General features: G+C 40.5%; 1 long non-coding RNA gene across 1 annotated transcript; it reads right to left on the reverse strand.

The window, feature by feature from the left end:
• Nucleotides 1-26,304: 26,304 nt before the first annotated feature.
• On the reverse strand, nucleotides 26,305-41,501 carry LOC122811405. Its single transcript, XR_006366248.1, has 3 exons — nucleotides 41,385-41,501; nucleotides 31,363-31,365; nucleotides 26,305-26,319 (listed from the first exon to the last, which is right to left on the reverse strand). It is a non-coding gene; the product is annotated as an uncharacterized LOC122811405 (long non-coding RNA).
• Nucleotides 41,502-72,089: the final 30,588 nt, after the last annotated feature.

Here is a 72,089-nt window from a genome sequence, read left to right on the forward strand (position 1 = left end):
TTAGAGGATGTAAGATTCCTGCCAAATGAAAAAAAGACTCAAACAGAAAAATTATGGTATGGAAACATAAAGTAGAACTTAGGAAGTGAAAGTTTTTCTGGAGTGGTTGTGTTTTGTGGAAATTCAATAAAAGGTTCAGCAGTAGTAAACAACCATTAGAGGATGCAATACAAATAAAAAAATTCCAACTTCAAATGTCAAACAGTTTAATAAAAAACAAAAAGCAAAGCTTTAGGGATAACCCCTTCTTCAGTGCTAATACATCCAGTTATAGTAAGAACTCTTTTTATACAAAAATAACACATCATTTGACCACAGCCAACCAATAAAAACATTTAAATATTTAACTACAAAGCTGTTTACCTTTGGGCTGTTTTCAAATCATAGGCCCCCTTGCACACATTTTTAGGACCATGCAAAAGTTCTGTTATTCATCTTCCTGATTGTATTAATTATAATATATAATAGTTGAATTATATCCATTGTATAAAGCACCACTTGTTAGAGTGTGTTTTAAATTTATACTTTTGAACATTTTTCCAGTAAGCAATGAAACAAAAGTATGAACCAGTAATGACAAACTGCCCATTTCAAACATTTCATCCATAAAAGGCCACTCAAACTTCTGTCATTACAGTCCACCAATATCTGTCAATATGCACAATCTCTGTAGAAGTAAGTCATCTGGCTACATTAAAAAGATCTGAAACTAATGAAGAGGTTGTTGATAGAAAACAACTTATATTTCAGTGTTTCATCTACAAATTTAGTGCCTGTTGGCCTTGAAGAATAAAGTGCCTGTGTTACATTAAAATAAATGGTAAGCTGGTATATTGCAATAGGGAATGGGTGGCAAGCTGAAAAACAGGTTCATAGTTACTAGATGTCTCATTCAAAGGAGGACATACTCAGGACTGCAGCACCCCACCCCTTAAAATACAAATCTACATGCTGTGGGAGTAGAACCTATAGCCCTCTGCATCAAGATGCAAGTATGTTATCTGCTGTGCTGCTAACACTGCTTTAAAATTCTATACCACAATAGTGATACTATTTGGTAAACAAAACAGTTGCACATTTTAAGCAGACTTAGCATGAGCAGCAGTAAACTTCTCTTCCCTTGAAGCTCACAATTCCTTGAAAATGCACTTGAAAATAAATTTCACCTGCTAACTCTAAGTAGGGCATTTCACTCTCTCTCTCTCTCTCTGTCTCACACACACACACACACACACACTGCAGTTTGGAGGATCACTAATTCTCTTATTAGCATGTCCAACACAGTTCGTTTGCATACATACACAAGTGTACACACCTACGATTTATTAATGTGCTTTTGGGAGGTGAGAGGAAACTGAAGGCCCCATTAAAAGGCAGTAACCACTCACAGATTGGACCTGCAGATTTCACATATAGGGCACCCCAAGTAAAAACCAAGACCTGTGAGAAAGTGATTCAAATCTCCAAACCGCTGTGCCACCTTATTGTGACATACAAAATCAGGCATCTGAACTGTAACAAATATGATCTATGATGAGGGGAGGTACTGACAGTTATCAAACAGAAACAAATACAGCAGTGATATAAACTAATAATCTAAAGATGGCTAAGGCATGTAGCAAACTGTAAGAACTAGTGGAATAATAGTCTATATGACAAAATACTGCCTGTAGAGAAATTAAGGTGCAATGCAGGAGTATAGTTCATTGGGAAAGGTACATTTGAAAAGTTATATTTGGTTCTGGAGACCAGAGTATTTTTGAAGACAGATATTAAGACATGCTAAAGATTCAGCAACATTGCTCGTACTATAGCACAATAAGGAACAGGAGATACATCAGAAGCTATCTAATATTTCAGTGCTGCACACATATGAGTGAGGTACACAAAGGTAACCAGGGGTGTAGCCAGAAGTTTTTACTTTGTCCTTAAACCTAATGTTTAAAATGCATTCAACCCACACATTTTTGTCCCATACACAGTCATAAAATACCACGATTTGTAGGCAGAAATGACGGCAATGTGGAAGAAAATAACCAGAGTTTCCAATAGTAGTAGGAGCAATGGGTTTCATAAAAAGATATGTTACTGATACATGTAACTACTTATGATTTGCAGGAGTCACTTCTGGTCACATTGCGGGTGCTGCAAAGAGCACTTTTTGGCTAACATCAAAGATTGAAACAATACTAATTTGATGAACTTTGTATCATACTTTGACTTTGAAATGGGGTCATTCCCATCATGGTATTAGAAACCCAAAAGACTTGGAGGAATTAAACCTGAAAGAACGACATTATTTTTCAACTGTTGCCACTTAGTCTTAAAATGTCCCATTTAGAGAGACATTCATATCACATAAGCATGTTTTATATAGCTCCATACAGTATACATTAGTTTAGACAACTGTAATTATATGCTGTTTGAGTTAATAACATTTCCAAGAGGTGATGAAAAAATTTACTAATTTGAGTATACTGTGTTTGCCTAGCTATACCCTTGAAGGTAACTTGTCAGAAAGTAGAAGTTCAGAAGTGTGTGTGTGTGTGTGTGTGTGTGTGTGGGGGGGGGGTTCTTACTCCATGAATGGAAGTGGGAAGGCAAAGAAGTGTTAAGAGAAAGTGTTTTCTGCAGAGAAGTAGTGAAAAAAACACAACACAAACTTTTGATGGATATAGAGGTAGAGAAAAAGAATGTGTGTGTGATAGAACAAACAGACTCGGGTGTATCTTAGCAATGCAGAAGAAAAAGTGAAACCTAAAGATCCCAGTGTATCTTAATTTATGTAGGAAGTATACAGGTAAGGAAAAGAAAGACTGAAGTTCATATTCCATAGTTATAACCAGTTGCTTTTGCTAAAGAAATATCACTAATTTTATGGACTGTTCATTCCTAAAAATAACCCTGGCAAACTGATGGTAAAGCTGGTGAAAGGCTTGTGCAATTGGGAATGAAAGAATGTTAAAGGCTTCCCCCTTCATAATCTCTTGCCTTTCTAACATGTGAAGTAAAAGTTTACCAAGACCAGGAAAGACAGAAGTAAATTTCTAAGAGTAAGTGTTGTTTTAAAGAATGCAAACTAGAAAACTGAGAAGACATGTTAAGGCTAAAAAGTTGAATTAGATAGACTTGATAATCTAGCAAAGCACGAGCTAAAGTAAGTCCTCTCTCTATTTCAATTTACAAAGTATCTGGCATGTAGATATGTAACACAGTAGTCTTCTATTTAGGATATTCCACAGTCTCCTTAGAGTCAACAGGCATAATATCTGATAGTTAACACATGCCTCTTTATCAAACTTAGAAATAACATCAAATGCAGATCACAAATATGCAAGATAATACTCCATTCAAAACCATGAATCATAACAAGTAACAAGGCTAAAGACTAATATAGTACATAAAGTTCTAGTGCTCACCAATACTGTCTGTGTTTGATAAGGCTAATTTCTTAAATTTTTCTTAGAATAATAACTATTCTCTAGGAGATACTGAATTGTGCTATAGAATATGTGACTCAAACTAAGTGAGGTCCAAATGTTAAACTTACAGTTTGCTTTCTTACACAACTCTCTTCAGACCACAGAATCAGGGGGAAGCAATCCTGATGACAGTGTCTCTGGCCAAACAGGTCATTTATGAATTTGGTGAAAAGTATGGCTCTCTCCTCCACTCCAGTCTCCACCGACCACTGGAACCAACTCCTGGAACTTGGAAGGCCAAAAGGCAATATGCAAGTAAATTAAACTTAAGTACACCCAGGCAGGTGGGCAATGCATCGTGGCTGTTAGCCTCAGGAACTGTCTGCAGTACAGGCATTGGGATGGGATGGAATGGAACTGGGAATGGAAATGGCAATGGGGAGGGCACTAGGGGAAACTACTGACACTGAAGTCTCAGGTGTCCTGCTTTCACATTTTGGTGCCAAGCTGGAAGCTGCCATTCAATGTAGGAAAAAAAATTACCAGGAGCTTCTTTCTTGTCTCCGACTCCCCATCTGTGATCTACATACCTTAATTTTGCAACTAAGTGCTGCACACCACCACATGAATCCACTAATCTGAACTACTGAGCTGAGCTCTTTCTGGTCACAAAAATCAGTGTTCTACTCTGCCACCCACTGTCATCCTCATCCAAACTCTATGCAGTAATGCAGCTATTAACGGTCGAAGACAGAGATGCAGTTTGAGCAGGAATTGAGGCTCGTCATATGCATCATATGACTGCAGCCTCCAATAACATCTTCTACAAATGATGCAGGCTTCACAGAAGAAAAAAAAGTAAGTTGAAATTGAAAAATGTACGGTTTTGCCAGTACATTTTTTGATTTCAACAAATCATCACAGATAACTTAAGAAAATCCAGGGGGGGTGCAAGTGCACCCCCTTGCACCTGCCTGTGGGCATCCTTGCTTAATATCCTACTGACTGCTCTGAGATGACCTGTGTCTTGATTTTTAAGCCAAGAAAGACCCAATCCTGTTTGACCTCTTATTTCTTCAAAAAAACACTGGCTTTGCAAGTTTACAAGTACTTATACTAGGGACCTAAATTTATAACAACAAATAAACAAGTTTGACTGAAGGATATGTTCTTAATTCAATGTATTTTCAGCCTATAGGATATGTTGCCACTACAGGTCAATGACTGGAAGGGTAGACATAAATTTTTACCAGGGTTATCATGTATGACTCTGTTTTGTTTGTGAGGTGGGCACTATTATACAGTTGTAAAGGGTAGCAAGAACTTATAAGTTTGTCTTCTTAGATGTATATATGGCTAGGCCTGTTATGGCACCATGATCACTTGCCTTGTAATCTCCTATGCCCCTATGTTAAGGAGATTTCCCAACTCCTTCAAAAAACAGCCATTCAAGAGGTCCCATCAGAACAGACAGGGTCAGACTTCTATTCCATGTTCTTCTTAGCACCAAAGAAGTTCATGGAGCTTAGGCTCATTCTAGATTTACATGACCTAAATCTATATGTAAAAAAAGACAAAATACTGACCAGTCAAAGTACAGTCTATTCTACCATTTCTTCTGGAAGGGGACTGGATATGCTCAGTAGATCTTTAGGATGTTTGCCTTTACATAAAAACTGTGACACCTTCCAGAAGATACCTCCACTTCTAGCTTAGAGCTAATCATTATCAGTTCTGATCCCTGCCATTCAGTTTTACAACAGCTCCCATGCCAGATGACACATAGACACTGCCATGAAGACTGCAAAATTTCCCACTGGCAGACTACTTTCCCTGAGATAGCCATTTCCAAGCTTCTTCTGACGGATAATCCTCCATCCTGCAGGTTTTAGGCATGATGTCTATTTCCATTAATCTGTAATTTCATACAAGATATGTTTCAGGGTTCAAAGGTCTCAGTCCCTCAATGTATTTCCTTTTGCAGATGTAATCTGCTCTGCTGGATTCATTCACTCTTAGTCCCTCTTGGCTATCCATTTACTTTATCCCTCCTGTCAGCCACTCTTACCATGGATACCTCTTCTGTAGGTAGGGGGCATTTTAATTAGTGGACAGTTTAAAGGGCATGGTTGCAACAGGAGTCCCATCTTCACATCAGAGTTCTGGAGTTGAAGGCAGTCCTCCTAGCATTACAGGCTCTTCAGGACTACATGGCATCTGTGGTATGGTATATAGACAAGCAAGAGGGAACCCAGTATTACCCATTCTGCAGAGAGGCCATGAGGGTATGGCAAAGGGCAGTGTCTTCACAGTGCTTCCTAACAGCAATGTACATGCCAAGTCAGACCAACCTTCTAGTGGACAGATGCATTCATTGTATTTCTATGCTTCACAAGTGGCCTCTGAAGCCTGCAGTTGCTCAGATCATCTTTCACTGTTGTGGCCAGCCTTGCTGCAATCCTTCTCCCTCTCTAACCAATACCAAATGCAGCAGCTACTTCAAATTCATACCTCTACAGGAACAGAACCCAAGGATACTCCTTGGCTGACTAGTCTGCTTTATCCCTTCCCTCCTTTTTCCCTAATGACAAAGTTTCTACAGAAAACTCCACTGTCTAAGGGCATTGTCAACCTCATAAACCCTTTTTGGCTAAAACAGATATGGATGTTCATCATTCTCATTGCTTCAGTAGCCTATGAGTTGTGTCTTGCCCAAGACACAGCAACTGGCCAGCTTCAAAATCCTATGGATCCCTCCCTCATACCCACTCTGACTGCTGACTGGCCAGCCCTGAAGAAGGAAACTCAGCAGTCAGAGTGGCAGATCTTCAGTACTTTCCTACTGCCTCATGAAGAACCAGCTTAGAGGCTCCATAACAGCAGCAGCTGGCACTTAACCTCTTTTCTCTAGCAGAAAAGCCCCTTTGGGGAACCCTTCCTCACAAAAATGCATTATTTATTTTTGATTTAGATTTATTTTATTTAAAAAAGAAGAGTTCTGTTTGGGATACCCTTCCACACACGAAATGTATTATTTATATATTTTGTGTGTGCGTGTGTAATACACATGCGTTTGTTTGTTTTTTTTTAAGTGTTTTTTACTTCTATTAATTGCAGTGGTTCTGTCCATTTATGAAACCCAATATTTCTGAGCTCACTGTATGTAGCCTCAGCCAAGTTAGGCCCTTATTTGATAACAAAAATCTTTTTGCATGCCTAAAAACAATTTGAGCTATCAGGATAGCAGTAAAAAGTCTGGAACCTTTCCAGTATAGAAATAGTTACAGCTTCAGGATAGCTAGGCTGACATTCCTCCTTTTTCAGCCTTACCTCCTACCTTTATTTCTTAAACCCTGTTCCATCAACTGTCTCTGTTTATTCCCATTTGGCAATTGAATGACACATACTTCGGGGACTTAAGGTGATTCAGAGGGAGAGCAGTTGGCATTGGATATAAAAACCTCCTTTTGGGATGACTTCTAAACCAGACAGAATTTTTTCCTTAGGTTCTTCTGCTTTGCTTACCTTAGGAATCATAAAGCCCTGGCTATTTTTTCTAAGGTTTGTATTTCATAATGCTTCTGACACCAAAGAAGACCCTTCTTAGACTTCAGATTTAAATCTTCCTCTCTATTTCTGTTTGGGGAAGTTCCAGTATATTCTAGATATTGACCTTTTAAAGCATGTTGCCTTTTTATTTCCCATGTTGCTTTTTATTTCCCAGAGAATCTGGGCCTTAAAGCACTTCTATTTACAAAATCTATCTTGGGCTTTATACAGCAGAGTTTCACTGGTGTGGACTACTAATATAAGATACTATAAGTCTCCCCGTGTTTTCTTCACCCTCCAGGTCAATATGTATTTCTAGACATCTCAGAGTTTCTTTGGAAGGTAGTTTCTATGAGGGTAAGATACAAGGCTTGTACATTTGTCATGCAGACAAGAGCACATCATTTTTTAAATAGATGTACAACACCAAAGTGATGTGGTATATCAACAAGATCGTCGACATAAAGCAGTTCCCGCCTATTCAGGCTGCCTATGAGCACTTGGGAGTTAGCTCTTCAGCATTCCTTATCCCTCCAGGCATATTACTTTCCATCACAGCAAAACATACTGCCAGACAAACTGAACAGATCCAGGAAAGACCCTCATGAATATAACCAATATGAAAAGGTCTTCAAGGTATTTATCCAGTTCTGTGGAACACTTCAAACAGATCTGTTAGCCTTCTTTCAAAATAGACAATGCATACATTTTTATTCTCTTACAATGGAATTTTCTTTATGTACTACACCCTTTCCACTAATATCAGACTATATTTTTGAATATTCAGAAGGACTCTCCCAAACATTTTTTGTGGTTACTCTCTTTTGGCCCAGGCAATATTGTTTTCTCCTTCAGTGGAATTGTCCATGGGCAATTACCACAAGTTTCCTCACTAACTGTATCTACTCCCACAAGAAAGGGACCCACCTAGCTATTATATGTTAAATTGTCTGCCTAGATTTTGTTACCTTTTAATCACCTCTTTTTTGAGGGTGTGTAGCAGGTACTAAAGGAGGCAATAAATCCCGCTGCTAGAAAATCTTTTTTTTTATTACTAGAAAATCTTTTTTGTCATTTGGAAGAATTTTTCACTTGATGTTTACCAGATTACTAGGGTCCTATCTGGGATTGTACCACTAGTGTGCAAATGCTGGAGTTACTAGCCTTTGGCCTTCACATTGCTTTGCGAAGATACATCTTGTATCCAGTTCAGTATGTCTGCTCATGGATCTTTCTCTTTCCTTAATATTTTCTAAGTAAAACAATTTCTGATAGCAGTGTTTCATCTAAGATCACCTTGTAAATAGGTTGCTCCTTCCTAGGATCTTAACATTCTACTGGAAAAGTTAACCACATTTCCATCTCAACCTGTACATCAGGCAGACTTGGTTAATTTCATTGATACCAGGATAAGTCCACCACTATTCCAACGAATGCGTCTTTCAGACAAATAGCAATCAAAAATGTAAAACATGGACACATCCAAGGTTGAAATAAAAACAAGAAATTTGCTGTGCACAAACACAAGTGCTTTCACTTATCGCTTCTTCAGGTGTAAAAACAGCACAATGAAAACACAATCTTTAAATACACTAATAAAAATCACATGACCAAGACTTGTTGAAACTAATGACAGAATTAAAGAAATACATACAATAAAAAACACAGCATAAAAACAGCTGAAAATATATGAAAAATATATAAGAAACAATTTATATAAATTCATCAATTAACACTTTACAAATCTGGACTTGAGTTTTGGTCTGAGGGGGAACACATTCATTAAGCCCACAGCCTGCATCTCCCCTCATCCTGACAATCCATTTTGGATCCAATTCCTCAGTTTTTAAACGTATATATCCTAACCTTACATCCTCCACAATTCTCCCAATAGCTATAAACTTAAAACTGTGTGTGGAATTAGTATTAAGCACATGCTTAGCTAGAGCATTAGTTTTATTCTGCTTAGAAATATTATAAATATGCTCTCTGATTCATTCTTTGAACAATCTCTCAGTTTTGCCTATGTAAAAATTTTTGCACACAATACAATATGCAAGATACACTATGTGCTCACTATTACAAGTGGCAGATACATTAAATGTATATTCTTTCATTTGGTCAAGATGAAAAAAACTTTCCACTAGTATCTAAGTACTGACAGTACTTGCATCTACCACATGGCCACGTACCAATTCTTTCTCTATTAGTAGCTGCAGATTTTGTATAACATAACCTCCGTCTCAATGACTTGCTATTCCTGAACATAAATCTTGGTATACTGTCTAAATATGGCAATAATTCAGAATCAGTAGTAAGGATACTCCAGTGTTTGTTGACTATATTCATAGAGTCTCGAACATCTGCTGTATAGCACATAGGAACCCTCAATTTAACATCAGTTGTCTTGGAACACTTAAAACTTTCTGGATTCCTTCTTTTAGCTGAATAATATGGCTGAGCAAACGTATTCCTCTTTTGTGAAATATCCCTAACATTAGACAAAACCATATCATTCTCATATCCCCTCTCATGTAAATTTCTCACAACTGTTTCCAAGTGAGAAGTAAAATCAATATCTCTAGCATTCAGACGTGAGGCCCTATAAGCTTGGTTGCGGACCACATTTTTGAAGACATGTGGGGGATGTGCACTGTCTCTATGTAATAAATGATTAACATAACACTCTTTCCTATATAGTCTGATATAAATCCCTGTAGCTTCATCTCTAATAATAGTGATGTCAAGAAAATTAATTGCATTTCTAGAGCATTCACAAGTAAACCTCAGGAAGAGTGTGGAGCCATTCAGATAATCAATAAACTCAGCAAATAATTCAGGAATCCCCCCCCCCCCACATGATGAAAAGATCATCCACAAATCTCCTGTAAAATAGAACATAATTTTTTATATGGTCCTTGTAACACATGATGCATTTCCCAATCTACCAATACAGCATTGGTGTAGCTATTGGCACAAGATGTGCCCATAGCCACGCCATTGCATTGTCTAAAATATTGCTGTTCAAACACAAATATATTATGATTCAGAACAATTTCTAACAACCTTACTATCAAGGTAATTTTACTTGAATCATAAGCTGAATACTCACTGAGAAATTCCTGTACTCTTATAATCCCTTCAGAATTGGCCAATAGCTACGCCAATGCTGTATTGGTAGATTGGGAAATGCATCATGTGTTACAAGGACCATATAAAAGAATTTGACCCCTTTGAAAAAACATTGGGGTTTCCTTTTTTTTTAAAGGGGATTTGCCCCCCCAAGCACTCGCCCCTTATGGGGCCCTTTCCCTTTAATCCCCAAATAAAGTTTTTTTTTAAAAAACTTTTTTTTGGGGGAAATTTAGTTTTTTCTTGGGGGGAGGGGGTTTTTGGGCCCTTCCCTTTTTTAAAAAAGGGCCCCTGGGTTTTTTTTAAAAGGGGGAAATTTTTTGATTGTTTTTTTTAAAAGGAGTTTTTTTGGGGGTTACCCCCCCCGTTTTTTTTTGTTGGGACCCCGGGGTTATTACCCCCAAATATTTTTTTGGGGGGGAAAAATTTTTTGGCCAGGGCTTACTTTTCCCTTTTTTGGGAAAAATTTTTTGGGGGAAAAAAAATTTTTTGGGTGGGGGTTTTTCCCTTTGGTTTTTAAGGCTGGTGTTTTTAATTTCTTTTAAGTATACCATTTATTTTTTTCCCTTTTATTCTCTTTATTCCTTTGCAATTAAGAACATAGGGGTTTTAGGTCTAGGGAGCATGGATTGGTAAATGGGAGTTTAACCAAAGAATTTTTTTAAAATTCTCTTTTCACCTTAGGAATCATAAGCCTATTTTAAGGTTGTTTAAAGGGTTTGCCAAAGACCCTTTAGTTCGGTTTAAACTTCCTTTTTTGGGGTTTAAATCCAGTATTAGAACTTCTTTCCTTTTTTCCAGTTTTTATTAAAATGGGTTAAACATTCTTAAAAAACTATCTTGGTTTATAACAAAAGGTTTAAAGGGGTTTTAAAATAAATACAAGTCCCCTTTTTTACCCTGGAAATTTCTAGACCCCAGTTTCTTTGGGGTTTTTGGTAAACAAGGGTTTAAGTCATAGCAAAGCACCATTTTTAATATGTAAACAAATTTTTTAATCAACAAAATCATAACAGTTCCCTATTAAAAGATTCCTTGGATTAGCCTTCATTTATTCAGGATATCTTTCCATCACAAAAAACTGAACAAATGAAATCCAGGAAAGCCTTATAAACCCAATATAAGGTCCAAGTATCCTTGTGGCAAAAAACCTTTTAAAATAGACAATGCAAAATTTATTCTCTTAAAGGAAATTTTTATTTCTTCACTTTTAAAAATTTTTTGAATTTCCCCAAAATCAAATTTTTTGTTAAACTTTTTTTCCCAAAAGTTTTTTAAATTGCCAGGATTAAAATTTTCTTTGGTTATACCAAAGAAACCAAGTATTTTTTAAAATTTTCCTTTTTTGACCTAAACCCTTTTATTTGGGGGTTTGGAAAAAAATCAAAAAAAATTTTATTAAAAAATCTTTTTTCATTTGGAAGAATTCCTTATGTTCCAGATTACTTTCCATTTGGGTTTCCTTTAAATTTTAACCTTTCCTTCTTTTTCTAAGAAATCTTGGTCAGTGATTCTGGGGAAATTTTTTTTAATTTTTTATAAACTTTTTTAAAGGTTTTCTAATCCTTTTAATAGTCTTTAGGTTTAAATTTGAAAATTTTAACCAAAATTTTCAACTTACATAAATTGTTATTTATTATCCAAAATCAATATAAAAGCTTTCACATCATAAATTAAACAGTACAATTAAAAAAAAATTTTTAAAACAATCCCTTTTACCTTTCGGGTTTAAAAGCCAAATAAACCATTAAATATTAAAAAAATTTGAAAGTTGTTGAAACTTAAGAATTAAAATACATAATAAAACAACTTTTAAATAAAATAATTAAATATTAAAAAAATTTAATAAATAATAATTAAATTAAATCTGCCTTGAGTTTTGGCTGGGAAACATTTTCCCCCAAATTCCCCCCTCACCCGCAACCTTTTACCAACTAAAATTTAAACCATAATCCCACCAAACCCCAAAATTATAATTTAAATTGTAAAATTAGCTTAGCTAGAGCATTAGTTTTATTCTGCTTAGAAATATTATAAATATGCTCTCTGATTCATTCTTTGAACAATCTCTCAGTTTTGCCCATGTAAAAATTTTTGCACATAATACAATATGCAAGATACACTATGTGCTCACTATTACAAGTGGCAGATACATTAAATGTATATTCTTTCATTTGGTCAAGATGAAAAAACTTTCCACTAGTATCTAAGTACTGACAGTACTTGCATCTACCACATGGCATTACATCAATTCTTTCTCTATTAGTAGCTGCAGATCTTGTATAACATAACCTCCGTCTCAATGACTTGCTATTCCTGAACATAAATCTTGGTATACTGTCTAAATATGGCAATAATTCAGAATCAGTAGTAAGGATACTCCAGTGTTTGTTGACTATATTCATAGAGTCTCGAACATCTGCTGTATAGCACATAGGAACCCTCAATTTAACATCAGTTGTCTTGGAACACTTAAAACTTTCTGGATTCCTTCTTTTAGCTGAATAATATGGCTGAGCAAACGTATTCCTCTTTTGTGAAATATCCCTAACATTAGACAAAACCATATCATTCTCATATCCCCTCTCATGTAAATTTCTCACAACTGTTTCCAAGTGAGAAGTAAAATCAATATCTCTAGCATTCAGACGTGAAGCCCTATAAGCTTGGTTGCGGACCACATTTTTGAAGACATGTGGGGGATGTGCACTGTCTCTATGTAATAAATGATTAACATAACACTCTTTCCTATATAGTCTGATATAAATCCCTGTAGCTTCATCTCTAATAATAGTGATGTCAAGAAAATTAATTGCATTTCTAGAGCATTCACAAGTAAACCTCAGGAAGAGTGTGGAGCCATTCAGATAATCAATAAACTCAGCAAATAATTCAGGAATCCCCCCCCCCCCCACATGATGAAAAGATCATCCACAAATCTCCTGTAAAATAGAACATAATTTTTTATATGGTCCTTGTAACACATGATGCATTTCCCAATCTACCAATACAGCATTGGTGTAGCTATTGGCACAAGATGTGCCCATAGCCACGCCATTGCATTGTCTAAAATATTGCTGTTCAAACACAAATATATTATGATTCAGAACAATTTCTAACAACCTTACTATCAAGGTAATTTTACTTGAATCATAAGCTGAATACTCACTGAGAAATTCCTGTACTCTTATAATCCCTTCAGAATTGGCCAATAGCTACGCCAATGCTGTATTGGTAGATTGGGAAATGCATCATGTGTTACAAGGACCATATAAAAATTATTTTACAGGAGATTTGTGGATGATCTTTTCATCCTGTGGGGGGGGGGGGGTACTCCTGAATTATTTGCTGAGTTTATTGAATATCTGAATGGCTGCACACTCTTCCTGAGGTTTACTTATGAATGCTCTAGAAATGCAATTAATTTTCTTGACATCACTATTATTAGAGATGAAGCTACAGGGATTTACACCAGTCTATATAGGAAAAGGTGTTATGTTAATCATTTATTACATAGAGACAGTACACATCCCCCACATGTCTTCAAAAATGTGGTCCGCAACCAAGCTTATAGGGCCTCACGTCTGAATGTTAGAGATATTGATTTTACTTCTCATTTGGAAACAGTTGTGAGAAATTTACATGAGAGGGGATATGAGAATGATATGGTTTTGTCTAATGTTAGGGATATTTCACAAAAGAGGAATACGTTTGCTCAGCCATATTATTCAGCTAAAAGAAAGAATCCAGAAAGTTTTAAGTGTTCCAAGACAACTGATGTTAAATTGAGGGTCCCTATGTGCTATACAGCAGATGTTCGAGACTATATGAATATAGTCAACAAACACTGGAGTATCCTTACTACTGATTCTGAATTATTGCCATATTTAGACAGTACACCAAGATTTATGTTCAGGAATAACAAGTCATTGAGACGGAGGTTACGTTATACAAAATCTGCAGCTACTAATAGAGAAAGAATTGGTACGTGGCCATGTGGTAGATGCAAGTGCTGTCAGTACTTAGATACTAGTGGAACGTTTTTTCATCCTGACCAAATGAAAGAATATACATTTAATGTGTCCGCCACTTATAACAGTGAGTATTGTGTGCAAAAATTTTTAGATAGGCAAAACTGAGAGATTGTTCAAAGAATGAATCAGAGAGCATATTTATAATATTTCTAAGCAGAATAAAACTAATGCTCTAGCTAAGCATGTGCTTAATACTAATTCCACACACAGTTTTAAGTTTATAGCTATTGGGAGAATTGTGGAGGATGTAAGGTTAGGAGATATACGTTTAAGAACTGAGGAATTGGAGGCAAAATAGATTGTCAGGATGAGGGGAGATGCAGGCTGTGGGCTTAATGAATGTGTTTCCCTCAGACCAAAACTCAATCTAGATTTGTAAAGCGTTAATTGATGAATTTATATAAATTGTTTCTTATATATTTTTCATATATTTTCAGCTGTTTTATGCTGTGTTTTTTATTGTATGTATTTCTTTAATTCTGACATTAGTTTCAACAAGTCTTGGTCATGTGATTTTATTAGTGTATTTAAAGGTTGTGTTTTCATTGTGCTGTTTTTACACCTGAAGAAGCGATAAGTGAAAGCGCTTGTGTTTGTGCACAGCAAAGTTCTTGTTTTTATTCCAGCCTTGGATGTATCCGTGTTTTACATTTTTCATTTCATTGATAATTGTTGTTCTTTTGGCTCTGACTTCTGCAAAATCACTATCTGAGTTTCTAGCCCTCCTGGTGAGCAAACCATATCCAGTCTGCATTTAGGATGAGGTATCTCTAAGAACAAATCACTCACACATGCTGAAAGTTGTTACAGAGGGCTTTAAATCAGGCCATCAGTCCCTCAGTGTTCTATCCTATACATCAGGACCATGGAGAAAGGATTTGACATATTCTGGACATGCCCAGGCAGCTCAGGTACTCATTTGAGAGAAGCAAGTCCTTTAGAAAAGCCAGTCAGCTATTTTTTTCTTATGTTGGGACTAAGAAATAGCAAACTGTGTCAAACAGACAATTTCCTGTTGGTTATCCTTGGCTCTTGCCTGTTGTTATACACACCATGATAAACCATTTCCAGGCAGCATTAAGGCACACCGTCCATGAGCCTTGTCTTTTTAGATGGCATACTGGAAAATGATGTACTCTAGAAGCTTTCTAGAGACAGCTACAGTGGGTATAAAAAATGTACACAGCCCTGTTAAAATGCCAGGGTTTTTGTGATATAAAAAAATGAGACCACAATAAATAATTTCAAAACTTTTCCCATCTTTAATGTGACCTATAACTTGTACAATTCAATTGAAAAAAAAACTGTTAGGTGAAAAATATAAAAACATAAAAAAGTACAAAAAGCTGGTTGCATAATTGTGCACACCCTTAAACTAATACTTTGTTGAAGCACCTTTTGATTTAATTACACCATTCAGTCTTCTTGGGTACACACCTGCCATCAGTTAAAGAGACTGATTAACCCCAAATAAAATTCAGCTGTCCTAGTATGATTTTTCTCACATTTACTCAGTTGCCTGCTACATCAAAAGCCATGTTTCGCAGAGAGCTTACAAAGCATCAAAGGGATCTCATTGCTGAATGGTATCAGTCAGGAGAAAGGTACAAAAAAATTTCCACAGCATTGGATATACCATGGAACACAGTAACAACAGTCATCAAAAAGTGGAGAAAATATAGGACAACAGTAACGTTGCAAAGAATTGGATGTCCCTTCAAAATTGATGAAAAGAGAAGACAAAAACTTGTCAGGGAGGCTGCCAAGAGACTACAGCAACACTGAAGAAGCTGCAGGAATTTCTGGCAAGTACTAGTTGTGTACTACATGTGGTAACAATCTCTCATATTCTCCATATGTCTGGCCTTTGGGGTAGGGTTGCAAGACAGAAGCCTTTTCTTACACAGAAAAACATCCAGGCCCAGCTAAAATTTGCAAAACAATACATCGTCTCCCAAAAGCATGTGAGAAAATGTGTTATGGTCTGATGAGGCCAATGTTGAACTTTTTGGCCACAATTCTAAAAGGTACGTTTGGTGCAAAAACAACACTTCACAGCACCATCTCCACAGTGAAGCATGGTGGTGGCAGTATCATGCTTTAGAGTTGCTTTTCTTCAGCTGGAGCTGTGGCTATAGTCAAGGTGGAGGGAATTATGAACAGTTCCAAATACCAGTCACTTTTGGCCCAAAACCTTCAGATGTCTGCTAGAAAGCTGAAGATGAAGAGGAATTTCACCTTTTAAAACGACAATGACCCCAAGCATACATGCAAATCAACAAAAGAATGGCTTCATCAGAAGAAAATTAAAGTTTTGGAATGGCCCAGCCAAAGCCCAGACCTAAATCCAATAGAAAATTTGTGGGGTGACCTGAAGAGGGCTGTGCATGAGAGATGACCTCGGAATCTGACATATTTGGAGTGCTTTTTCAAGGAAGAGTGGGCAAATATTGCCAAGTCAATATGTGCCATGCTAATAGACTCCTACCCAAGAAGACTGAATGCTGTAATTAAATCAAAACGTGCTTCAACAAAGTATTAGTTTAAGGATGTGCACACCTAAGAACCAGTTTATTGAACGGTTTTTATTTTTTATATTGTTTCCCCTAACAGATTTGTTTTTTTTTTTATTTGAATTGTACAGGTTATAGGTCACATTAAAGGTGGGAAAAGTTTTGAAATGATTTATTGTGGTCTCATTTTTTTATATCACAAAAACCTAGCATTTTAACAGGGGTGTGTACACTTATTATATACACTGTATGTGATCCTGTGTATGTACCTCTACAAGGAATTACATACTGGATTATTTGTTTAGATCCAGGACTGACTTTGCTAGGACCATTCTCCAGGTGTTTCTGGACCCATAGTCTTCCTCCTTCCCGAATGGTATTCTAACCATAGACTGCTGCAGTGGTAGGAAGGATGAACATAGTACAGTTGTGTAACTTACACCTACCCATAACAATAGATGTTCAAATTCCTCATTGCTGTAGTATCCGTTCTCTCCCACCATCCCCTAATGATGTATAAGTTCAGGATGAATATAATGCTTCCTTTCTACTAGGCAAGAAATTCTTGAAGATTTTACGCTCTGCTGATTTTACCTCTTCAGGGCTGGCCATTCAGCAGTCAGACTGGCTCTGGGGAAGGGATCCAGAGGGTTTGGAAGTTGTCTGGTTGTTGGGACTTGGGCAAGATGCAACCCATAGACTACTGCATTAGTGAAAAATTCAAACATTAGCTGTTTTGGGCAAGTGTAACTTACACAAATATATTTCCCAGTGTTTTTGCCATACCTTAAGAAGCAACCACCATTGTGAGCTCTACAGCTGGATCTCTTGTTTCCAGTCAACCCCCATCCAGATATTGTCTTCCTCATACTAACCACATGGTTTTTCCAGTTACTGTGAGTGGCCAGTTATTTTTTCCTTCTCCAACAGAGTAATTCAGATTCTATCAGCTTCCCAGAAAGACACTGCCAGGAAAATTTATAAGAGCAAATGGAAAAGGTTCTCCATGTGGGTGCTCCATCAACAATTAGAACTTTTCATGTCTCTTATACCTTCACTGCTTCACTTTTTATCAACACACTTTGATTCTGGCTCCAGTTACTCTACCATCAAAGTTCAGCTAGTGGACATATATAATATTCATCACGATTTTAATACTTTTTCCTTAACTTCACTGAAGGTTTGCAGAACCTTATTTTAAAATACCTTTCTTCTTAGACCTCCCACAGATGACCCTTCTTCACCATGGGATTTGATCTTTGTTTTACAAAGTCTTACTTGACCTCTGTTTGAGCCAGCTTTTCTATGTTTTCTCAAGCATCTATCATAGAAAATGCTTTTACAAGTTGCTATAACCTTAGCAAGAAGAATATCTGAACTGCAGGCTCTTTGCTGCAAACCATGGTACCTAGTTTTCCATAAGGATGAAGTCTCTCTAAGACCTAACCCTTCCATTATTCCTAAGCTTCCTTCTGAATCAGCTCTTTGCCAGAGTATTTAACTAGCTGTATTTTTCCAAACTACATAAAAAAACAGGAGAATTCATTCTCTACGCTGCTCTGCTTTTACCTCCTCCATACCAAGGTATTCCATAAAGATAGACAGCTATTTGTGTTCTTTTCAGCAGCCAAGATTGACTCCAAGGTTTCCAAAGTAATCCTGTCCAGATGGCTACCCTGACAGCATAATTTACATTTATTCTTTTAAGAACAAGTCCCACTCATTAAAACCCAAGGTTCATTTGAGGTCAGTTGTCCCCTCTATAACCATCTTCAAAAACTCTTCCATAGCAGCTTAATTGACAATGTATACCTTTATTAAACACTACAAATTATATATTATTTCTAGATCCAGGTCTTCCTTTGGATCTTCCATCATAAGGGGTATCCTGTCATGATGCCACCCAGAAAGCCAAGTAGCTGGGCATTCGGTTCCATAAGTCGAGGTAGACAGACAAGACAGTACAGGATATGGAAGTTGTGTACGTACCACAATACTGGATCCTTATTGTTACTTTCTGCCTGCCTTGACAATCCTTTTATACCATCCCCGACCAAATTACCACTTCCTAACATCTGTATAGACCTGATAGTTCTAAACACAAAGTGTGTCCTCCAGTCTTCCTGTACCTTTAGTTCAAGTCTTTTTACGACTAGGGCATACTTGTTAGGTGTATTGTGGGACAGGACAGGAGCTCAAGTACTAGAGAAAGCTTGTGCTGTCAAGAGTGCCAACTCAGATCTTCCATGAGGGTGAGTAATCTAGTAGTTGAGGCAGACAGAAGATCAATAAGAATCCAGTGATCTTCATTATTATGTCATTGTTGCAGTACTTTAAGTTATATGGAACCTCCTGCCAGGGATCTGACCAACCAGCCAGCTTCCAAAGCATTAGGTCACCTTCCACTGCCCAAGCTACTATACAGCTCAATGGCTAAGGTGCAAAAACTTCAAAACTTTCTTGCCAACCAAGTGTGCTCTTCCCTGTGGGCTTTGAGTGATTAGCTAGTACTTCACCAAGGATGGGCATATAAGTATTCTGTTGGGGGAATACCTTACACTTCATCATTTTTTGTGAAGAAAAGTTGTGCTTTTCTGTCAAAAATATTTTTTTGAAGACTAGAACTGCTGTTTTTAGTGGTTGCCACTGAAACATTTACCTCCAATCTGACATTTTGGTCATGATTCCCTGTGGGTAACTGCTTTTTTGTGGGTTTTACTTTTTGAACAAAACTTGTGGCAAGGGACTTGGACTTGTGGTTTTGGGGGGTTGTCATTAAACATGTTTACCTCACAACTTACTCTTCCTTTCACGTTGTTTCACCAATTATATTAAGCTCTGCTATCTACTTGCTAAGCATCTTTTTTGATAGACATACGATCCTGAGCCTCTGTGGAGCATCCAGTTTATCATATTTTGTGAGAAAAATTGATGTTATGTGATCCTATCTCGCCTACATTCTGACTGATGGGTTGGCTGAGCTTACTATATCCCAGGATGCACCACTACCAGTCCCCAAGAAGTGGTCTCGAGCTGGCTGAGCTGAGTAGTATTTTTACTAACTTTTTCTGTCAGAATTTTGCTATTCTTGTCATAAAATATTCTTCACTTTTGTGTGTGTTGAGTTTGTGAGAAACTTTGTTGTGTGATTGGCGTTGATTTTGATTTTAGGCCTCCTTCATCTTAGGGCCTTCCCGTCAGTCAACCCTTAAATCTTAGAGGGTTTCAGCAATTCTTTACTTAATTGTTACGGTTTCTTTACCTAATCGGGCTATAGCTGTAATTTAGATTTTAGTGTAGTGTCAGTATCAGAAGTCAAGTGGATAGTGTTTTTCTGTCAGGGATTACTGATATTTTGCTATAATGTCACAGAATCCTAGGCCGGGGCTTTTAAAAAAATGCACAAATGTCATTTCAAAATGTCTATCACAGACGATCACTCTCTGTGTGTATTGTTTGGGTGCAAAACATTTACAAGAGTCATGCAGTGTGTGTCACGCTTTTCAAGGGGTCTCTCTCCAGAGGAAAAATAAACTTATTCTTAAAGGTTTAATAAAACCTTCCTTTGAAAAGCTTTGGCATCCTCTCCTTCTCCAGCTCCTCTGGTTCGAGCCGACGGCTAGGGCATCGCGAGAGGCGGGGAATCGGGCCGCCTCCACTGGTCTCGAGCCGGCCAAGCTCGCTCCTTTTCTCACTCCTCCTCGGGCGTCTCCTCCGGCACCCGATGGAAACCCTCTGAGGATGTCGATGAAGATTCGGTGCTCCACAACTGTTGTTCCAGACTCAGTCAAAATTTGTTTTTTCAGCTTCCCCGACCCGACCCAGTTGGCGATAGCTGTCACCCCCATCCCATTGCTCCTCCTCCAGGTGGAGTCGCGCTCTCCTCATTTCCAACTCGGGCCTTCGTGGGTCCGAGTTTGGTTACGGGGACTTTCGCTGGACTCGGGTGATGTTTCGGGACCTCACCTTCCCTGGGCGTGGAGACTGGGTCTTTGGCAGTTCCCTGTCCAGGGCAGCGGCAGCCCTGGGCCTGAGGTTACCCCATTGGGGTTCCCAGAGGAACCCCCAAGGAAACACTGATCTTGATGATGCGGAGGGTCGGATGATGTCTCATTTGCAGACATCTTGGAGATCCTCAAACAATATCCAAACCCCCTCTGCTGATGAGTCAGTGCTCCTCAAGGCCTTTGGGGCTCAGCCAGATACCGTGGAACCAGTCCCTTTCTCGTCCTATAAATTTTTGTGTCCCCCCTCGAGAAGGAGTTCCTCACTAAAGGCGTGGCTGTAGATGCCATGGTGGTGGTCCAGCTACACACACAGGACGTGGCAGAGGCTTCAGCGTCCGTCTATCCACCTAATAAGGAGTCTAGGAGCATGGACGGTCTCTGAATTATTTGGCACATTTTACCAGGCTTCAGAGGGATCTGGTCAAGGAGCTGTCAGATTCTAACCTACCTGAGCAGCTAGCCCAGTCGGTTAGTTCTCAGTTGGCTATCCCGTCAATTTCTAACTCGTCCATGAGGCTCATTTGCAGGCACAGGCGTGGCTCACGGAGACAAGCCTGGCTCCGGAGGCCTTCAAGTCTTCCTTCGCCGGCGCTCCCTTTGATGGGTCCTCTTTGTTTGGACCTAAGGTTAAAGACACCCTTACCAACAAGAGGGAAAAACTTTATCTGCCGGCTAAAGGAGGAGGGTTTTTCCTCAACAGCAGGAAGATTCCCTTCAGCCTCCCACACCTCGTGAGGATTGCCCGGCTGTGCTGCTCCAGTCGGGTGCCATTAAGCACCTAAAAGCCTGGGAGTCAATCACTCAGGACAGATGGTTACACCAGGACCCACCACCCAGTCAAAGGAAATTGCAGCGCTGCTAGAAAAAGGAGTCATCCAACCGGTCCCCACAGACCAGATCGGATCCGAGGTTCTTTTAGTGCCAAAAGACAGGGGACCTGAGACCAATTTTGGATCTCAGCAGACTAAACCAATCCATCGAAATCCAGATTCGAATGGTCACATTACAATCCATTCTCCCATTGTTGGAGAAGGATGTTTGGATGTGCTCCATAGACCTCAAGGGCGCCTATTATCACATACAGATACATCAGCAGCCTGGGAGACAGTCATTTCCAATTTTGTTGCCACTTTGGTCTCACCACAGCCCCAGGGTGTTCACCAAGTGTTTGGCAGTAGTGACTGCTCACCTGAGGAGTCTTGGATTCCAAGTGTTTCTGGCTCCTGACTGCCACCACCAGGCATCTACTAATGGACAACCTCAAAGCCACCATCTCCTGGGTGCTACCCTGGGAATTACATTCAATTGGTCAAAGTCTGTCTTGCTGCCAAAGGATCCAAACTTTACAAGGCCACGTTCAAGCCCTGATTTCAAGATCCAAACCCCCCGCCAGCATGGTCCTACAAGTTTTAGGTTCGATGTCTGCCCTCTGGCAAGATTGCACATGAGGATTCTTCAGTGGCTATTGTCAACTCAATGGTCCTTTCAGGACCTTCCCTCAATCATTCCATTATAATTACAGAAACATGCAAGACATCCAATCAAAATCAAGGAAGTCCTTTGTTATTCCCTCTCCAGTGGTCACCCTGACGACAGATGCCTCCCAGACAGGGTCGGGGGCATTGTCTGGGCAGGTTAGTTCAGGGGTTTCTCCTCAGGGCATAAATCCACACAGACAACATGTCGGTGGTCTGGTACCTAAACAAACAAGGAGGGACCAGATCTTTGCAGAGAAATCAAATATACTGGCAGACAGATTAAGCAGGACAATTCTCTCTCCTCATGAGTGGTCCCAGTAGCAGCTCAGGTAGACTCCACATCAGGAGAAGCAGCTATGGATGCTCTAGCACAACATGCCTTTCCTCCGATTCCACTTCTCTCCAAAGTCATTCAAAAGCTTCTCAATTGGACTGATTGCCCCATACTGGCCTCGTCAGGTATGGTTTCCTTACCTGAAGAAACATGCGGTGGATGATCCGTGGACTTTAGACCTAATTCGGATCTGTTAATTCATCAGTCGGACGACAGCATCAGTCCCTTCACTCCTTGAAGTTGACAGCTTGGCTCCTCCACTTCTGACTTTAGTCAGAAGTCACACATTAGACCCGGAAGTTATTCACATTTTATCTTACAAACCCACCACTAAGATATTGTACCTCAGTAAGTGGAAGAGGTTTGCTATCTGGGTTCAACTCAGGGGCTTAGACCCTATCACTGCTCCTATCCCAGAGGTTTTGAAATTCTTAACATCCCTGTTTAATCAAGGATCTTCTGTCTCTACTATTAAAGTCCAACTAGCGGCTATCTCTAAATTCCACGAGTCCATGGATCCTCCATTGATGAGCAGCAGACTATGCAAAACTTTCATTAAAAGTGCGGGTCTGTTAAGACCCCAGTTTTCATCCGGATCTTGATTTGGTGCAGTTAAAATATCTGTCTTGGAAAATGGCCTTTGCAAGAAGAGTTTCAGAGCTTCAAGCCCTGTCTATCAGACCACCGTACTTGATTTTCACAAGGATAGAGTATCACTTAGACCTAATCCATCCTTTGTCCCAAAGGTCTGCTCTAATTTCTGTCTCCAACAATCCCTAGAGCTTCCAGTTTTCTTTCCAAAATTCTCCAATGAAGCAGAATACACTCTCCATAAATTGGATGTGCTTCTATTTAGACAGGACTCAACAAACCAATTGTTTGTGTCCTTCTCAGACAATAAATTGGGCAAAACCATCACAAAAGCTTCTATCTCCAAATGGATTAGAGATTGTATAACTCAGGCTTATTCTTCTTCGAATAAGCAACTTACAACATCTATCAAAGCTCACTCTACCAGAGCTATGGCGACTTCTATAGCTTTTCATTCCAAGCTTGCTATCCTTTCATTTCCCACTATAAATTGGATGTGGCATCTGCATCATTTGGTGTTTTCCAGTGAGCCACCCAGGATTCAGGTGCTCAGAAAGATGTTTGGGATCCATCCTTCCCTGCCTTGGAGATCAGAAGAGATTGAACGGTTTTGAGTTCTACTGTTTTATCTTGTTTCATCTGATGTTATATATATAAGCGCGTGCATGTGTGCATGTATGCGGACAAACTAGATCTGGGGGACTGGTAGTGGTGCATCCTGGGATATAGTAAGCTCAGCCAATAAGAGACTTCAGAATGAGATGGATCCCAAACATCTGAAGTTATGGTGAGTACATAACTAAAAGTTACTTTTCCATCAAAATGTGTTGTTAGGTACTGAGGCCAGTGTGTTTTGTGGTTGCCATTAATAATGTTTTACCTCATAATTACCTCTTCCGTCAAGAGTTAAGAATTGATTCTTCAAGAATTCACTAGCCACTTGTCAGACACCTTTTTAACTAGGCAAACAGTCCTCAGCCCGTGTGGGGATTCCCTTATAATTTTTCATTTATTTTTTTGTGAGGGAAAGTGTTACTTTTCTATCAAAAAGTGTTGTTAGGGACATGGGCTAGTGTGTTTGGTGGTTGTCACTAAAAACTTAACTCAGAACTTAACTTTTGTGTCAGAAGGTAATACCGACCCTTCACAGTTCCGCTAACTGCTTGTTAGATACTTTTTGCAGAAAGATATGGATCGGGGTCCTAGTAACTTGACTGTTCTATCCCTGAGCCAAAAGAAGAAGAAAGTTGTGTGTGAGGCTTAAGTCTTGACTCTGGCTTCCCCTTCACTTCAGCTGCTGATAGGTGACTCCACTGTGGCCATTTGTTCTTTAGACTGCTCATCATTTTCTCTTGGTCTCTCTGGTGCTGCTCCTTGGGAAGCCACTAAGTACTGAAAGGCAGAGATTTCTCCTGTGGCTGTTCAGCTGCCTTTGGGTAAAATAGAACTACTACTGTGGGCATTAAGAAAGGAAACACCTGATACGTCTTTGCTAGCCACTGTGAGGAGCTTCATTCCCAGGGAAGGGACCACCCTTCAAGCCACTCTTAGCTTAGACATTTATCTTCTCCAAAAGTGAATAAGGAGAATGGGCTGGGCTTTGCTAAAAATTTTTTAAAGCCTTCCAATATTTTCATGCTGAATCTTCACCTCATTTAAAGAGGACTTGTTTCAGTGGGAACAAAAGCAATACTAGAACTCCAGGAAAGATATTATAAATTGTTACAGGTGAATTTTCCCCAGCCTGCAGTTGTTTCTCCTCTTATTATTGAGTATGCTTTCTTTTCAGTAAGCAATTTGCTTAACAGTCAGCTACCTGCTCCCAGGCAGTGTAATAAATTATGTAACGTGCCTAGTCCCACAAATTCCTTGTCTAATACCAGGCCAGAGCTTGCAGTAATTTCTCTGTCAAACTCCTTATGGCAGCTGGCTTTTTTTCCTTCTGAGAAGATGGGAAAAGCCTTTATACTTTTTTCCCTTTAGTCTTCATAATAGTGAATTGTCAAGTTCGCATGTCTAAGCTTCTGCTGATTTCCTTTTACAATCTGAAAAACTTAATATCTGACCCCTGTTCTTCAGAAACTAAGGCATATCATTAGTATCCTCTGTGTCTTAGGTAAACAAACATTCTCTAAAATGTGCTCATGACACTGCTGATGCTGTTTCTAGAGTAGCTGCCACTGGGTCAGTGATAATAAGATTTGCCTGTCTCCGTTCTCAGAATTTAGCAGAGATCCTGAATACAATTCTGGATAAAAAGATGTTATTTGGTCCTTCCTGTGTTGTGGTCCTTAAAAGATTGGATGAAAGGGGAAATTAATTTCATGGGGCTACCCAAACTTTTCAACTCTCCTTGCCAAAATGTAATAGAATCTTTTCTACCAGTTTAAGTGTTTTTTTTTTCAGGAAACAGAATAAGTGTTTGCAGCAAGGCACATGCAAACAAACTATCAACATTTCAAAAAGCAATAGCATGGGGGTTTAAAGAAGAAAGAAGGGTCCTCCCAAAGCCAAGGGCAGTCTTAAAAAATAGACTATATGCCACTTCATGTGTTTCCACTCCTCACCCTGGAAATTCCTGTAGAGCTTTCTCAAGTCTAGGTCTTCAGTTTCATATGTGGCACCAGGTGACTTCAGACATTTGGGTTCTGAAAAACATTCAGAAAGTCTACAGCTGGCTGTGGGATTCCCTCTTGTTTTAAGGGGTACTGTTCATCCAGCCAATCAAAACTGCCCCCCCCCCCTCATTCTCAATCAGATGATACATCAGGGGGTTATAGAACCTTTTCCTACCAAAAGTAGGTGGGAAAGGATTTTATTCAAGTAGTTTCTGGTACCAAAGAAAGAAGGAACCTGGAGACCTGTCCTGCACCTTTATTTTTAAACCTTTACATCATATTTTCAGTTTTCTACTTTGCCTTTTGGTTTGTCAGCAGTTCTAAGAATCTACACAAAGTGACTTGTTCCTATAATAGCCCATTTCAGATTAAAAAACATTCCCATTTTTACATATTTAGACAACTACTTGTGAAGAATTTCTGCCTTGGTTAAAACAATTTTTTTCTCCGTCTGGGTTTTAAGGTGTATATAGAGCAATCTTTTCTCATCCCATCTCAAAGGATAGTATTTCTGGGATATATCCCTCATGTTCGCTTTTCTTCCTTTGGATAAAATGGAAAACTACTAGGAGCAGTTTCTGATATTTTGCAAACACACTTTGAATCTGCCTAAGAATATCTCAGAATTAGAATTTCATGGCCTCCACTATTCTCATGAGTCCTTTGGCCAGATCAAACATAAGCAATAGTTCATCAAATCAGTGGAGACACAACAGTGGCATCTCTTTCATTTCAATTTGCACCATGGCAGGTGAGGGGGGGCATTTATTCTGGTGGTTGAATCAGTTATCTCTCAACCTAGGTTTCCCTTTCTTAATATGTAACCACAGATGCATTATACTTTGATTGTGCAGCTGTGAGGCAGGCTGTCCAGGGATAATGACAGTGATCCAGTTTTGGCTCAGGCATCCGCAGTTCTCCTTTCTTTTAAAACTGGCCAGGTGCAATTGCCACATGTTTCTGCAAAGAATATTGTGTGTGTATTGGGGGGGGGGGGGTGAAAGTCTAAGTCCTCTACAACAAGCAAGACAAAGGTCAAAGAAATGATGGCTCTAACATTTTCCTCTCAAATCTTTGAACCATGTTTGGATTGCAGGCCCTCTATTAGTAATCAAAGTTAGCACCAAAGTAATGTGGTACACAAACAAACAGGGGGGAACCCGTTTCTTCCCCCTTTGCAGACTGGCCATGGTGGGAATTAGAGTCTCCAGGCTATCTATATTTTGTTGGTGCAAAACATATTGTAGACAAGCATGAGAAGGACCAGGATACAATCTCTCAAGGAGAAGTTGTACCTGATGATCTTCCAGGAATTGGTCCATCTGTGGGGAACTCCTTAAGTAGATATATTTGCCTCCAGCCACAACAAACAGTTAAAAAAAAGTCTGCTGTAGGATTTCTTGCACACAGGCCTGTGAGACTGATGCCTTTCATTCCCACGGTTTAGGATGTTCCTGTACGTTTTTCCACTCTTTCCTCTGATACGAGGGTTTTTCTAAAGGTGCAGAAGGACTTCTCCATGGGTAATACTGGTGTACCCCTTTTGGTTCAGGCATCAGCTGGTCTCTTTTATTTATTATTATTTTATTTATTTATTTTATTTAACATTTGTTTACTGGGAAAGTCTGACTTGGAATGAAGCCAGTTTTTAGCGGAGGCCCGGGGAGAAATGCTCCAAATGCATATTTTTGCACCGTGGGAGGAAACCAGAGCACCTGGAGGAAACCCATATGAACACAGGGAGGATATGCAGACTCAGTACAGAAGGCACTCCAGATGAGAATCACACTGAAGAACGTCTTGCTGTGAGGGAACAATGCTACCGCTGCACCACTGTGCCATCCAACATTGTTTTGCATCTGTCTTTTAAAAATGGTCAGGGCAATTACCACAAACTCTTCACAGAATAGACTGACACTGAAAAATGAAGGGCTTGTTTGAAACATCCCAGCCTTTAACATCTTCAACAGACTGTCTGGATGATAGAATTTTAGTACATTTTAGGTACCTTTTTATGTTCATTATTCACACTGCCTCAGTGGCATAGGGTTTCTGTGCCCTACACTAACCCACACAGGCAGCTTTCCAGAACTCAGAATCCCTTCCTCTGACACCCTGTGATAGGGGATTGGCTAAGTTCCTCCCATCAGTGGAAGCTTAACCTCTATTACAGAAAGTCAGTTATCCAGCCTTTTAGTGTCAGCTGAAGACCTCACATGGTTGCATTTCCTCAGCAGCCTGCATTGGTGGATTACAGCTTTCAGACTCAAGATTCCTTTGGGTAATTCTTTTTATTTTTATTATTATATATTTTGATTTCTTTCTGTTTTACTTAATAAAAAAATGGTACTTGAGTATTATCGCAACCACATTCTAACAGATTGACTGTCACTCTCTTTTCTGGCAGACCTTCAAGCTATCGTTTTGTCTGAGTAACAAAGTCCAACTCTTTTAGGATGTACTGTTTACAAGAGTAATTATATTAGAAGATGTACCGGAAAATGATGGAAGTAATCGGTTGATCGTTTCTTCTTCTGTGCTGTAAATGTTATTGCTATGGCTGTCAAAATACATTAAAAACAGTGTTTTCTCATTGCAGCTTGAATGTAACTCAGCAGAATACTTTTTGCGTGAAGCTGAACCTGCAAAGGAAAGCAAATGTTTTAAATGTATATTCACAGTGATTGCAGTAACACTTCCATGACAGAAGTAGACGTCAACTGTTTTCCAAGCCCTGACTACATGCCACATTTCTTAGCAGCCATGCCGCTGCATTGTTACGAGTGCATGGATAGCATAGAAACTGAAATGGTATCAAATTATTCATTGTTAAGCACTATAGAAAATCCAAGAAAAGTAATTGAAAATTGGCGGCACGCAATGGTGATGAGGCAAAAGGATGTGTTTTTCAACCAGGAAGGCCAAAATGCTGAACGTCTATGCTACTGTCAAGCGTCCAGGCACCTGTATGACCTTAGAAGGGTGAAACCAAAATGCTCTCTGCCTTACATGTTTAAATGTGGTACTTCCACTACTTTCCACAAACCATACAGCCAGCTCACTCCATAACAGTATAGCACTTTTAGTTTCTGTCATGCTATTTGTCCATCTGTAGCATGCTGAGCTGCATAGTGAGTCATTTAGAATGTGGTTGCCATAATACCAAAAATGTTGATGTGTGGACATGAGCGTGTGTGAACTTTTTATTTTAATATTCTTGCTGTTTACTACTACTTTTAATTCCTTTTTGAAAACTGACTTAGTACTGTGTTGTGTGTATGCTTAATATTGCTTTTAAGGTGTTATGGGGCTTTTCTAAAATATTCTACGACTTGTACTGGAAAAGTGAAGTTTTGAGGTGTCAGTTGAATACTAGACCTCTTGTCTCTGTTGTTTATCTGCTTCATTTGGAAGTTCTGACAGGACAATATTGCATTTTTCACTTTTTTCATATATATATATATATATATATATATATATATATATATATATATGATTATTTACTACTGATTTAATAGTGCTATAGCTGTTTCTGTTGTTAAATTGCAATTTTACTGCAAATTACTTTTTTTAAGTTTCTTTGTTTTTTTCCCCATTTCTGACAAGGAATCTCTACGTAAATGCTTATTTATACTGTTTTAAAAGGTTTCTGTTTCATTTAAGGGCATATATTTGATTTTATCTCTATTTGGACAAGTGAATTGTATTGGAACTTTGACTGTGTGATGATGTTTGCTACATTATGCAGATTGTAGAACAAGACAGCACAATTTAAACTGTTTTTTCTATACTTTATGCAATTTAACCCTATTTTCTGTTTGAGAGCATAGTTTATACTTTCCATTATTGCTGCCCCTAGTAATCCTTAATAGTGTCAGTGTATTATTCTGGTTGGTGTTTTTCCCCTGACTTGAAGGAACCTGATACGGCTGCCCCCCCCCCAAATCCTGTTGCATCTAAAATGAAAGAAACTCAGTTAAAACATGCTTCAGTTTATTGTTTGTGATTCTGTTGTTGTCTTACACCAGCTTGCAGACCACTTACTTTTTTTTCCTGTCACCCACTAGTGTGAATCTTAAGCCCTCTATGGTACAGGGATCAGACATATCCTCCAGGGCTATTCCCATACATTGTTCAGGTATGGGAGAACCAAACCCTTTAGGTGCAGGAGTGGTCCGGGATAAGAGTCCCCTTGTTAGACATAATACTCTGTTGCTGGAGGTTATCTTCTAGTGCAGTTCATAGTAAGAAGAAACAGAAACTTCACTTCATGACAATTAGGTAATTATGATGTATAGGCTGATGTGGTTTCCTTAGCTGAAAGTGTTTTGCAGTCAGCTAATCTTGGAGAATATGCTCCTATTCACAATGACTATGGGGCTACCTTCTCTAGAGAGCAGTCTAGTGCTGTAGATTTTGATGGGGACTCTGATGCAGACATTAGTGAATACTCTAAGTCCATCTAATAATTAATTAAAAGGTGAACAGGTTTGAAAAACCTAAGCAAGTGTTAACCTATCCACAGATGCTAGCTAAGTCTAGAGATGTATTTGACTGGAAACAATCTGGAGCTATGCCAAACATTGTCAGAGTTTATGATCTTATTGAGGATGAGATTCCAAATGTTTTGGCTGTTCCTCTTCTGTTACCAGTCTTAGATGATATCTGTAAAACCCCTTTGGCTAGTGAACCATTTCCTAAAAAGACAATTTATTTATTTATTTATTTATTGCATTTGTTGACCGGGAAAGTCTACTGGGCCTAGGTGACCCCGTTTTCAGTGGAGGCCCTGGGAGAAAAGCTCCACAGTATTAACTACATTTAAAATTAAAGTACACAGCTCCAAAGTATTACATTCATTTAAAATTAAAACTAGTTAATGCAGACTGGATACATATCTTTTATGAATGCCCACTTTTAAAGAAATTTTGGGAAGATGTTAATAACTTCTTACAAGAAATCTTTACAGATAATTTTATTATTACTAAATCACTTATTCTATTTAACACTCCAATCCCAAAATGTGTAAAACCCAGCAAATATTCAATCTTATGACCCCGTTCTCCCTCTCGGAGCTTCGGCACAGGTGAGCTCAGCTCCTACATCAGCCTCAGAGCCGTCTCTCTTGGTGCCGGGGAGGGTTCCGGTCTCTTCGGAGCCTGAGCCTTCTTCTCTGCTGGGAAGGGGTGCCTTCGAGGTCATGAGGAGTGTGCTGGCCCCTGAGTCAGCCCCACGATCAGCCTCTTCGGCTCCTCCCCCCATGGTGCCTGCGTCTGCCTCTGCCCCTCCTCCAGACCCCAAGCGAGGAGAACAAGCACTCCAGGTTGCCCCAGTGGGTGTGTCTTCCTCTTCCGAGGCCTCCCCTGATCATTCAGAGGAGCCCTCTCGAAAGAGGAAATGCAAGAGGAAGCATGTTGACTCCCCTGAGTCTGTCACTTTGGATACCGACTTAGAGGATTCGGAAGGGTCCCCGAGGTCCCCCTCTGAAGATGTCTCCTTCTCAGACATCCTTGAGATGCTTAGGCAGAGGGGGAACTGGACTACCCTTAACCCTTCTGAGGATGAGTCGGTATTTCTGGATGCGTTTGTTTCTTGTCCCTCCACCTCCTGGGTGTCTCCGCCTTTCGATCCACTGATGGCAGTGGTGGCTCGAAAGGCGTGGTCAGCCCCAGACACAGTGGAACCAACTCCCTGAAGGCCCACAAAATTCATCACAGCACCACCAGACAAGCAATTTTTGACAAAGGGTGTCCCTGTTGATGCTATGGTGGTAGCAGCGGCCACGAAAAAGGAGTTGGCTGAGAATCCTTCATCTGTCCATCCCCCTAATAAGGAGTCTAGGACAATGGACAGATACGGGAAACGGATGTTTTCCACAGCGACCTTTTCCATGCGGTCGCTGAACTATTTGTGCCATTTTACCCACCTTCAAAGGGATCTCCTTAAGGAGCCAGGAGATACCCTTCAAGATTCATCAGCTGTGGGGGCCCAGGATAAGATTACCTCCCAGCTGGCGACTCTTAATTCGATAGTGAACTCCTCCATGCGGCTCATTTCTTATGCGGCCAATGGGGTGAGTAGGGCCGCAGACACAGGTGTGGCCTTGAGAAGGCACACTTGGATGCGGTTATGTAACTTTGCAGAACCCTTCAAGGCGTCTTTCACTAATACCCCATTTGATGGTTCTGCTCTTTTTGGACCACAGGTGAAGGATACCCTTACCAGGTGTGAGCAGGAAGGCAAGACTCTCTCTGCTGAGGGAGTCTGTTTTTCCACTCCTTCTAGACCATACCCCAAAGGTCAGAAAAGTGGGAAGATGTGGTTCCGGAAACCCCAGGGAGCCATGCCTGACACACATGGTGAGTTTCCCTCCAGGGGCAGAGGAGGGAACAACAATAGACGCCGCCCTCAAGGCAGAGGGGGCCCACAAAATCAGGGCAGCAGAGATTCCTTCTCTGACAAGCCCTTCCAGCATCTCTTCGGAGGCAGCCGGGGGAAGATTATCGCTGTACCCAAAAGCCTGGCAAGACATAACTCAAGACAGATGGGTACAGTCTATCATATCCAGAGGTTACAGAATTCCCTTCGTTCATACCCCCTTAAGGTCAAATAAATCCCTTCCAGATGTTCCACCCAGTCTAAGGGAACAAGCAGTGCAAGAGATCTCAAAACTGCTACAAAAACGAGCCATCCAACGAGTCCCAGCAGACCAGCAAAGATCCAGAATTTACTCAAGGTTCTTTTTGGTACCAAAAAAGACAGGGGACTGGAGACCCATTTTGGATCTCAGCAGACTAAACAGGTCCGTACAAAGAACGAAGTTCCGGATGGTCACGCTTCAGTCCATTCTACCCTTTTTGGGTCAGGACAACTGGATGTGTTCATTGATCTTCAAGATGCGTACTACCATATCAAAATGGACAGGTGGTCCAGAAGATTCCTCCGCTTCCGGCTGGGAGCCAGTCATTATCAGTTCCGAGCTCTGTCCTTTGGCCTCACCACAGCCCCCAGGGTGTTCACCAAATGTATGGCAGTAGTTACCTCTCACCTGAGACGGCAAGGATTCCAGGTGTTTCCCTATCTAGACGACTGGCTCCTTACTGCTTCCACCAGACATCAGCTGCTACGAGCCAGGAACTACACCATCCAAACTTGCTCCAAGCTAGGTATCACAATAAATTTCGAAAAGTCTGCATTGTCGTCTTGTCAATCTATAACCTTTATAGGTGCAAGCTTAAGTACAAAAGACATGTCAGCGAGACTTCCGTTACACAGAGCATTAGATATTCGCTGACATGTGCGGGTGTTATTAGGATGCAAGAAAATTCAGGCCAGATTCATCCTAAAGACATTGGGCCTCATGGCAGCAGTGATCATACTAGTCCCCCTGGCTTGTTTTCATATGAGGATTCTTCAGTGGTTGCTTTTCACCCAATGGTCCTTTCTACAACTTCCAGTGTCTCACATGATCATGATTACACAGACATGCAAAGACCAGCTTGCTTGGTGGATGGTTTCCTCGTCAGCACCCCAGGGCAGACCATTTGTTCTTCCTCCTCCAGTAGCCACGGTGACCACGGATGCCTCCCTGATTGGGTGGGGGGGGGATTTTCAGGGCAGAACAGTCCAAGGCACCTGGCAACCCCACGAGTACCATCTGCATATCAATGTCTTGGAGATGAGAGCTGTGCTTTTAGCGTTGCAAACTCTTCAGAACTCTCTTCCCACCGGGACCATTGCTATTCAGACAGACAATATGTCGGTAGTGTGGTACATCAACAAGCAGGGTGGAACCAAGTCCTACCCCCTATGTCGAGAAGCACTCAGACTCTGGCAGTGGGTGATCTCTTCCTAGTGGTTTCTGATAGCAACGCATATCCCTGGGAAGTCCAACGTTATAGCGGACAGACTGAGCAGAGCAATCCTCATGCCTCATGAGTGGTCTTTCAATCAGACAGTGGCGGACCAAATCTTCCGCAAATGGGGTCAGCCTTGCTGCGACCTTTTCACCCCCCCCTTCAACAGCAAGTGCAACAGTTTCTTTTCTCTCCTCCCTCTTCCCAGATACTCCCCCAGAGATGCTCTAATTCACGATTGGCCTCAGGGACTTTTTTATGCATTCCCTCCATTTCCCCTGATTCCCAAACTAATACAGAAAGCTACCATGCTGAGATGCAAGATGATCCTCATTGCCCCTACTGGCCTTGACAAATTTGGTTTCCATTCCTGCATCATCACCTTCTGGAGCAGCCCTGGACCCTGGACCCAGTGCCGGACCTCCTGATCCATTAGTCGGGCGGGCTGCACCAATCCCTTCAGTCTCTCAACCTCACTGCTTGGTTGCTCCACTTCCAACCTTAGCCAGGCTTCCGAACATTTCCCAATCGGTGCGTGAAATCATCTTATCTTCACATAAATCTACCACCAGAAAAACTTATGCTAGTAAGTGGAAACGTTTCTCTTGCTGGGCAAAGTCTAAAAATATAGATCCCTTTTCAGCCCCTGTCCACCACGTTTTAGATTTCTTAGCGGAACTTTTTCAGGCTGGGTCCTCTTCTGCCACCATTAGAGTTCAGTTAGCTGCAATTTCAAATTTTCATACAGGCCTATCTGAAACTAGTATTTTGTCCCATAAGCTTTGCAAAGCTTTTCTTAAAGGGACTACTTTGCTCAGGCCCCCAGTAAGAGATCTTCTGCCTCCCTAATATTGCTCCCCTTTGAACCCGCAGCTTCATGTTCCTTGAAGTTTCTTTCTTGGAAAACCCTCTTTCTGGTGGCAATTACTTCAGCTAGAAGAGTTTCTGAACTCCAGGCCCTTTGTGTTCACCCTCCTTATTTAGTTTTCCATAATGACAGAGTTTCGCTCAGGACTAATCCCTCCTTCCTTCCTAAGGTACCTTCTGAGAGTAATCTGAATCAGTCCATTGATCTTCCGGTCTTCTTCCCAAATTATTCCAACAAAGCTGAACATAAATTACATCAGTTGGATGTTCATAGACAATTACGTTTCTACTTGCATAGGACTAAACAAATTGGAAAATCAGACCAGCTCTTCCTGTCCTATGCTGAAGGTAAACAAGGTCTACCAGTGTCTAAAGTAACTCTATCTAGGTGGTTGACTTCTATTATTACCTTAATTTATCAATTGAGGAACAAACAGCTCCCTGCTAAACCAAAAGGCCACTCTACTAGGGCTTTAGCTACTTCTGTAGCTTTTCAGGCAAGATTACCAATGGAAGCCATTTGTGCGGCAGCTACATGGGCCACTCCCAGTCCCCATACATTCATTTCTCATTATAAGCTGGATGTGGCCTCTAGGAGTAGAGCTGATTTTGGTTCCACTGTGCTGAAGAGTCTGTTCCGATGAGCCACCCAGGACTGAGGTGCTAAGGACGCTGTCCCAACCAGCAAGAATGAAGGCGAGATAGACAACTTAACATTAAGAAGTTATGTACCTACCATAATGTTCCATGTTAGTTGCCTTCTTCTCGCCTTCTTTCTTGCATCCCACCCTCCGTCCCCCTATCCTAATAGACCGAGAAGAGTTTTCCTTTGAGTTCCTTTTCACTGGCTGAGTCTTATCTGGTTTGTTCCCTCAACCTTTTAGCTCTGTAGCTAAACCTATGCTGTTAGGACAGGTGTCCTTATGTTTGTCTGTAGTTAGGTCTACCAAACGAGATCTGGGGATCTAGCGCCAGGCATTGTGGGATATGGGGAGGCCTCGAGCCAGTAAATAGCTCTCGAGCTTTTAGAAGATGGCCGAGTCGGAGCCAAGGATCGGCTCCGAGCCCAACCAGCAAGAAAGAAGGCGAGAAGAAGACAACTAACATGGAATGTTATGGTAGGTACATAACTTCTTATTTTACTATGGTGAAATTGTATTTATTTTAGTTTGTGGGGCTAACAAAGTGTTTTTTAAAGTTGATTTTATTATATTTGTATGTGAAAATAATAACTTTTAAAGACTTTTTTGTTTTTACTGGCATTTCTGCTTGTTTTCCCTGGTGAAAGAGGCATCATTTTTAGCTTGACCACTGAACAATCCGTCAGTCTCACAGCTGGTCCTTCTTCCAGCAACAAAAAAAACTTAAACAGCATTTGCCACCACAGCAGGCTAGCAATCTGCCTCAGCCACAGGTGGGACATTAGTTTTACCACAATCCACTCATCTTTTACTCATGATCCCACTTTTGTAGCACCTACAGCTACTATGGACCAGGGATTAGCCACATCCTCTGTGACTGTTGGGGTTCCCTCAGTAGGCAAGGGAGAACCACTCTTGTCAGTCCTGGGAGAGGGAACAGGGACTTCTTTGTTTTGTCAGATTGTTGTGCCCATTCCTGTGGAAGCTTCTGTTGCCATTAATAACAACAATGGTCCCATTTTTCCTGTCAAAAACAAACAGATATCTAAACGTGTCTATTTCTCCTCAAATTTCCTTAGACAGCAGTAGTTTAATGGGCCTGGATCAGTGTTTAACTCAGGCTGTTAATCCTTCTTATACAGTAGTTTCTGGTAAGAGAAAGAGGGATACCTCTTTTTATGAACTGATTCAAGATTCTGAGTGTGGCCAGGATGAAGGGACAGATATAAGGTTTTCTCCTCGGATTTCTGATTCAGACTCAAAGGAGAGCTCAGTGCCTGACTTTTTCTGTGGTGGGCTTTTTTTCTCTGAGACTATTTCTAAAGTGTGCTAATGTTTTCAGTGAGAGAACAATGAGGTTTCTCAATCCCTAAGAAAATACTATGAGCTGTTACAGAAGGAATTCCAGAACCTGCACCCATTCCTCCAGTTCTGTCAGCTTTGGAGGATGTGTGTCCTACTGCCTGTAGTTTTCCCGTCAGTCAGCCAGCTCCCCCTAAAAAGTCAGGATGTGTAGATTTCTCCAGTCTTTTAAGTTTTTGTACACTCTTCTCAAATCTAATCAATCATCTATAGTTTTAGTTAATCCTTCTGCTGCTAAACAGTTAATTCCAGTTCTACTATTTTTGATAAGGATGGGGAAATTATTGATAAGTGTGAGAAAAAAAATGTATGCTTCTGTAATGCTGATTTTTTTCAGAATTTTGAATTGTCAGGCTCATATGTTAAGGTTTGCCCTGAGTAACTGTGAAAGCATGAATAATGCTTTGTCTGCAGTTTCTTCTTGTGAAGAAAAATGTACTTTAAATAATCTAATTTCTTCTATTGTTCAAATCACTACTCTGTGAGTATGTGTGTATGACTCTGTTGATATTTCTTTAAGGGCCACTTTATAGCCAGTGGTACTGTTTTGAAGAGATTTGCATGGCTACAATCTCAGAACCTATCAGATTATGTTAAAAATGAGATTTTAAATTCTGGATAGAGAGATACTTTTTGACCAGTCTGCTGCAGGGGTGATCAAAAAGTGTGATGAAAGGGGTAAGCTGATTTAGGGAATCTCTTAAGATTTTTCAGCCCCCTTTTCTAAAATTTCCAAGGGATTCTCTAACTCCCCATCCAGTTCTGGCAAGAAACAAAATAAACATTCTCAAAAAATGTAGATGAACAGATGGCAAGGGGATTCCAAGAAGACTTCTGGAAACTTCCAAAACCAAGGACAGTCCATTAAGTCAGAACGACTATTTAAGAGACTTTGTTCCCCTCTCCCACCTTAGCAGAGACCCTTTTTTCTTCCACAAAGTCTGAATCTCCACTTTTCTCTTTGGCAACAGTTTCAAACAAATGGGTTCTGAAGATCAGTCATCAAGGTTACAGATAGCAGAGGGGGAAATTCCTCCTTTACAGGTGGTAATTCCTTATACTGTAGACTAGACTGTTTTGTTTCCACCTAAAATTCATTACATACTCTCCCAGGGAGTGATCAAACCAGTCCGTCCTTCCCACGAGAGAAAGGGGTTTTATTCAGGGATGTTTTTAGTGCAAAATAAAGAAAATACTTGGAGACTAGTACTGGGTCTTTCTTTCCTAAACCTGTTTGTGATAGTGTCCAAATTCAAAATGATGTCACTTCACAGCCTGTTCTCCTCTTCCTCATTCATGTTTCCTGGTAACACTAGATGTAAAAGATGCTTATAGTCACATTCCTGTTCATCCAGACTTATATTTCTTAAGATTTTGTGTGTTTGGATCACATTATCAGTTCTCTACCTTAGCCTTTTGAGTATCCTGCACCATGACTGTTCATAAAGTGTAGAGCTCCAGTTAGAGCTCATGTCAGATTACAAGGTCTTCACATTTTTCCATGTTTAGATAACTTGCTTATTTTTGCAGAGAATTTTTTCAGTGTCAGCAGTCTAGATCTTGGGTATGGGATTCCAAGAGAACATTCAAAAATCTTTCTTGACTCCTCCTTACAGGACTGTGTTTCTGGGATGTAATTAAACCCCACAGTTGAAAGAGATTTTCTGCCACAGGAAAAAAAAATACCTATAGCTAGATTTATTTGTATGGTTTTCCACTGAGACTTTGGTCACTGCAAGGGAATATGTTAGGATTTTAGGTCTCATGGCTTCTATGATTCTTATGATACCTCTGGCAAGACTTTACGTGAAAAAGATACAGTGGTCCCAGCACCAACATTCCTTGTCTTTTCACTTCCCACTGATGGGTTCTGTAAGAAGAGAAATCACTTTGTGGAGAAAACAGGTATCTCTAAATCCAGGTCTTCCCTTCTCCCTCCCTGTTCCAAAGCAGTCAGTCATCACAGCAACATAGGACTTTGCTTGGGGAGCAGTTTCAGGAGGGATAACAGTGCAAGGTGTATGGGACACCAAGGACAGGTGCAAGCAAATAAATATAAAAGAGATGCTTGCTCTGATCAAGGCACTGAACTCTCTGAATCATTTTTAATCCCTGGGACCTACCTCTTCAAGTTGTTACTGGTAATACCATAATCATGTAGTACATCAGTAAGCAAGGGAGAACCCGGTTGTACCCTCTCTGTAGACTAGATATTTTGGTTAGGAATATAGCTTCTTAGCACAGTCTCACTCTACCTATAGGCATCCTACATTCCATCAGAGCAAACTTGTTTGGCAAAAAAGAAAAATGAGCAGGACAAGGGCAGACCCTCACGAATGGAAACTAGATCAGGGGGATTTCCAAGATTTGATCAGTCTATGGGGGGATTTCCTCAAGTAGACCTCTTTGCCTTCTCTCTGATCAATCAGCTGGTAAGAGTTTGCTCCAGAACTCTATGTGAGAAGGCCTTGAAGACGGTTGCTTTTTGTTTTCCTTGGACAGGAATTTTCTTGCTTGCTTTTCCACACTTTCCACTAATATGCAGGGTACTTCTCAAGATTCAGAAAGAACTCCAAGATCATTGTAATGACTCCTTTTTGGCTTGGGTAACTGTGGTTCCCCCCTCTTTTGGTAATGGCCAAGGGCAGTTACCACATGCTTCCACACAAACTGGATTGACTCACACAAGAACAGGGGTGTTTGATAAACCCTGACACCAGTCAACTTCAACTGACTGCCAGTATGATAGTGACTTAATTCCTTTTATGCATCTGTTTACTGAGGATGTGCAGCAGGTATTAATGGAGGTAAGAAAGCCTGCTACTAGAAAATCATATATTAGCAAATGGAAAATATTTTCTAGTTTGTGCCAACAACATAAAATGCACCTATTCAGGGCCAGTTCTCTGGTTTTACAATATTTTTGTGAGTTACTATCCTATGGCTTTCTTACTTCTCTGTCAAGCTTCATTTATTGGCCATTTTTCTTTCTCATGACAAAATGTTTTTGAAAGGGTTTTGCATAAGAGGCCTCCAAGAAAAATGGTGGTCTATTCTTGTGATCTTAATTTTGTGTTAGAGAAGCAAGCACTTGCTCCATTTGAATCAGCTAACTGGCTTATTTGAGGTTCTTAACATGGAAAACAGTTTTATTGATCACTGATCTCTGCAAGACGGGTATCTGAGTTGCAAGCTCTTGTGGTGAGTCAACCCTATCTCTCATTCCACAGGCACAGGGTTTCTTTAAGAACTAATTCTTCTACTATGCCTAAGGTGGTATCTGAGTTTACTTTAAGCCAGACTATCCTTCTCTCCATTTTCCTTCCTGAACCCAAAAAATAGGGGAGAAAAGATACTCCATACCTTGGATGCCCACAGACAACTCAAGAACAGTCTTGACAGAACTAAATCTTTCAGATCTTCATATCAATTGTTCATTTCTTGTGAAGATAAGAAGGGACAACCAGTGCCAAAGTAGACTATTTTCAAATGGTTGTCTAAGGCTGTTATCTTTTGTTATACTCACCACAACAAAACTATGCCAGGCAGGGTTAAGGCCCAATTAGCCAAGACCTTTGCTTCATCTATGGCTTTTTAGAATGAGTTGGATTTTAGAAGTATTCCAGAAGATGCAACTTGGTCCTCTGTTACTTTTAAAAGCAGTATAAGTTTGATTTCTTCTGTAGGTCTAGATCAGGCTTTGCAAGGATCATTTCCCAGGGACTCCTGGACCCTTCTCATTCTACTTCTCAACTGTACTAAGCTAAGTTAATCTACCCATATAGCTGAGGCTACTGCAACAATGATCAGTATGATTAACACAGTATTCACGCACAAGTAAACCTTCTATAACAGTAGATTTTTGAATGATCACTGCAGCAGTAGTTGCCCCCTCCCTCCATCCCCTTTGTTTTTTGGTGTGTTACTTACTCCAGGGTGTGGTTATATATTTTTGTTCTTTCTAGCATTGTACATTCAGTGCTCAGCCTCCATCACTCTGTTTGCAGGAAAGCTCTGAAGGGCTTGGTACCTAAACTTGTCTTTTACTCAGCTCAGCTTGAGCTGCCTGACAGTTTGGGTAGGTGGAAGATGCCATGAAACTTTGGAATCTGGCAGTCTGTTATATCCTTGGCAGGATATAACCAGTATAACTAAGACTACTGCAGCAATGATCATTTGAACATCTACTTTTATGGTAAGCTTACTTACACAACTGTACTTTTTCCAAGGTCAGAAGAAGGAGGTACTGACTCAGCAGAAGTCCGTAGTGAGAAGTATAGAGCATAACCAGGTCTAAATCTCTAGCCCATTGGTTCCTAGAGCTTCTGTGAAGAGTGCCTAATAAGAACTGCTCAAAGGATGAGCCTTTGAGGGAAGAAGACTACCATAGAGAAAGGAATGCCTAAGTCAACTATCAGTTTAAAGTATTTGATATATGTTAAACACCTAGTCATTATATTAAGTACTAAAATAGTGCATCTCTGAACATTAGTAAATATGTAGGTGACTATAAACATATATAATGGACAATTCATGTAAATAGTATCCTGACATAGATAATTAAGCTAGTAGGAAGTATAATGTACCAAACAGTGCTCCTACCCTACTGGTCATGCCACTTCAATAGGTAACTGTGTAGAAAATGGGCTATCATCTTATACTGTGGCTCTTGGAATTGCTCACAATACATTAGTATGTATAAAAACTAGTCCTGTTTATCAGGCTACATCAGGAAAATACAGGGAAAGTAATACATATCAGGAAGCTATTAGAAAATAAGAGATCGTGTATCTTAGGGTCTGTAGAAAAGAAATATAATTTTGAAAGGTTTTGCTCTATCTTAACTCACAACACGAGGAATGAGCTACCGTTTTAACAATATGTAACCTCATCTTGAAAGGAACATGCAATTTAATTTACAAACAAGTGTTCTATTAAACTTCTTTCAGCTGAAGATAAAGTAAATGAATTTATACTTACATGCCTCTCCTTTAATTTTGGCACAGCTCTGATCTTCCCCGCAGGTAACTTCACCGGTGATGCAAGGAATCTTCCAAATAGTGAATTTGCATTCCTTACACTTTAGTCCTATAGCTAATGACAATGACATTCAAAATCAGTGCAAGAAAGAAAAAGGTAAAGCAAATAAATGCTGTTTACAGTCATTCTTTTCATGGCATTCCGAAATATGGAAAATCACTTAGGAGTCCCTTCAGATATTTCAATGTCTTGCTCACCTTACTTTACAAACATAAACATGCTAAGAGATTCTACAGTTTATGCAGTTAAAATCTGCTTTTGACAGCTTGTTTTCTGGTGATTCACTCATCATGAAGACAGCTCAAGTTTGAGACTGTTTTTTAATTCAGTCATTCATTTAATGTGGAACTGACTGCTGGATGGCAGATTTACTGCCATCAGTTGTTTCCCAGGAGGGGAGAGGTATGAGGGCTGATGCTTGATAATGGTTTACTTCTGCCTGGTTGCAATTACTCACCATAACTACACATCTGTGTTGCCCATATTCATTCTTCCTCAACTCCCCTCCCATCCATCCCCATCCATTCTCTTCTGAAATGGCCTATTGGCCTGTGTTTGGAAACTACAGTTCCAGGTTTGAGCCCTGTCTTTTCTATCTGGCTATATATCTCTTTCTCTTCTAGTATTGGGAAATAGAGCATCAAACTCGACCTGAGGAAATTAGGGATGGAGTATGGCATTAAGGGTAGAGGGAGGAGCTTGATAGTTGGGTCCAAAGTCTGGTAAATGCAGCCGAGTTGAATCCGAAGATCAGATCTGGACCCATAAATGAGGAAGAATGAAAATGGACAACACAGATGCCTAGTTATGGTGAGTACATAAGTTATAATTTTTTTCTTGGCAGATGTGCCTGGCATGGTCCAGTATTTGCTACCTCTCCCATAGGAACTTCAGTCTCTCACTAGCCCTGTTCTATCTTGGTGTTAAAGGTGATTTGTCCCATTGCCTATTTTTCGGTCTAGAATTTAGTTTTTTTTTTCCTTTGGTTGTTTCCTTGAAACTTAAGGGTCAATGCTGCCTGTATGCTTGTTTTTTTGGTTACTTTAATAATGGTGATTTGCTCCTGGTCCTCTCAACAGCCCCATTTCTGCTGCAATGGCAGATAAAACTATCTGGCATTGTTTCTGTCTCTTGACATAGGTTCATAGGTGTTTACTAGGCTGACAACGACAAGGATCTTTTTAAGCCTAGCCATACATCCCAAATTTCTGACAAGTTCTGGTACCATTGATAAGTATAATCAGGGGCTTGGTAGATGAAATATTTACAAGCAGGGGCCTGGATTACGAAACATTTACAAGCTTCCTGTGTCCATTACAAACAAAGGTGCCAACCAGGGATGCATTTCCTGTCCCTCTTGCGACTGTCCAATTTACAGTTGATTTGGGTTAGGGAAGATCTCTGCTTTACGTTCATGGGGACCCTGTTCCAGAGAAGGGGTAGTCTCTAAGAGACATACATGTCTCTCCAGCAGGTCATTTGTATATCACAGACAAGGTTTAAGTCTTTTGAATAGATAATTCTGGTGCTGCTTGTTTTGTGGATATGCAGGAGGTCCGTTAGGGTGGTGATCTGACAATGCTTTGTATGCCAGGCATAAACTCCCCCCCTCCCAACAGCCTGTAGAAGACAGAATACAGGAATAGAGTCTTGAGGCAGTCTACATAGGATGTGCTACTTATGCCCTGTATTCTTTTAGTGAGCATCCTCTGTGGATGTCACATTTGTTGGATGTGCCTGGTTTGGCACATACCAAAGGCGAAATTTTACTCCATGATAGGTCTAATGAATGCCACATGTAGTGGAACAATGAACTCTCCCCGGACCTAGATATCATACCTTTGTTTATAAGCTGCACAACATAGAATGATTTTCTCACTACTGTAGACACACGATGGTCAAAGACTAGTTTATTGTCTATGTGTGTCCTCAAGTCCCTAACTATTGATTCAACTCTTAGGGCTGTATTGTCAATATTATAGTTACCAGGGATGGATGATTTTCTGAAGGATACTATTATGCATTTCTTTGCATTTGGTTTTAGTCTATGACTCTGACACCAGTTATTTGTCTGTGTCAATCCTTCCTGGAGAACACGTGTGTCAGTGGGGGATTCTATGACTACTCCTAATTTGCATTCATCTACAAATTTCATTAGCCAGAGTCCACTGAAATTAGCCTTGACTTCAGAGAAGTAAATGTCAAAAAGAAGCGGTCCCAAGACCGATTCTTGAGACTCCACTTGTGATTACCCTCTTTGTAGAAGTGGACTCCCCATTTCTAACTTCCTGGGTTCTGTCTGTGAGGCAGCTGACTATCCATTGGGTGACATAATGGTTCATACCTAATCTCTTGAGTTTCTCAACAGTGTCTGAGTGTGGTATCGTGTCATATTCCTTTGCCAGGTCAAATGAGGCAGTGTGAGCCATTTTGCCATCATCCATTGCTTTGGTGATCTTCTCAAAGAAATCCATCAGGTTGAGTAGGCATGACCTGCCCTTGCCAAAACCAGAATTGGTTGGGTCCAGGGTCTGGAGATTTCCTAGATCATTACTGATTATTTTCATGATTATTCCTTCCATGGCTTTGCATATGAGACTAGTGAGTCTTATGAGACTATAATTTCCAGGGTCTGTAGATGGCCCACCTTTGTGCAGAGGGATGACTGTTTGCAGACTACAGTTAAGTAGCAATTCCAGTGGGCCTGATAGGTCATGTTTCATGCTGTTTAGAAGACATCCTATAATATTGTCTAGGCCAGCTGATGCAGTGTTCTTGGCATTAGAGAGAGCATTAAAAACCTGTTCACTAGTGATAAAAGGGGAAGTTATATTTGATGGTATTTCCTGATGGGAGGTTGAAGGGGAGAGAAGGGTAAAGTTAGAGCTGAATTTGTTGGCCAGTAGGTTTTCTATAACTACTGGGTCAGTATAGGTGGCTCCATTAATAATGAGCTCTGCACATAATTGTGTATTGCCTTTGAGGTTGCAGACATAGCAAAAGAATGCCTTGTGGTTGTCCTTGACCCGGGAGGTCAAATTTACCTCAAATTTAGCTTTGGTAGACATTATTTGTCCTCCAATTTGTTTGCTTAGTTTAATGAGAGTGCTTTTATCCTGCTGGGTGCTACCCTTCCCGATTGTTGCCATTATTTTCATACTTCTGTTATACAGACTATTGATGTGATTCCATCAGGGTGGCTTGTTGTTTGGGTTTTGTACTTTTTCCTGGAGGGTGCAGCTACCTCTATGCAGCTATATACATGCTTGTATATGGTTTCTGTGAACAGTTCTGTGTAGGCACCAGTGTTTTCAGGGTTTGTTGGGGCTTGCAATTTTGCCATGTTACCATTTAATAGTATGAAGTTAACCTTAAAGTAATTCTTGAACATTCTAGTGTTAAATGGGGTTGCAGGTTTTATTTTCACTTCAAAGGAGACCATTTTATGGTCTGACCTTAACAGAAAAGACATTACACTATTGGGTATTCAGCACTCTCCCATATTTATGAGGACCAGATCCAGTTTGCTTGCATGCTTCATCAGTGTATTGATAATCTGGTCCAGGGAGTTTGTGATTATAAAATCCAGGAATCTCTGTGTCTGCACATTTGGTGTAGTATATGATTCCCAGTTAATAGTGGAGTAATTAAACTGACCCATCAATATGGTATTAGGTTAGATGGTGAATGTTTACAGTAAGTTTAAATATGGCTTATGGGTTTCCTGAGTCTTGGAAGGGTACCTTTCGTTTGCAAGGAAGTGATATGGGATTTTGTCTCTGGTGATTTGAACATGGAGAAGCTTGAGTGCATTGTCCAGCTTGACCAGCCTTGAGGTATATTTATTTTTTATGTAAATTCAGATACCTTCACATTTAGTCCATGTCTGTGTAGTAGCTGGTCTAAAAGTGTGGAAGGCATGATAGCCTTGCACTGCCAGTGTGTTCTCTTGGCTTTAAACCATATCTCAGTGACCTCACAGATGAGCTTACAATAAACGGTTCTTCCTTATTTTTTTGGTGCACCTTATTCTTGCCATTACCTACTGCCGTGCTTTTTGTGTTGACCTCACAGATGTCAGCATTCTCTAGATGAGGTTAGCTTGTAGGGATTGGAGTTTTTTCTTTATACTCCCAGCACTGAGCAGTAACACCTTTAGATTTTCTTGGTTTTGATTTGCTATGTCGGAAGTACTTTCAGTTTGATATTGCCTAAAAAAGGCACTACGGAGGAGAATGTTTTATATAATATTTGAGAGCCTAAAGAGGAGAGGTGCAGATCACCTCTGGCAAAGCAGCATGCTCTGCTGACCATCTCCTTCCATGCTGAGAAATATTGCACCCCCCCCCCTTAGAATGACACCAGAAACTAAAACCAATTATTAAAGTCAGTAATCTTCTGTTCATATTGTGGCACCATCCTTAGAGAAGGTAAAATACTGCTCAATAGTAGGCTTTTAACAGCCTGGGACACATATTCCTAGAGCTCCAGGATGTCTCTCTACATATAATCAAGGGAGGTATATCTCTGACTGAGTCATACTGGTACTTGTAGTCCAATGATCTGATTGCTTGCATAATGTGGCAGATCCCGGCCCTTGATAAGTAACTGACCATGTCTCCCTCTTTGCTCAGCCTGGTGAGAGGGACATCACTATGTCTCACTGCAAACTAGTTGCCCTGTGTGCAACTATGTACTGGTGAAATCTGAAGGGTGTTTTACAGGAAAATAATCAGATCAAGGTGTCTGCATCTATACAGGACACTGCCAAACACTTGAAGGGAAACTAATAAGCAGACAGTGATTGTTTATGGATGAAGTATTTAGGGAGTTATTCTGATAGGTCAGACAGCAGCTAATCAAGCAGTACTTACTGAAAAGAAAGAATTAGCTTTTTCAAGAATGATGAAAAGGGGGGATTCACCTTATATTATTGGGGGGGTTCATTGGTGCTTTTGTATATTGTAACTCTCATCACCAGAGGCTGTATTTTTCTTGTCTCCTTGCATCCTTTTTCCCTTAGGGTCCAGCAGGTCAGTTCTGGATTGACCCTTGCATTATTAGGGTTGACTTTTATACTGTTGGCTTCCACAACTTCCTTCAAACCCTAATACCACCTCATTATCTACAGGTTTCTACAGGCTTGACCTCAACACTGTCAACTTCTTCTTCTGTCAGTCCTGAATTCTCCTTGGGATTGAAAGCTCCTTCGAGATCAGTCGTTACATCAGTGGGGTCAACCTCCATCCTTATGGGGTTCAACATTTGCCTTCTTGATTCTGACATTCTCTCAGGGTTGATAGATTTCTATGGAGGTGGGCATTGGAAGCTACAGGCTCAACCTTGAGTCCTGTTTTCTTTGGGGTTGAATTTTACCTCTACTCACCTCATGGCCTTGATGTTCTCCAAGACTAACCAGGCTTTCCCCTTATTTGGTACTGTTAATTCTGGCCATTAATTTTAAGGTACTGCAAAAACTAGTTTTCTCACTTCTCCTTTTCTTGACTTGTGTCCCATTCTACCAGAGATTATTCATGACTGGACCTCCCACCATATATGTTGCTGGTTCCCTCTCCTCATTCCTTATTTTAAGTTCATAGGTTTATAGGTAGGTACTAGGCTATTGGCCCTAGGGCCTATACAAGCCTAGCCAAAAATGTACCCTGGCTTTCGCCACCCAAGAAAATTATTTTCCTGTGCCCCTGTCAAGCAGAACCACAGAAGTGATCCCCGAGGTGAATTTCCTATTACCCATCCAATCATCAAGATTTTTCTTGAAGAGTGCTAATGAGGAGCTCTGTTTGACATAGATAGGTAGTTTGTTCCAGAGTATGGGAAGTCTCTGGGACAGGAATCTATCCCTCCAGCATGTTCTGTTTATTGTGGTGACAAGGTTTAGGTCCCTAGAATGTGTAGCTCGGAGGGATTGGGATTTCTTTAAGTGGAGCATGTCCAACAGCTCTGGGTTTGACATAGCTTTGTATGTTAGGCAGAGATCGCCTCTGAGTAGGCAATATGTGACAGAGTAAAGCTGGAGTTTTTTGAGACAGTCTACGTAAGGCATCTGTTTGAGGCCAGTAATCCTCTTTGTGAGGTATTTTTGTGGCCTTTCTAGTTGTTGTAGATGTCTTGTGAGGTACATACCAAAAGGGGTGTTGTACTCTATAATGGGTCTAATGAGTGATGAGTAGAGGGGAACAATGACCTCTTTTTTCTGGATGAGAAGCCTTTTGTGATGAGGTGTGCCACGTAGAAGGATTTCCTGACCACTTTGGCGATGTGATTATCAAAGGAGAGACTACTGTCCACCTGTGTCCCAAGGTCTCTTATCACACTTTCGTGTTAAGTAGACTACCGCCTATGTGGTAGTTCACGGGTACAGAATTTTTACCAAAGGGGATGGCAATGCACTTTTTGGCATTGAGCTTGAGACCATGTCTTTGACACCAGGCATCTGTCTCAGTGAGGCCCTTTTGTAGGATGTCCACATCGTTAGGAGTTTCAATTATGGCTCCTAGTTTGCAGTCATCTGCAAATTTAGTTAGCCAAAGACCTTCTGTATTAGCCTGTACATGTTATTTTTGGAATCCTAGACTGTCAATTTTTGATATCCCAGCTCATAGGCTCATAGGTTAGTACTAAGCTAACTGCCCTTGCGAGCCATTTTAAGCCTAGCCAATTATCCCTTGTGAGACTCAAACCCTGCACCTTGTGTTTGTAAGGCAAACACCTTAACCATTAGGCCACCCTCCCATCCCTGCTCTTTTGACACTTGATAATTTTGGAGAGAGTTTGGTCTTAAACCTTGGATCCTTTCATTTCCATGCCACTCTTGACACTTTCTTCCTCTGACACATGTCAGTGTACGTCAAGATCCTAGCTAGAGGGTGTGAAGAAACTGAAAACACTGTCATCTGTGTTACCATCTCTGGCAGAGGATTTGTGCATATTCTCAGATTAACTCGTATTTTATGCCAGCACGCCTAATTGTGAAAATGTAAATAAGTTTTAAAATGTTGAGTAGTTCCCTGTTTGAACAGAATGTTTAAAGAATCTGTCACTGCTTTGATACTTTTCCAACTGTGCCTTTTTGAGAGGAACATTCTAAAGTGCAAACTGTGAAGAACCAGATGACAGTGAGTGATGTCATGATTAGAATGTTCCTGGTTACTAAGAGATTTTTAAACAGCTGACTGTTATATTTTGAAATTAGACAGCTGAGACAGCAGTTTGTCAAGTACTGGGCTGTTAGTGGACCTCAAGAAAATAGAACTTACTAAAAAAACTGTAAGCTTGCCTTGGCTTTGCTATTATATCTTAGAGAAGATCAGGGAGAGTATTCTTTAGTTAGATCAGGAAAGCTTAGTTATTAAAAATAGAGTTTCTTTCTGGAATAATGGACTGCTATCCTGCAGTTCAATTTTACATTTCTGATGATTGAATTCTAGTTTATTGAGAGTTATTGATTTACAATCTTGTACTAATTTTACTTATCATAAAATGTTTTTCATTACTTTACGCTATGACTGGAAACCAGTGTTTTTCTACTTATTTGATACTCCCCAGGTCACCTCGATGGCCTGGCTGTTTTGGTCATAGCTATCATTTATTTTGATAATTAACTTTCATAACTGGACGCCCCTTTAGAAGGGAATGAAGACACTCTGGTAGCAACGTTACTGTATTATTTTGAGGAAGAGACACAGCTGGAAATCTGTCAGGCTATCCCAGAAGTGTTTAGATGTGTGAGATTTAAATTTACTTTGAGTGTGTTTGTATCAGAGGTCTTAAACTGAAGTGTGTAATAAGAAAATACATTTGGATGGACAGAGGTATAAAGTCCAGTCCCAGAAAACAGAGTGGGTTCCTGTTGTGCTGTTAAGGGAAAACTATGAAATATTACTTCTGTTTAAGTGACAGTCTCATATTGGATTCAGTAGTGAGGACTGAAGCTCCTTAGTTACTGACCCAGGATATTAAGGGACGTCATTTAATTGTTGGCAGTCTGGTAAGGTATTGGCCAGACATCACATTAATTGGTGCCAGCGGTGTGGGATTTTTAATTGGATTCCAGTAGCCTGTGGGTAGTTGTCATTAAGGTGTGCACTCTTGACAGCCACAAGATAAACATTCAGAATTTCAATCCACCACAGTTTTATTTATTTTTTTAGTTAGATAGTCAGGGATAGCATCAAGGATATCAGCAGAAGACTTTAGCAAGATGACAAAGATCCAGTTGGCTAAGGAGTGTAAAGCCAGAGGATTGGTGCATACCAGCCTGACCAAGGAAGCAGTGATTTCAACCTTGGTTGCAGCCGCAGCTCAGACCAGCCAGTTGGAGGATATCCAGTTTGGTGTTGGTGATGCACAGCCTGCTGAGATGGAACAGTTCACATTTTCATCGGAGGACCTGAGAATCTGTCTAGAGTTATAGAGACTGTGCTTGGAGGCCAGACGTCTAGAGGCTGAGGAGAAGCAGTGCCAATATGAACTGGAAACCAAACAGCTGGAGACTGAAGAGAGACTGAGGCTTTTAGAAGCCAAGGACAATGAGAGACAGTGTGTGGAGGATGAGAGACAGCACCAGCATGAAGTGGAGCTTCTTACCCTTCAAGAGGGTCATGGAGGTAATGGGGAAGAGAATAACTGGACCCCAGAAGCTGAAAAGGTAGGTAAACGTTTTCCTCAGTACAGGGATAGGGATGACTTTGATAGTTTTATTCATATTTTTTAGAGGGTATGTGGACAATATGATGTTGACCGTAAGTTCTGGGTTTAGCTCCTGACTCACTTAATCCATTGTAAAGCTGTTCAGGCTGTAGCAAAGTTAAATAATGTAGATGTTTGAATTATGAAAAAGTGAAATGTTGCTTGTTTGACTGTTTCAAACTTACACCTGAAGCTTATAGGAAAAAGTTTTGTGAACACAGACGCAAGGCAGATGAAAGTGTACATGATTATATTGCTGACTTAACTACTTACTTTCATATATGGGCGAGTGGATGTTCATTTTTGTAGTAAAAATGAAGAAAATATGGTGTGTATGCCTAGTCAGCTGCATGTTACAAACTTGTCAAATGCCACCATTACCAAAGACCTTGAAAATTTGCTTCTAAAGGGAAACAAGTTTGTTCCTACCTGTTTTCCATCTTTGGCAGATGTTATTTTGAACATTAAAAAGTTTTGTAGAAAATTGTATTTATGAGTGTATTTTGAAGGGAAAAAGCACTTGTTGAAACTGATGATGTTGAAATGTTTGATACTGAAGATTCATTACTTGACATGTCTATACATGAAATTGAAATGGTAGATATTTTTTCTGAAAATGAAGGTGAAGTAGGTTATTTTACTGGTTATGGGAAATTAAAGGTGCCTTATTTTTCCTCTTCTAGTACTTTCATTCCCCCTAAATGTTCTAACATTGTTCAAAGTTTTGAAAGGGTATTATGTAAAAAGGTGGAACTTGAATACAGTGTTTGTTAGAGCTAAAAAAGTGTATTGTCTCCCTGTTCTGAGAGATTGCTTTTGAATCTGTCTGCAGATATACAGAGCTGAGTATATATTTTTTGGTTTTAGAGTTTATACTGTTAGTATTTGCTTAGATCTCTGTTGAAACTGTTTTGTCCCACCCACCTTCTCTATTTTTGGCTTGTAGTTTAAATTTGGTGGCTTTTGCAGTTACCCGCCTAGGGTTACCACCTGTCCCACTTTGCGAGGGACAGTCCCTCTTTGGGCAGTTGTCTTTGTAGGACATAATTATTTCCTATATTTTATGTAATAGTTGCATAAAACAGTTATTCTGTGTCTAAAATACCTAAATGTTATAAGAAACAAAATAAGCAACTAAAATGCTACAAGAATAAGCTTTTATTTAGGCAAAATCCTTTGTACTGACAAAATCTGATGTTTGTACTGAAAATGTCCTGGCAACCCTATACCCGCCCCACTGTAGATTTGATCTGGGACACTCCCCCAGTCTCATCTCTTTACCACATTCTACCTAATAAACTCTTTCTGCACTTGCTTTTAGTACTTTTTAATTTAAATGCATTTTTAAACTGTGTTTGGTCTACTATTGCTACATACTCAAGTGTGCTAGCTTGCACTGCATGTGAATTGTTTTTACTACTGTTTTTGCTATTTTTCTGTAAAAAAAAAAAAAAAAACTGTAAGCCTGTTTCCTACCTTTCCTGTAACTAGTGTTCCAGATACAGATTTGCTGTATCCAGGACTGTATGTAAGCTTCTGAGCCCCCCAAGCCTTTCTGTGTTGGAGGGAAGCATTCTAGCTTATCAGTGGGAGTGGTAAGCACTAGGTAACCTGTCTACCACATAAGGAATGGTTCTGGCCCAGAAATTGTAGTTGTTTGCCGTTTGGGCAATCTCTTCCATCTCTTTCAACTTTCTGATTTGAAAGCCTGTATTTGCACTTGTTTATGTCCTTTAACTCTAGTGCAGATACAGATTCTTAGTTTTAGCACTTACATTTGCTTATTCGTGCTCAGCACTTGTTCAGAACTTGTAAGCACTAAATAAGCTACTAATTACTAAAGCACTCAATCTTCCTCATTACCTAGAGGAAAACAGTTTTTGTACTTACTTTTCTCACTTGTTTAGAGAAAAACAGCTCTTGTACTCCCTTTCCTCACTTATCTAGAGGAAAATAGATTTTATTCAGGCATCTCCAAGGGTCAGCTCCCAGTGTTCTCTCCTGTCTATCTGATGAATCTGGGCATCTTGAGGCAATGTAGAAATTACCTCATGTACACAGACAACCCTCTCTTCCTACCACCCAGCACTACAATCTGTGAGAGATGCACTTATCTAGCCAAACTGGAGGTAAAGCTCTCTCCAACCAAGACTGAACTTGACAGTCATAAGGAGAAGGTAAATATTTGCACCACACCGCACTCATCACACAGTCTCACTAAATCTACACCACCAAAATCCACACAGTAACACAAAAACATTCGTGGAGACTCTCAATAATAATCTGTCTAAGCAACAGAGACTTCCAAAGCAGAAACGCAGGCAACCTCCATCCCCAACACAACACAAATGACAGATAGCCCACAGACTGAGTGTGCCACTCAACCACAGCCAATAAGGCAAAACAACGTACTCACACACTAGTCATAAGTGACTCTATAGTCAGGCACACTGATGTCCCATTCACCAGGCTAAACAAGGAGAAGGTTACTGTCAGCTGCCTGTCAGGTGCCAGGATCTGCCACATAACCCATGCACTCAGGTCACTCCACAGCAAGTATAACTATGACTCTGTCATTGTCCATTTTGGTGTGAATGACCTGAGACATACCTCCCTGGACTACATGAAAAGAGACATGGAAGAGATCTCCTATCTTGTAGCCCAGGCAGGTATGACCCTAGCCCTGAGTAGCATTCTGCCGTCTCCCAGAATGATACCGCAGTACAAGGACAAAATGATTGACTTCAACAATTGGCTAAGCTTCTGGTGTCATTCTAAGGGGATCCAGTATCTGTCTGCTTGGGATGACATGGTCGACAGACCACGATGCTTTGCCACAGATGGCCTGCACCTGTCGCACCTGCGATTTCGGATACTGGCTAAGGCTCTTGCTGCCCCAATAGTGTCTTTTTTAGGCAAGGTTCAAATAACAAATTCGCCACTGTAACAGGAACAGGAAAGCAAAAACTGAGGGTAATGCTACTCAATGCTAGAAGTCTAAATCTCAAAATGCACTCACTCGAGGTACTCCTTAAAATGGAGATGATCGATATCTGTGCAGTGACTGAGACCTGGTTCAAGGCTCCGGAGAGCACCCCTGCACTACCAGGCTATAACTCATACCACACTTTTCGGTCATGTAACCTGGACCGAAACACCAAAGGCGGAGGTGTGTCCATATTCATTAAGGATATCCACAACTCCAGGCTTGTTGCTCAGCATAATGCATCCGAGGTTATCCAAGTGCAACTAACTTTGAGCAAAACTGCAATCCAAATTGTAGCTTGCTACAGATTCCTCACCATGCCCCAGGATTCCCACACCTCTTTTCTTGATGTACTGGAAAATATTAGGGTTCAACCAAACACCCTAATAATGGGCGACTTCAACTACCCCACCATTAACTGGGAAATCTACTCATGTACCAACTCCTTAGCTCAACGCTTTCTGGAATTCATAAACTCCAATGCCCTGGATCAACTTATCCACACCCCCACTAGGGGCAACAATATCCTAGACCTAGTCATTACCAACATGAGTGACCGGTGTTCCACACCTGAAGTCAACTCCTCATTGCTCCGATCCGACCATAAGCTAATCACCCTTGATATCCACATCCCGGCCCCACCCCCCATTAAGGAAACCATGGTAAAAAAATTTCTCCAAAGCCATCTTCATGCTTCTTAAGACAGAAGTGGTGAACCCAAACAGAACCAAGACGCTATCCTCCAAAAATAGGAAGCCAATCTGGTGGTCCCCTGCCATAAACAAACTGTACAACAGGAGGAAGAAACTGTTGCAAAAGAGAGTAAAATCCCATGAGTGGAGGAGCTCCCTGGTCAGCCTCAGTAAGAAGCTGAGATCCCTTATAAGATCCTTAAAAGCTAGCTATGAAAACAAAATCACCACTAATTCTAAGGATAACCAGAAAGCATTCTATAGCTATGTCAATAATCTTGATGGCAACACCCAGATCTGCTCTGAGTTACAGCACAAAGGCACGAAAATTACAGAACCAACTGATATTGCCAACATCCTGGCAGATAGGTTCAGTGCTAACTTTACACCCCCCTCACCCCCTAAAGGGCCCATATCTATACAGGAAGAATGCAGAGTCCCTGTAATCACAACTATGCAGGTAAAAGCTGCACTCTCTAAAGCCATAAACACAGCATCCATGGGACCGGACAACATCCCAGGCTGCGTTTTACACAAACTTCAGAACAAGCTGACTCCCCACTTAAGCACCATGTTCAACAATAGCCTCACATCAGGCTTTGTGCCCACTGAATGATGCACAGCAACAGTTATCCCACTCCACAAAGGGGGAGCCACCACTGATCCCGGGAACTATCGACCTATTAGCCTGATGAGCTTGATCTGCAAGGCCATGGAACGTATCATCATGGAACTCATAAACAAAGACATTGGTAACCTCCAAACTCTGGATCCCACCCAGTTTGGGCTTGTGAAAGGCAGATCATGCCTCCTGAACCTGATCGACTAATTTGAGGCAGTCACCAAAGCCGTAGATGAGTGTAAGGTGGTTCAAACAGCCTATCTTGACCTTGCCAAGGCTTTCGACACCATCCCCCATTCTGGAATTATAGCTGAACTCACTAAACTAGGTATAAATCCCTACATCACATGATGGATTGCCAACTGGCTCACGGACAGAACCCACAGTGTAAAAGTTGCAGACTCCAAATCTGACCTCAAAGCAGTGACAAGTGGAGTACCACAGGGTTCCGTCCTGGGACCTCTCCTGTTAGCCTGTACTTCAGAGAAGTAGATACCAAACACAGAAGGCCTCTGGCTAATGAAGTTTGCAGATGACTGCAAACTAGGAGCCATAGTCAAGTCCCCAAATGATGTGGACATCCTACAGAAGGGCTTCGCTGAGGCAGATGCCTGGTGTCAGAGCCATGGCCTCAAGCTCAATGCCAAAAAGTGCAGTGTCACCCCTTTGGTAAAAACTCTGTACCCATGAACTACCACATTGGTAGCAATTTACTTAACACTGAATATGTGATAAGAGACCTTGGGACCCAGGTGGACAGTAGTCTCTCCTTTGATAGTCACATTGCCGTAGTAGTCAGGAAGCCCTTCTACGTGGCACACCTCATCATAAAAGGCTTCTCATTCAGAAAAAAAGAGGTCATTGTTCCCCTCTACTCTACACTCATTAGACCCATTATAGAGTACAATGCCCCTTTTGGAATGTACCTCACAAGACATCTGCAGCAGCTGGAAAGGCCACAGAAGTAGCTCACAAAGAGGATTACTGGCCTCAAACAAATGCCCTACACTGACCGCCTCAAAAAACTCCAGCTTTACTCCATAGCATATCGCCTACTCTGAGGTGATCTCTGCCTAACATATAAAGCTATGTCAAACCCAGAGCTGTTGGACATACTTCACCTAAAGAAATCCCAATCCCTCCGAGCTACACGCTCTAGGGACCTAAACCTTGTCACCATAATAAGCAGGGCATGCTGGAGGGATAGATTCCTGTCCCAGACACTTCCCATACTCTGGAACAGGCTACCCATCTATGTCAAGCAAAGTTCTTCATTAGCACTATTCAAGAAAAATCTTGATGAGTGGATGGGAAATAGGAAATACACCCCGGGGATCACTTCTGTGTCTCTGCTCAACAGTGGCACAGAAAAATAACTTTCTTGGGTGGCATAAGCCAGGGAACCTTGTTGGCTAGGCTTACGTAGGCCCTTGGGCCGATAGTCTAGTACCTACCTATGAGCCTATAACTTGTCCATTGGTGAATGAGACACTTTGAAGTTATGCAGAAGTTTAGAATGTGATGTCAAATTTTGTCAGGCTGACATGTGGGGTAACTGGGTGTTGTTTTCCAAGGAGAAGTATAATAAAATGGTGTTTGATTTGTTAGTTGGTTCAGAACATGAAAAATTGGCAAACAACCCCAGGAAACATTACAACAGTCAGTTAAGAGAAATTTTGGGTAAAGGGAAAGACTTGTTTTTTTCACAGAGAGGGATGTAAGTAAGTTGTATGTTAAACATCCCAAAGACCCTCCCTAAAATACCATCCCTAAAGAGCATAAGAATCTAAATGACCCCTGGTAGACCAATTATGGTGGGTGTTGGGTCATTTATGCAAAATATTGAGTTTTTTTGGATTTCCATTTAAAGAATTTTCTATCTAAAATTCCTTCCCGTAGTAAGTGTACTGCTGATATTTGTCAAGAAGTGAAGAAAATTCAGTAGTGTATGGATTTGTACTGGGCTACAGTAGATATTAAAGCTTTAGACACCAGGCAGTAATTTGGATGTTAGGGGAGGGACCATGTACAGTCTTTCTGGTGGAAGTATTGGAATTTTGTTTAACGTATAATTATTTTTGTTTTGGCAGTGATTATTTTTTGCAAAAAGAAGGCACAGTGATGGGGGCTTCTTTTTCCCCCAGCTATGCTATTATTTTATGGCCTTTTTTGAGAATAGAGTTATTTATTCTACAGAATTTTTTGCAAAGAATGTTATTTTGTTTAAGCATTACAGTGATAATTTTATATGTAGGGGGAATTTGGATGAGTTTTTTGTATTTATTGGTCAGTTAAACTAGAATGAATTGGGGTTGCAGTTACTGTGGATAGAATTAATATACAATTTCTGGATGTGGAATTTTATGTTAAGGAAGATTTGAAGGTAGAACATAAACCCCATGTGAAGCCTACTGCAGTTAATAATTCTTTACAGGCCAGTAGCATGCACCCATCACATCTTATGGAAGCATTGCCTATGGGTGAATTTAAAAGGATTTTTGAGAATACTTCTGATAAGAATTTGGTGGAAGAAGAGTTCATGAATGTGGAACAGAAATTGTTGCAAAGGGATTATTCTAGTGTTAGTTTGAAAAAAGCTAAGGATAGTGTGTTAAAACTGGGGGGCAGCAGTTGTGGTAGGAGACAATAATGATGGTTTTAAAATGCATCATTCAGATCAGGAAACTGATAGGCAGGACAAAGTATTGTTTTTTGTTACCAGATTTTCCCCATTTTCTGATATTTTGAGGAGGTCAGTGAAAGATTTGTGGCCAGTGGTATGTGAAGATGAGCAACTTAAGCATTTGTTCCCTTCACATGTTACATTTTCTTATCAGGGGTATTTAAATTTAAGGGAGGAGTTAGGTTTCAAGAGGGTTTCTTTCCAGGGGACTAATATGGGTTCCTTCCCTTGTGGAAAATGTAAAGTATGTCCTAGGATTAAGAACATTTCAGGTAGAAAAAATAATGGTAAATTATTTCGTTCCATGGGAAGGTTTTCATGTGTTTCTTGTGGGATGGTTTATATTGTAGGATGTGGGTGTACTCCTGTAAGGTAGTATGTTGGACAGAAAACGTATTGTAAAAGTTAGAATCCTTGAACATTTGGGACATATTATAAATAGTATTTGGATAGCCCAGTAGCTGAACACTTTATTAATGCTATGACACCTGTGCACTGGCCCTGCAATCAAGGAGCCTCAGTCCTCATCACTAACACCAGTGAGGGACGTCCCATATAGAGGAAAGGATAACAAATACACACAGTAAAGTACAATTTCCCTTAAGAGCACACAGAGATCACAGTCAGTCTGGGGCTGGTTTCTCCCTTTCTCTCCAGGTCCCCAATAAGACTCCCCACTTGCATAGCTATAGGGTCTAGATCTCAGCCTAGCTGGGCAAGCTAAAACCTCTAGTACCCTCTCTGTCCAACCAGTGCTTCGTGTCCCTGCCCAAGTAGCTGGCACACACACACACACTTTGAGATAAGAGTTTATACAACCACACAGACACTCCTGGGGAAGCCTGGCACAGGTTCTCCAGCTGTGCCCCTTTTACCCAGACTATATGGTAGTACCACTTGCCACCACCCAGCTAATAATTATCAGCTACCCAAAGGCCCTTAAAAGGGTGTCCAATTATTACTGTGCAATATTATTATCCAAATGGCAAGTGCGACTAAACAGTCAAAGCTTATTTGCGGTGGCTTGGCCAGGATCACTGTATACATGCAATGTACTCTTAGAGCTTAAATTATCTCTACAAAAAACAGCCACAGTTGAAAGGGTTTAAATATTTAATAATAAATACTAAAAACACAGGACAATATTTTTACTACACAGTGCTAGTCAAGAGTTCAGAGATCGCAGAGAAATACTTAAAACAATACAATAAGAAAGTTCTGACATAACAGAAAAACACTTAATTCCTAGCTATTTCTAAAGAAAACACACATCTAAGATAAACTTAGATGCAGAGTGCTGATGTGTTGTATGGCCATGACAAAAATGCTTAATGCTCTCTGATTCTCTCTGTTTTTAAAATCACATTCCTGATTCACATTACATCATTCTTCACACTTTCCTGGGGTTCCCAGGCTAACAGAAACTACATTTACATTCTTTACACCTGGGCAGAAACCAGAGAAATAAAGGACATTAATGCATGCAAATTCTGGCCATTAACTCTGGCCTTAAAACAATAGGCAGGATGCCTCACTCTAGACGTACTGGCTCCGAATTTTAACATCAAAGACAGTCATGAAACGCTTGACTTAGTTTTCTTACAGCAAAGAGCACTGTTGTTACATTTTTACAGTTCCACATGTAACAGCATTTTCTTCATTTAAGACAACAAGCCTGTGGCTTACATTAATATTTACAAATGACAGAATTATCTACAAAATTCTATCTGGCTAGCCTGGAAGCCTTCACCTATCTTCACACATCCCCTCCCCACCCAGAGAACTCAAGCTAGTTTTTCAAGTGACCCTTGAGAAATGCTGCTTGAGAGGGTTTGATCTATCTGTGTATACCTTACCCCAGTCCCTGTCTTGAGAGTCCATCTGCATTGGCATTGCTAATCCCACTGCGGTGCTGCACTGACATATCATATGCTTGCAACCCCAGGCTCCATCTTAGCAACTTGGTATTTTGCTGTATGGCTCTGTTTAACCATATTATGGGGTTGTGATCTGTCATTACAGTGAATTTTCTTCCATACAGATAAGGCTGAAGTTTGTGCAGTGCTCACACTATGGCTAGACATTCCTTTTCTACAGCTGCATAGCATTCCTCCCTGAGTTGGAGCCTACAACTGAGATAAATCACTGGGTGCTCTTCTCCCTCTGAAGAAATCTGGGTAAGTACAGCCCCCACCCCATGGTTCGAAGCATCCACCTGCACAACAAATTATTTGCTGTAATCTGGACTGGCTATCACATGCTGGGGTCCACACTACCTTATCTGGCCTGTTCTTCCTGGTCAGGTCTGTAAGGGGAGCAGCTATGGTACTATACTTGGGGACGAGCTTTCTGTAGTACCCTGCTGTCCCTAAAAATGCCACCTGCTTTTTTTGGTAACAGGTGCAGGCCATGCCTGAATGGCTTCCACTTTGGCAGGTTCTGGCCTTATCTTACCGCTCCCCACTCTATGTCCTAGGTAGGAGACCTCTGCCATACCCACCTGGCATTTGCTCGGCTTAATGGACAACCCTGCCCTCTGTAGTCTGCCCAGCACCTCCCTGATCTGCTGAAGGGGCTCTTGCCAGGAATGGCTGTAGATGGCAATATCATCTAGGTAAGCAAGGGCAAACCCTCCTGCTCCTGCTAGGATATGATCTACCAGCCTCTGGAAAGTCACTAGGGCATTCGTCATCCCAAAGGGCATCTTTGTGAACTCATACAAGCCAAAAGGAGTCACAAAGGCTGACTTCTCTCTAGAACTGGGAGTCAAGGGCACCTGCCAGTAACCCTTGGTAAGATCAGTGATTGTAAGATACTTAGCCCCACCCAGCTGCCCTATGGCCTCTTCTGTCCTAGGCATGGGGTAAGCATCTGACTTGGTGTGACTATTTAATTTCTTGTAGTCCACAAAGAACCTGGTACTGCCATCCTTCTTTGGCACCAGCACCACTGGGGAGGCCCAAGGTCTGTTGGACTCTTGAATCACCCCTAGTTCCAACATCTCCTGTACCTCCTACCTCAGTGTCTATTTGACTCTCTTAGGCACCCTATAAGGGGGCTGCCTAATAGGCCTTTGGGGTCCTGTATCCACCTGGTGCTGCACCAGGTGGGTGCACCCTGGTTTTCCAGTGAACATGTCCCCAAACGCCTGCAACACTGCTTGGATTTCTTGAACCTGTGTAGGAGATAGCTGCTGAGACATTGCTACCCCTTCCACTGAGGTGTCAGTCCGAGCCTCACTGAGGAGATCAGTCACCAGATCTCCTTCAGACTCCTCCTACAATCCACTGCAAATGCTCAGCACAAGGGCATCCCTATCATGGTAAGGTTTCATCATGTTAACATGGTACAGTTTGTGCCCCTGCCTTCTGCCTACCAGTTCCACCATGTAGTTAACATCATTTACCTTTTTTACTACCTTGTAGGGTCCCTCCCAAGCTGCTTGCAGCATTTTGTGTCTGACAGTAATGAGAACCATTACCTGCTGCTGCACAGCATACTCTCTAGCTCGAGCATTCCTGTCATACCACACCTTTTTCTGTTGTTGGGCTTCTGCCAGGTTCTCCTGGCCCAAGCCCATGAGATCCCTGAGCCTTGTCCTGAGATTTAGGACATATGCCACAACAGACTCCTTGTGAGACTCACACTCACCTTCCCACTTATCTCAAAGTAAATCTAGAGGTCCCCTCACCCTATGTCCATACAGCAACTCAAATGGTGAAAAACCTGTGGATTTCTGGGGAACCTCTCTGTAAGCAAACAACAGATGGGGCAAATATTTGTCCCACTCCCTCTTAAACTGATCTGCAAATGCCCGTAGCATGGACTTGATTATAGAGTTTAACAAGACCATTAGTCTGGGGATGGTAGGGGGTGGTCTTCATGTGTTTCACCCCACAGGACTTCCACAGACAAGCCAGCAGGTCTGACATGAAATTGGCACCTCTGTCAGTCAGTATTTCTTTTGGGAAATGTACCTTGCTGAATATCTCTAACAAAGCATTTGCCACCTTCTCTGCCTTAATGGAGGGCAAAGCCACTGCCTCAGGGTATCGTGTAGCATAATCCACTACCACTAGAATATAATTTTTCCCTGTGGAACTTTGGGTACTCAAAGGACCTACAATATTCATAGCTACCCTCTGAAATGGCTCCTCAATCACAGGCAAAGGCATCAAAAGAGCTCTCACCTTGTCTTCTGCCTTGCCTACCTTTTGTCACTGCTCACAGTTCCTACAGTACCCTGTTACATCTCTGGAAATTCCAGGCCAATAGAATTGTTGCATAATATGTCTCTTTGTACGTTTTATGCCCATATGACCTGCAAAGGGAATGTCATGGGTTATGGCTAGAAGTGCGAGATGGTAGGCTCTAGGCAGTACCAACTGCTGTACTCTCTCACCTTCTAGCCCTCCCTCAGGGGTCCACTCTCTGTATAGTAATGCTTTGTGCCAGTATACAGATACCCCCTTCCCTTGAGAATCAGGTGCCTCCCTAGCTGCCTGTCTCAACTCTCTCTCCTTGTAACCCTTCCCAGCTCCACTTCCATTGGAAGTCTGCCATCCTCTGACAGTGGTTCCTCACTGTCAGCCTGGGTACTGCTACTCACCTCTACGTTTGCAGTCACTCTGTCCAAGGGAACATCAGTACCCACAAGCAGCTGTAGCTCACCTTCAGTCTCACTGCTACAGCATAGCTTCTTCCCTGAAGTAACCACCTCATCAGTCCTGGCCGCAAGCATGCAGTCTGTCTGGGTGTCCCCCAGGCCACCAGACTTACCTGCTTGTCTCCAAGCCTGGCTGCGTGTAACTGCATAAGCACAGGGTACTGCACTATCAAAGTCATTTCCTATCAGGCATCTGCAGGGATATCCTCAAGCACACCTACTTGCTGGCTTCCCTTTCCACCCTCCCAGTCAAGGTGAACCCTAACCAAAGGTATTTGAAATGGGATCCCTCCTAAAGCTCTGACTGGAGTAGACTGCCCAGGCAAGTAGTGCACCTCTGTAACCATTGCAGGTTTTACAATGGTTATATCAGAGGCTGTGTCTCTCTTAGCAATGGCCTCTTTGCCATTTACTACAATAGGATATAACCTTTGGTGGTAGTTTGGTATCCTTGTTGTCCCAAGACAACCTACTATTGGCATTTTGTCTTTCCCACTTACTGGCTCTCTCACCTTTTGTTCTCCACCTTGCCTCCATGGACATCTGTATGCCACATGGCCCCACTGGTTGCATTCAAAACATTTAACCCTAGCTCCTGGTCATGTACCTGGACTAGTGGCTTCCCCTGCTACTGACAGATTCTATTGGAGCAGTCTGCGCTGCCCACCATGGGTTCCTTTAGACCTATGAGCAGTACTGGGGTCCCTTTCCTGTGCAGGGCTGCCCTGCTTGCCAGGTATAGGTCTCCCTGCTCCCCCAACTCATCTGAAGTAGCACATTGTCTATCAGGTAACCAGATCCTCATGTCCTCAGGCAAAGTGCTAAGGGCTTATTCCCTCACCAGAAGGTCTGCCAGCCCTTCAAAAGTGGTGACCTAACATCCACTCACCCACCTATGAAAATAAGTGCTCAGTTCAGGAACATATTCGCACACACTTTCATCTGTCTTGCGTCTATGCTCATGAAACTTTTTCCTATACGTTTCAGGTGTTAGCTTAAAACATTCTAAAAGACATTTTTTACAGCAGTATAATCAAAACAGACAGTGGCAGACATTTTTGATACAACAGTTACATCTTTCCCATGGAGTAAGGGGGTCAGGAACCGTACCCAGAGCCTTTGGTCAACACTATACTGTTTGCATACCCTCTCAAACATATGAATGAAACTATCAAAATTATCCCCCTCTTTAAATTGCTGAAGAAATTTTCTGACCTTTTGTGCTTCTGGGGTCCAGTTACTCCCTTCCCCATTACCTCCATGACTCTGGCGAAGAGTCAGCATTTCCCTCTCATGCCTCCTCTGATGCTCCTTCTCCTCAGCTTCTATCTCCAAATGCCTGGCCTCCAGCCCAAGTCTCTTTAACTCCAGCTAGATTTTTAAGTCCACTGCAGAAAGGTTGAGCTGTCCATTCTCCGAGGATATTGTATCTCCACTGCCAGACTGATTGTCCTCCTGGATGCTGTTTTTTGATGCAGCTGTAACCAAGGCTGCAGTCAGGCCTGCCTTAGTCAGGTTTCCATGCACCAGTCCCCTAGCCTGGAACATCCCCACCAGCTGGCTCCTTGGCAGCTTTCCATACTCCTCTGCTGATATGCTGCCTGCTCACCCTGACTAACTAAGCTAACAAAAGAAATAAAACACCTGTGATCTGAACTGCTGTTTTAGAGTACAAAACACCTTCAGAGATCACTGTACATAAGCTATAGGAATTCACTCTACCCACACCACTGCAAGCCAATTAGTATTTGCCAACCAGTTAATGTGTGGTGTGGATATTCCACCTCTACAAACAATTAATATGTGATGGGGAGATCCCACCACTGACAACCAATTAATATGTGATGCCCGTGCCCTGGCCCAGCAATCAAGGAGCCTCAATCCTCACCACTAACACCAGAGAGGGCATCTCATACAGAGGTAAGGATAACACATACAAACAGTAAAGTACAATTTCCCTTAAGAGCACACACAGATCACAGTCTGGGGCTGGTTGCTCCCTTGCTCTCCAGGTCCCAATAAGACTTCCCACTGGCACAGCTATAGGGTCCAGATCTCAGCCTAGCTGGGCAAGCTAAAACCTCCAGTACCCTCTCTGTCCAACCAGTGCTTTGTGTCCCTGCCCAAGTAGCTGACACACACACTTTGAGATAAGAGTTTATACAACTTCACAGACACTCCTGGGAAAAGGCTGGCACAGGTTCTCCAGCTGTGCTGCTATTACCCAGACTATACAGTAGGAAACCCTGCCACCACCCAGCTAATATTTACCAGCTACTCGAAGGCCCTTAAAAGGGTGTCCAATTATTACTGTGCAATATTATTATCCAATAGTAAGTGTGACTAAATGGTCAAGGCTTACCAGAGGGACTCAGTACAGGATCACTTATAAGCATGCAATGTACTCTAGAGCTTAAATTATCTCTACACAAAACAGCCACAGTTGAAAGGGTTTAAAAGTATTTAAAAAAGAATAAAAACACAGAGCAATATTACTACAATACAGTGCTATTCAAGGGTTCAGAGATCACAGAGAAATACTTAAAACAATACAGTAGGAAAGTTCTGATATGAATACAGAAAAACACTTAGACTAACCTTTCTAGTTCTTAGCTACTTTTTGAAGAAAATACAGTTCTAAAATAACTTATACATATTGAGCAAAGGCACTGCTGACTTGGATGGTCAAGACAAAAATGCTTAATGCCTTCTGGTTCTCTCTGTTTAAATTGAAATTGCAGTTCTGATAAACATTATGTCATTATTTTACACCTTCCTGGGGTTCCCAGACTGGCAGAAACTGCATTTTCATTCTTTTACACCTAGGCAGAACCCAGAGCAATAAAGGACATTCCACGTGTAAATTCTGGTCATTAACTTTAGCCTTAAAACAATAGGCAGGAAGCCTTCATCTAGCCCGGCCGGATCCGAATTGCAAACATCAAAGACAGTCATGAAATAATTTTAATTTCAAAGGACAGACAAGAAATGCTTGACTTAGCTTTCTTTACAGCAGAGGGCAATGTTGCTACATTTCAACATTTCACAGCATTCTTTCATTTAAGAAAACAAGTCTGTAGTTCAACATTCATATTTACAAATGACAGAATTATGTGCAAAATTCTATCTGGCTAGGCTGGCAGCCTTTACCCATCTCTACCACACTTCACACCTTGCACAAAGGGAGTCCATCAACCAGCCCTGGGAACTATAGATCCATAAGCCTAACCAGACTTATCTGCAAGGCCATGGAAAGATTAGTAAAGTGGAAGTTAACAAAATAGAAGTTGAAGTTATGGAGTGTCTGTGAAGTGAAGGATTTAATGTAGAAAGTCTAACACAGACTACATCACAGCGTGATGGAGTGAGTCCCCAAAGTAAGGAGAAGCAGGAAGATCAGGAGACATCTGAAGAAGAAATATGGATATGGGAAAGAGAAAGAGATTTAATATGGTGTAATATTTATGTTAAGGAGAAAGCAAAACTAACCAATACAAAAAGAGCAGCACCAAAGATATTTAAAGAGAAATACAGGCAAAGGAATATGGATATGGAAAACGTTACAATACAAAAAATAAGACAAAGAGGAAAAGTAGAAAAGGAGATCAGTAATGGAGAAGTTAAAGAAATAGAAACTGAGGTTATGGGCTACCTGGAAAGTGAAGGACTCACTGTAGAAAATCTAATGCAGAAAGCACCACAACAGGATAGTACAATGGATATAACAAATGAACAGAGTAATTAGGACTGTCCATAAAGATCCATGTGATATAACAGAAGTAAACAAGACATGTTACTGTGCAGCTAAATTAATAACTGATAAAAGTTTTACCACAAGAGTACAGGGTAGTGAGGAAAAGGAAGGGGAGAATTTGAATACCATCATGGAAGTATCGAATAAAGAAAAATATAAAGCAATTAAGACAAGAAGTGTTACTGTTAGAAGACTATAGAAGAGGGAATAGATCAACCAAAATACTAAGAAAGATAGATGTGATAAAAGCAATGAGCAGTATTAGAACAGACCAGGATCTATCAAGCAGTATTGCAAATAAATTAAAAACTTCAGCACAGGTAGAAAATCTTAGAAGATGCACAGATAAATATAAAGGAAAAGTACAGAATAGGCAATTTAGTGATGACCCAAAAAATTTTATAGAGAACTGAGAAACCAGAAAATAGAAATAGATGCATTTTGGAGAACTATCTATGAAGATCCTGTGGAACACAACAAAGATGCTAAATGGATAAAATAAGTAAAATAAATAATAAGAAGTTTAAAGGTACAGGATATGAAATGGGAAGAAGTAACAGCCAGAGAGACTGAAACAAAGTTAAGAAAAGCCTCTAATTGGAAAACCTCAGGCCCAGATGCAGTGCCTAACTTTTGGTTAAAAGTATTAACATCTTTGCATGAAGACCTAGCCATGAGTAAGAAGTATTTATATGCGCACCCCGGACAGACACCAATCTGGCTAGCAACAGGTAAAACAATGCTCCTACTTAAAAGTGAACCTGCAAGCTACCCCAAAAATTATAGATCAACAACTTGCCTTCTGACAACGTATAAACTATACACAGTAATTGATGCTGACAGAGTTTATAGTCATTTAGAAGAAAACTCAATTATGGCAGTAGAACAAAAGGGCAATAAAAGAAGGTCATATGGAACAAAAGATCATTTGTTGTTAAATAAGGTCATAGTGGAGAACTGTAAAAAGGGGAAGAATCTAAGTATGGCATGGATTGACTACAAAAAAGCATTTGATAGTATCCCATATTCATGGATAAAAGAGTGCTTAAAGATGTATAAGATACACTCTACACTGATCAACTACATTACAGTGATTATGAAACAATGGCAGGCCACTTTGCAATTAAACCATGATAAAGGACAAATTACTATCCCAGGGATAAAAATTCAAAAGGGGATATTCCAGGGTGATTCTCTGTCAACGTTGCTATTCTGTCTTGCCTTTAACCTATTAAGCTGTCTACTTAACAGCTTAGACAATAGCTACAATTTGCCTCCTAGAAAACAACAAAGTCTAAAGACTTCTCATCATCTATTTGTCGATGATTTAAAACTGTGTATAGCTCATCAGATGAGGAACTGAAAGCACAGCTTTAGATTATTAATACTTTATCAGATGATATTAGAATGTCATTTGGTCTTGATAAATGCATCAAAGCAACCTTTAAAGCAGGAAAACTGCAGCACCAGGAAAACATCAGTTTGGGACAAGAATGTGATATAAAAGAACTTGAGCAAGAGGGAGTATATAAATACCTGGGATTTGATGAAGGATCAGCAATAAAACACAAACAAATGCAAATAAAACTTAGTAAGGAATACTTCAGAAGACTTAAATTAATCCTGAAAACAGCACTGATGTCTAGGAACAAAATCCAAGCTATAAACCAGTTTATTCTTCCTGTCCTAACTTACAGTTTTGGAGTGACTGACTTGGCCCCAAAACCTGTTGGATAAATTAGATATTAAAACAAGAAGGATGCTTCATGCTCACCATAAGATCTGTAAAAATCAGTGTATACCAAGATTATGTATTCCCCGTTCCGAAGGAGGGATGAGCCTCCTTGAAATTGATTACATGTACAGATCTGCAATCATGAGACTCCACGCATATCTGCTGACCCCACAAGACCCTAACGTAGTTAAAGTTTTGAAACATGAGGAGAATAAATCTAAGATGACTTCTCTGCTTAACCTAGCAGAAGCATATCACTGTCAAGCAGGAATGGAAATCAAACCAGAAGTGGATAAAAATCAAGCAGAACTGAATGTGAAAAAAACAAAAGAAAGAATATAAGGTGAAGGACCAGATGAAAAGACAAGAAATGTGGAAAATGCATAAATATAGTTGCAAGAATAGAAAACTTCTGGAAGAACCTCATGTTGATCAGGAATGAACACAGGAATGGTTATGGAGAGGTGAATTGAAACCAAGAGATGAAAGGTTAATATTGGCAGCTTAAGACAGTGGTCTACGTGCACACTGGTTTACAATGTCCATTCAACATGTGAGAGAAACAGACAAATGTAGGTTTTGTAAAACCGAATTGGACACAGTCACACACCTCATTGCTGGTTGTGACATACTAATGGCAGAAGGACTGTATACTGAAAGACATAATAATATAGTGAGACTGTTGCACTGGGGATTGTGCAAACATTATGGCATTGAAGTGGTTGAAAAACACTGGAAACGTGAACCACAAAGCATCATAGAAAATTATGAAGTTTACATTACATGGGATCACCCATTACCAACAATTCAAAATATAGATGCTAGAAAACTGGATATAGTGGTCCAAGAAAAGAAGAAAAGAGTAGCATTGATCATTGAAATCACCACACTCAGTGACTACAGTGTCCTGTGTACAGCGAGACACAAAGTTATAAAATATCAGGATCTGCAAGCAGAAATGAGAGCAATGTGGAAGAAGGATACCCAAATATTTCCAGTAGTAGTAAGAGCAATGGGTCTTATAAAAAAGAGTCTACGAGCATATTTAGATACACTACCAATACATATAACTTTGTACGAACTGCAGAAGGAGTTATTACTGGCCACATTGCGGGTGTTGGAAAGAGCACTTTTGGCTGACATCACAGCGAAACAATACTAATTTCATGAACTTTAATCATACTTTGACTCAGGAATGGGTTCCATTCACATCATGGTATTAGAAAGCCAAAACATTTGGAGAAAGTAAAAAAGAACAGACTTCCATCTTCTCTTTGTCGATGATTTAAAACTGTATAGTTCATCAGATGAGGAACTGAAAGCACAGCTGCAGGTTGTCAAAACTTTTTCAGACAATATTAGAATGTCATTTGGTCTTGATAAATGCGCAAAAGCAACCTTTAAAGCAGAAAAACTGCAGCACCAGGAAAACATCAGTTTGGGACAAGAATGTGATATAAAAGAACTTGAGCAAGAGGGAATGTATAAATACTTAGGAACTGATGAAGGATCAGCAATAAAACATGAACAAATGCATATAAAATGTAGGAAGGAATACTTCAGAAGACTAAAATTAATCCTGAGAAGAGCATTGACATCTAGGAATAAAATCCATGCTAAAAAATCAATTTGCCCTTCCTGTCCTAACTTACAGTTTTGGAGTGATTGATTGGCCCCAAAATGTGTTGGATAAATTAGATATTAAAACAAGAAGGATGCTTCATGCTCACCAAATGATCTATAAAAATCAATGCATACCAAGATTATATATTCCCCATTCTGAAGGAGGGATGGCCCTACTTGAAATTCATTACATGTATAGATCTGCAATTGTGGGACTCCACACATATCTGCTGACAGACCCAAAAAAAGAAAAGAAGAAAACATAACATAAGGAAAATAAAGATGACTTCTTCTCTAAACATAACAGCAGCATATCGCTGTCTAACAGGAATGGAAATCAAACCAGACCCCCAAATGTATGTAGTGAAAGTTTTTGGAGAATAATAAATCAAAGATGACTTCTCTCTGTAACATATAGGCATATATAAGCTGTCTAACAGGAATGGAAATCAAACCAGAAGTAGATAAAAATCAGGCAGCAACTGAATGTGCCAAAAAACAAAAGAAAGAATATAAGGTGAAGGACCAGATGAAAAGGCAAGAAATGTGGAAAACACATAAATATAGTTACAAGTGTAGAAAACTTCTGGAAGAACCTAATGTTGATCAGGAACAAACACAGCTATGGTTAACGAGAGGAGAATTCAAACCAAGAGATGAAAGGTTAATATTGACGACTCAAGATAGTGGGCTACGTACACGCTGGTTTACAAAGTCCATTGAACATGTGGGAGAAACAGACAAATGTAGGTTTTGGAAAACTTAACTGGAAACAGTTGCACACCTTGTTGTGGCTGTGACATACTAATGGCAAGAGGACTGTATACCGAAAGGCATAATAATATGGTGAGTCTGTTGCACTGGGGATTGTGCAAACATTATGGTTCTGATGTGGCTGAAAAGCACTGGAAACATGAGCCACAAAGCATCATAGAAAATGATGAAGTCTGCATCACACGGGATCATCCATAACCAAAAATTCAAAAGATAGATGCTAGAAAACCGGATATAGAAGTCCAAGAAAAAAAGACAAAAGTAGCATTGCTCATTGAAATTGCCACACCCAGTGACAACAGTGTCCTGTGTACAGAGAGATAAAGTTATAAAATATCAGGATCTGCAAGCAGAAATGAGAGCAATGTGGAAGAAAGATACCCAGATAGTTCCGATAGTAGTAGGAGCAACGGGTCTTATAAAAAATAGACTCCAATCATATTTAGATATGCTACCAATACACGTAACTCCATACATTGCAGGTGCTGCGAAGAGCACTTTTGGCTGACATCAAAGAGTGAAACAATACTAATTTCATGAACTTTAATCGTGCTTTGACTTAGGAATGGGGTCCATTCCCATCATGGTATTAGACACCCAAAAGATTTGTAGAAATTAAAAAGGGCAAGACCTTACCAGCCAGGACCAGTAATAGAGTTCAACGCTCCCTTTTGCATGTACCTCACCAGTTACCTACAGCAGCAGGAGAGACCACAGATGCTTCTCACCAAGAAAACTCAGGGCCTTCAAAATATGACCTACAAGAAAAAACTGAAAGCCCTGTCATTGTACTCTGTATCCTACAGGCTGCTGATAGGCAACTTGTGCCTGGTCTACAGAGCAGTCTCTGACCCTACCATAATGAAAATGCTGCATATCTGCAAATCAGACTCTTGCCCTGACCCAGTTTGGCTGTGTTAAGGATAGATCATGCTTCATGCTTGCTGAACCTGGTGAATTTCTTTGAGAATGTCACCAAAGCCCTGGATGAAGGCAAAACCGTACAAACTGCCTATCTTGACTTATTGTAGATAAAGAACTGGCAGACTGACAATGAACAGACCAAGGAAAAAAATACAAGTCCAAAAGAGTAACTTAGGTGAACTCCAATGCTGAAGATGAAGAAACTATAAAACTTTAATACATTAAAACCAAAAACAATGAAATCAGTCACAGTAAGTTGGTAAGTGCTTTCACAGTCATAAGACTGCTTCTTCAGACCTGATAATGTATTACATCTACACCTATTTAAACACAAAATAACCAGTCACCAACACCTGCCAATTAATCAGTCTAAAATCTCTGGGCCAAATAAAAATAAGAAGGAACATATATATGCAATAAATCAATGCAAGTGTGGATGAGCCCTTAGTATAGGTTTCAGAGAAACACGATCATTCACATCAGGGGGCCTATCTGCATTAAGGTATACAATCCATTCTTGCTCTATCTTCTCAGTGAGGGTTTTAAAATCACCACCTCTCTTGTTTACTGTTAAAATCTCAAGAACTAAAAATTTAAAATCATATTCCTGACCAAATTCAGATGCACGTAAATCTAAAGCACTCTTCACATCAGTAACATGTTTTAAAACCCTTTCTCTAAGGGACCTATTAGTTTTCCGTACATAAAACATAAAACACTTTGTGCAAAAGTCAAGATAGATCAAGTCCCTGTCTTGCAATGATTTACTGCATATATATATATATATATATATATATATATATATATATATATACACACATTTTTATGTAATAAAATTTCTCATTATCACAATCAATAGAACAAGCTGGAGGGACAGGTTTATAACCCAGAGACTGCCCATGCTATGGAATATACTTCCTATACATGTCAAGTGGAGCACCTCACTGACCTTCTTCAAGACAAATAGTGGATGGGAAATATAAAATTCACCCCAGGGATCACTCCAGTGGCTCTGCTTGACAGAGGCACTGGGAACTAGGGTCGGGTGGCACGATGCCAGGGTAATCCTATGGGCTAGGCTTGTAAAGGCTCCAGGGCCATTAGCCAAGTACACACCTGTAACCTGATTGAAGATATATAGATCTTCATATTCTATAATTAAGGTGTTTTATAATTAATGTGATTTTATTATGTGTTAGAGAATGCTGAGAGATTTTAGACTGATTAATTGGTAGGTGGTGTTGTTTGGTTATTTTGTGTTAAATAGGTGTATATGTAACACATTATCAGGTCTGAAGAAGCAGTCTTATGACTGTGAAAGCATTTACCAACTTACTGTGACTGATTTCATTGTTTTTGGTTTTAATGTATTAAAGTTTTATAGTTTGTTCATCCTCAGCTTTGGAGTTCACCTAAGTTACTCTTTTAGACAATCTTGACTTAGCCAAGGCTTTTGACACAATCCCTCACTCAGGTA

The sequence above is a fragment of the Protopterus annectens genome, chromosome 9.part0, assembly GCF_019279795.1.
Source record: "Protopterus annectens isolate FY-2018-M chromosome 9.part0, PAN1.0, whole genome shotgun sequence".
NCBI classification, from domain to species: Eukaryota; Metazoa; Chordata; order Ceratodontiformes; family Protopteridae; genus Protopterus; species Protopterus annectens.